The following is a 72,089-nucleotide window of genomic DNA, read 5'->3' on the forward strand; positions in this document are numbered from 1 at the left end:
ATTGTCTGAGGCTGCACTAAAACTATATGCACATTTCTTGGTCAAACAATTGCTGTATTGACAGAACATATAAATTATGTTTTTAGACAAATGTGTAATTTACACATATGTCAAACTTTCACAGGTTCTAGTGTCTCTACTAAATCTAATATGTGGCAATATTGTCCATGGAATTATAATTCTCTTGCCCAATTTGCTGGATTCAGTTGACCCAATTTGTGGACAATCAACTGTTCTTCCACTTCTTCAAACTTTGATGAAAATATTTCAGTCTCTCAGCTTTAACCCCTATTGATCTGTGGTCAAAATGAATCCCTTTAGCCCCATAAAGATTTAGCCTTACGCAATATGAAGATCTGTGAACCATAGAGAGGATGCTTCAAACACTTTCCTACAATATGTTACCTGAAAACACATATGATAATGTACTCTTGAGTCCCAAATGGCTCCTTATTGTCTATACTGTATAGTGTAGGGAAATAGTGACTCTGATGTAGTGCACTAAATAGGGAATAGGGTAGCATTTGGAACTTCCCTACCCCTCTTATACAGTAAATCCCCACCACAGGGAAATTATTTATAGGATGAAATGCAGTTTCTTTCTTTCTCTTGGTTTAATGACTGAGAACAGGGTTTATCTTTAGTTGAATTGCTCAGGAAATTACTGGGTACAGACCATTCAGTTCAGGCAGCTTAAGTATTGTTACTCTGAGCCAAGATATAGACTTTACCTGACAGTGAACAGAAACATATAAATGCAATTATACTATTTTATTCATAATACCTGATACAATATTTTACTTTTGACCGAACATCAGTTAATTGTGGTAAAAATCTTATTTTTGTGGGTATTTTCTATGCAAAAAACACAAGATGGGTGTCTGCCGTTTGCCTTGACACCGATAAAATACCAAGGAAGGGAAAGTCGAACCTGGCTGCCCGTCTGTAAATATCAAATAGCTTGATAACATTACCAGTGCACGCTCATAGGTGGGTGTCGGGCAAGATTTCATTTTTAAAAGTTCTGTGCTGTATTGCCAACTCCATCCATTGTCTGGCATTCGCATTACCTCACTGCTGTAAGTATTCTTTCAGACAAGAACGAGCGCTCGAGTTTGAAGTACGTCACTTCTTGCAGTGCAGGCGTATCCCACACTGCTGCTGCTGCGCTCGAGCCGCTCATTCAGAGTGAGGAGCCAACAATTGGACTGTAATCTCTGACTCATTAACGACTTCGAAATACACTTTTCCTTTAGATATTAAAGAATAAAACATGTCTTCAGATAAATTCAGTTTGCAGTATTCCTGTTCAAATTCGTGTTGTTTTTGGCAACAAGGAATGTTGGCAACTACTTGAGTAGCAGAAAGTTGTGAGAAGGTGAGTTTCCATGTAGGGCTTTCTGTAGGCTAATTACCCAGCAATCGTTTTCAGAGTATTGATGTTAATTTGCACATTCTGTTATAAATTATGCATTTGCTTAAAAATCTTACTTGAGAAGTGGATTAATTGAAAAAGCCTATTGACAATAATTTACAGTAGGCTATTTATAGTCTTCCTCTCAAATGATCTCAAGTGTAGCTTGCAACAGAACAATTCTAGTTGACTTGTGTTATGCCTGTTAGAGAGAGTGCCTGCGTGTGAGTGCTCTATTATCCTACATTTAGACATTTTTGTCATTTAGCAGACGGATCTTACCCAGAGCGATTTACTGTCGGCCGTGGGATTTAAGATACTCTTGAAATGTTTAATTGGATTTGGGGATTTGGTTTAAGTTGGCAGCATACCTAAGCATAGTAGTTCTCAAAACATACATCCAACTGCAATTTATTCACACTTGAGTCATTATTTTTATTTTATTTTTAGGAACTATGTTGATATACGATGCCAACATGGGAAAGCTCTTCACAGCAATTGTTATGCAGATCTTATGGAGTTGCTCAGGAATACCTGGACAGCAGACATCACCATTTCAATTTACACAAACAGTATACAATACCACTATATATGAAAACTCAGCTGCTAAAAGCTATGTAGAATGCCCAATTAAAATGGGAACATACATCACACACCCATCCTGGGACATTCAATACAAAATAGAATCTGGAGATGGAGAGCTTTTATTCAAGGCTGAAGAATATGTACTGGGAGACTTCAGTTTCCTGCGAATTAGGACCAAAGGAGGCAGCTCTGCTATACTCAACAGGGAAGTGAAGGAGCACTACTCACTGAGAGTCAAAGCACTAAAATGGAGCACCAACGCTATCGCTCAAACAAGAGTTCAAGTGCGAGTTCTGGACACCAATGATCTCCGGCCTCTTTTCTCACCAACCTCCTACACTGTTTCCGTGCCTGAACACGCTGACATCAGAACTAGCATTGTGAGAGTCACCGCCACCGATGCCGACGTCGGCTCAAATGCAGAGTACTATTTCAGCTTGGGAGGAGAACACACCCACATGTTTGCCATTCATCCTACCAGTGGGGTGATTACTCTCATGGCCAGGCTGGATTACGCTGAGCGGAGGCTGTTTGAGATGGATGTCTTGGCTGTAGATCGAGGCATGAAACTCTATGGGAGCAGTGGCTTCAGCAGCACAGCCAAGCTGACGGTCAGGGTACTGCAGGCCAATGACCACGCTCCCGTCCTCACAGCTGTTCCCTTAGCTCCATCAGCCACAGACACTGACCCTACATATGCTCTAGTAACCGTGGAAGACAATGATCAAGGGCCTAATGGTGAGATAGCATCACTGAGTATAGTAGCTGGGGACCCACTCCAGCAGTTTAGGGCAGTGAAAACCAGCCCTGGTGGAAAAGAATACAGGGTCAAAGCCATTAAGGATGTGGACTGGGATAGTTGTCAGTTTGGATGCAATCTTACACTACAGGCCGAGGATAAAGGTAGCCCACCACAGTTCTCCTCCGCTGAAGTCATTAGAGTGAGATCCCCACATGTTGATGTAAGGGCTCCTACATTTGAAAAAAACATTTACAGAGTCAACCTGACAGAATTTTCCCCGCCCAACACTTCTGTTGTAATGGTGAGAGCTATGCCAAATCACCCCATGTTGAAATACTCCATCAAATACCCCAAGATCCAACAGATCACTCATCCTTTCACTATTAATTCAAACACAGGCTTGATAACAACAACTGCAGCTATCCAAGCTGACTGTGCCAGCAAGTATGACTTTGAGGTGATTATTAATAACCAAGAACAAGCATCAACCAGGGTGGTCATCAACGTGATTGATGTAAATAATAATGCACCGGTTTTTCAGCAACCGTCCTACAGAGGCAATGTCAATGAAAATGTACCAGTGGGGACCAGCATCCTCACGGTCAGTGCCAGCGACATGGATGAAGGAGAGAATGGTTACGTTACTTACACCATCGCCAATGTAAACCCACCACAACCTTTTACCATAGATTACTTCACAGGTGTCATCAGCACTGCCAGGGAATTGGACTATGAAAAGATGCCAAGGGTTTACAACCTCCGAGTCAGAGCTTCAGATTGGGGCTCTCCTTTCCGCCGTGAAGTGGAGACTCCAGTTTCTATTACACTCAACAACCTTAATGACAATGAGCCCTTGTTTGAGAAGGTTGACTGTGAAGTGAGCTTACCAAGATACTACAGGGTGGGTGAGCAGATAGTCGCGGTGTCTGCTATCGATGCAGACGACATGGAAGGGGTTCAGCATGTAGTCATAGATGGTAACAGCCTTGGTCTTTTTGACTTGACACCAGACACCGGGCTGTTATCACTCAAGTTGCCCTTACATGACGGCGAGGCTGCAAGGTTGTCCTTCCACTCCTTACAAATTAGTGCCAACGATGGGGAGACATCAAGTAAGCCAATGTTTGTGAACATCACAGTCCTGTCTGGTTCAGGAGCCGTCTTTGAAAAGTGTGTGGATACAGGAGTGGTTGGGCGTATGGCTGAGATGCTGCTTCTTGGCACCATGCCACACTCTCAAAGGGAAGATCATTTTGAGGACATTCATTCAATCAATAATTATTTTCCTCGCTTTGTGGACTCTACTCCTAAGGTCATTGAGGTTAAAGAGGACCTACAAGTTGGGACGAGGATAGCTCATCTAAGTGCCATAGACGCAGACCATGGCTTCAGTGGAACATTGATGTTTGTGATATCTGGAGGAGATGTTGAGAGTCGTTTCATGATTGAAATGGACACGGGTTGGCTAAAGATAATGGAGCCATTAGACAGAGAAATAATGGATCAATATACTCTCAACATCACTGTGTATGATCTGGGAACACCACAGCGGTCAGCGTCACATGTCTTACAGATCAATGTCCTGGATTCAAATGACAACAGCCCAAACTTCCTCCAGAGTAGCTACTCTGTATCGATAAGGGAGGATACAGACGTAGGAACAGCTGTCATTCAGGTTGATGCCACAGATAAAGATTTAGGGGCCAACAGAATCATCAGGTATTCATTGATGGCTGAGTCCGATCACTTTGTCATAGATGACCAGACGGGAGTGGTGAAGGTTAAAAGTCCATTGGACCGGGAGCTACACCCAACTATTATCCTAAAAGTTGTGGCCTGTGATCAGGCAGTTGATGAACCTCAGATGGTTTCTACAGTATCTCTGAAGATAGTGTTAGAGGATGTCAATGACAACCCTCCTAGGTTTTTCCCCCTCCACCAGCGCGTGAAGGTGCAGGAGGACCTCCCGTTAGGGGCGGTGGTGGTCTGGCTACAGGCCCATGACCCTGACCAAGGTCAGTCTGGGCAGGTCCGTTTCAGCCTGCTGGACAATGGAGATGGAGACTTTGATGTTGATAAAACAAACGGTGCTGTTCGTATATTAAGGACCCTGGACTTTGAGAGGAGACAGGTGTATAACCTGACAGCCAGAGCCAAGGATAAAGGGAAACCTGAGTCGTTGTCCTGCACATGTTTTATTGAAGTCTACGTAGTAGATGTGGATGAGAATCTGCACCAGCCTCGGTTTGCCTCCTTTGTGGATAAGGGAAGTGTGAGAGAAGATGCTCCTATTGGCACAACTATAATGACAGTTACAGCACAAGACAATGACCAAGGTAGAGCTGGAGAAATACGCTATTCTATAAGGGACGGATCAGGCCTCGGAGTATTCACCATAGATGAAGAGAGTGGTAAGAGATTTCTTCTTTTTAAAATGATAACCTTTAAACCTAACCCTGCTACAGCATTGAAATGTACTATATATTGCATGTTGTAACCAGGTGAATGCAAAAATGGTCTTCATATATTTTCTTGTTTGGATAAAACATTTGTCCCTTTAGGCCAACACAACCCTTTATCACTGAGGTATTTAAAACCGGGTTATTCTTGAACTTACTTTGCATTTTCAATGATGTTTTTGACTTATATCTGGACTTTCATCCTGTAATGTTTGCTATGTAAAGTAGAGAGCACAGAGCTGGGATCTCGAGCCATGTGTGAGACCAGAGTTCCCAGTGATGCCTTGCTCAGTGGAAGCTCATCCCAAACTGTGACTGACATGAAACATGCTTCTTCTCTTTCTCCTCACAGGTGTCATACAGACACAGGAGCTTTTAGACCATGAGACCACCAATCATTACTGGCTGACTATCTATGGCACCGACCTAGCTGTGGTGCCTCAGTCGTCCTTTATGGAGGTCTACATTGAGGTTAGTTTATTGTTGGATTGTGTTCTTTTTTTGTCCATGTCTCTCTTTTTTATTTATCTTAATACACATGTAGCACTTTGCGATTGTTTTTCAATGACATTTGTGTTCCAAATCAAATGTATGATTATTTATTATTCAGGTTGAAGATGTCAACGACAACGCACCACAGACCTCCGAGCCAGTCTATTATCCTGAGGTCATGGAGAATTCCCCCAAGGATGTATCTGTTATCCAGGTCCATACTTCTAGACGTACTTTTAAAGAAGCACTTTTATAAACTTCCACTGTCCTCCGAGAGTTGCTGAATGTTCTCTCCCCTTCTGTTATCCAGGTGGAGGCGGTGGACCCTGACTCTGGGAACAGTGACCAGTTCGACTATAAGATAACCAGCGGGAACCCACAGGGATTCTTCAGCATCGACCACCAGACGGGTGCAATCCTAAACACTATTCATGCATTTTTACAGTGGTTCTTCCTTTAAAAGTTGCGGTCTACTGCAGCACAGATAGCGGGGTACCGCAGAATTCTATGGCACGTTATTTAAGTGTCAGCCATTGTTGCCAGAATGACACAATTTACCACATTCTGCCACGGTCCACCACAAACGGTCGCGGCATAAGCTCAAAACTTTTGAAAGAAGAACCTCACTATGCTTTGTATTGTTACACACTGATCTTTGTGTGAGACTGTCCTATTGCGTCATCATGTTTAACTGATTTTAGCCAAAGTGTTGTACTTTTCGTTATACTGTAAACCATTTGATGTCATAACAAGCGCCACAACCCTGAAAAGTTTTGCACAGTAGGCTAATTTAAACATGAACATTTTCAGTTTGCATAGACATCTCACTCAGTACGAACTCTTCTCATGGAAGCGCTCCTGTTATGCAAAGTTTTATGGCAGCACTCCCTGTAAAGTAAATCTAACATTGCTAGTCCAGTGTAGAGATAGTGTTGCTGTCTGTCCAGCATATATCTCTGTGTTTCATGTCATCTGGGTGAGCCTGGTCCCATATCTGTGCTTGTTTAGCCAACTCCTTGTAATGTCATGAAACAGTCAGAGGACTTGGCTAATGCAAATACAGATCTGGGACCAGGCTAGAGCTTGATGGCTCACCATGTCATTTAGTTTATTTCTAACACTAGACTATTTTCTGTTGTGTCCATGAGAAAGCCCTTGTGCACCCAGCCAACAGGGTTTACTGACCATGATAAAGCCCTTGTGCACTCAGCCAATAGGGTTTACTGACCATGAAAAAGCCCTTGTGCACCCAGCCAACAGGGTTTACTGACCATGAAAAAGCCCTTGTGCACCCAGCCAACAGGGTTTACTGACCATGAAAAAGCCCTTTCACTGTAAATCAACCAGCTTCATACCGCTCCCCAATGGCACCCTATTCCCTATATCGTGCACTTACTTTTGGCAAGAGCTCTGATCAAAAGGAGTGCACTATGTAGGTAATAGGGTGCCATTTGGGACAGGGACTATATCAGGTTGAGAACAATGTCGGCGTTTTTACCAAAAAAGACCCTGTGGAGAACAGATCCAACCAAGTAGGAAATGGATTCCTTCTCTAACAACTTCCAGACATTGCTACTGTAGTCTGTAGACCTATAATAGGCTACCTATCCTTAGCTACAGTATTATAATATATTTTCCCTCTGATACAGTAAATCTTGGCTTGTTTCTTTATACTATAACTGTTGAGAAGAACAAGTTACTTCCATTATGTCATTATTTAGTTACTTCATTGTTAATTCAAGTAGCAATCAAGAACCTTCCCAGCCCTATGTTGTGGTGGACTTTCCCCCTACATAACTAACATAATGCTATGCTATCAACAGGCTTGGCTTACAAAACATATTTTTTCCCACTGCTAATCATACATAGCACACAAAACAGCCATCGTTTATGTGGTTTCAATGGGCAAGTGGACTCCACATTTAACCTAACAAGCATCCCGTTAAGTCTTGGGAAAAAACAGTTTTCCTTTCCTCAGAATATGGCACAAACTTGTTGTATTGGAAGTGGTTAATTTCTTTGGGCTTATGTGCATGAATTTGTGTATAAAACCTGTGTTTATGGCCCAGTTTTTAAGGACCATATATAAAGTAGAACATGTCTGAAGGTCTATTCCAGCTCCTCAGAGCTGGGTGGAGCTACATGTACTGGGTACAAGACACAAACATTCTATGCCTCTGAAACATACCCATGTTCATTTGCCTTTGAACAACATTAACCCACATTATCAGTGATGCAAATGGGAGTTTTGCAAGAACACAGGAGTATCTTACATGTAGATCATGACTGTATTAATACAGTCTGTGTTTGATATCTGACCTGACAGGTTTGGTGACAACCACTTCAAGAAAACTGGACAGAGAGCAGCAAGAGGAACATGCACTGGAGGTGAACCATATTTCCTATTGGACGTTCTGGAAATCAATATCCAATTAATCAAAATAAGTGACACCTAATGCTTGCTTGACCCTTCCCCTCCTTCCTCACTCCCAGATCACAGTAACAGACAAGGGCGTGCCAGCCAGGTCCACAGCTGTCCGGGTGGTGGTGAGGGTACAGGATGAGAACGACAACTCCCCACAGTTCCTGGAGAAGATCTATAAGGTCCAGCTCCCAGAGAGGGACAGGTCAGACAGGGACAGGTCAAATGGAGACAGGGAGAGACCAACAGAGAGGAGGGGGGTTGCTAAGAGCGAGCCAATCTACAGAGTGATCGCCTCTGACAGAGACACGGGCCCCAACGCTGAGGTGTCCTACAGCATCGAGGAGGGAGACGAGCAGGGGAGGTTCTTCATCGAACCCCAAACTGGCCATGTGTTCTCCAGAGAGGTTGTCTCGGCAGGACAGCATGCCATCCTTACAGTAAGTCTGTGCAGCTTGTTACAGTAGCTACTGTGGTATTACATCTGTTTAGCAATGAAATGTATTCAATTATCTATCGTATTTATATAGCCATTCAGCACCAGCCTGCAGCTTCAAACTTTGCATTTAAATATGAACTAGGTAAAGACATGCAATATGTATGCTCAACATGTGTATTAAGTCTGCTCAGCATGCTACTGATGTATAACATGTGTATTAAGTCTGCTCAGCATGCTACTGATGTATAACATGTGTATTAATTCTGCCAACATGCTACTGATGTATAACATGTGTATTAAGTCTGCTCAGCATGCTACTGATGTATAACATCTGTATTAAGTCTGCTCAGCATGCTACTGATGTATAACGTGTATTAATTCTGCTCAGCATGCTACTGATGTATAACGTGTATTAATTCTGCTCAGCATGCTACTGATGTATAACATCTGTATTAAGTCTGCTCAACATGCTACTGATGTATAACATGTGTATTAAGTCTGCTCAACATGCTACTGATGTATAACATGTGTATTAAGTCTTCTCAGCATGCTACTGATGTATAACATCTGTATTAAGTCTGCTCAACATGCTACTGATGTATAACATGTGTATTAAGTCTGCTCAGCATGCTACTGATGTATAACATCTGTATTAAGTCTGCTCAACATGCTACTGATGTATAACATCTGTATTAAGTCTGCTCAACATGCTACTGATGTATAACATGTGTATTAAGTCTGCTCAGCATGCTACTGATGTATAACATCTGTATTAAGTCTGCTCAACAGGCTACTGATGTATAACATGTGTATTACGTCTGCTCAGCATGCTACTGATGTATAACATCTGTATTAAGTCTGCTCAACATGCTACTGATGTATAACATGTGTATTAAGTCTGCTCAGCATGCTACTGATGTATAACATCTGTATTAAGTCTGCTCAACATGCTACTGATGTATAACATGTGTATTAAGTCTGCTCAGCATGCTACTGATGTATAACATCTGTATTAAGTCTGCTCAACATGCTACTGATGTATAATGTGTATTAATTCTGCTCAACGTGCTACTGATGTATAACATGTATGTATAATATGTCCATTTAGGACAAGGCAGCACCTTAAGTATTTCTGTTAATAACCCAGTTATTATCCCTTGCTCTCCCATGTTGTGCCGTTGCCCAGATTAAAGTGGTGGACAACGGGAGACCCCAAAGGTCCTCAACCTGTCGGCTGCACATTGAGTGGATCGTGAGGCCTGAGCCCTCCTCTGAGCCCTTGGTGTTTGAAGAGACCTCCCTCGTCTTCTCTGTCATGGAGACTGACCCAGTGGCTCACATGGTGGGGGTCATCTCCACGCAACCCATAGACGCACCTGTCTGGTTCCAAATCATAGGTAACCAGTAACACACATTAGTGTTTCCAGACTCACCTGTCTGGTTCCAAATCACCGGTAACCAGTAACACACATTAGTGTTTCCAGACTCACCTGTCTGGTTCCAAATTGCCGGTAACCAGTAACACACATTAGTGTTTCCAGACTCACCTGTCTGGTTCCAAATCGCCGGTAACCAGTAACACACATTAGTGTTTCCAGACTCACCTGTCTGGTTCCAAATCACCGGTAACCAGTAACACACATTAGTGTTTCCAGACTCACCTGTCTGGTTCCAAATCACAGGTAACCAGTAACACACATTAGTGTTTCCAGACTCACCTGTCTGGTTCCAAATCACCGCTAACCAGTAACACACATTAGTGTTTCCAGACTCACCTGTCTGGTTCCAAATCACAGGTAACCAGTAACACACATTAGTGTTTCCAGACTCACCTGTCTGGTTCCAAATCACCGGTAACCAGTAACACACATTAGTGTTTCCAGACTCACCTGTCTGGTTCCAAATCGCCGGTAACCAGTAACACACATTAGTGTTTCCAGACTCACCTGTCTGGTTCCAAATCACCGGTAACCAGTAACACACATTAGTGTTTCCAGACTCACCTGTCTGGTTCCAAATCACCGGTAACCAGTAACACACATTAGTGTTTCCAGACCCACCTGTCTGGTTCCAAATCACCGGTAACCACATTAATCATTTCCCATGCAGAAAATGTGTGAATGTGGGTTACTATTGTTGATGTCAGCATTATTCTGTAAAAACTTGAGCTGCTATGTTGAAGTCTTTAGGCTTATAACAACCCCTGTTGGAAGTAAGGCTTGCTTGGTAACAACCCCTGTTAGAAGTAAGGCTTGCTAGATAACAATCCCTGTTAGAAGTAAGGCTTGCTAGGTAACAACCCCTGTTAGAAGTAAGGCTTGCTAGATAACAACCCCTGTTAGAAGTAAGGCTTGCTAGGTAACAACCCCTGTTAGAAGTAAGGCTTGCTAGATAACAACCGCTGTTAGAAGTAAGGCTTGCTAGGTAACAACCCCTGTTAGAAGTAAGGCTTGCTAGATAACAACCCCTGTTAGAAGTAAGGCTTGCTAGATAACAACCCCTGTTAGAAGTAAGGCTTGCTAGGTAACAACCACTGTTAGAAGTAAGGCTTGCTAGATAACAACCCCTGTTAGAAGTAAGGCTTGCTAGGTAACAACCCCTGTTAGAAGTAAGGCTTGCTAGGTAACAACCCCTGTTAGAAGTAAGGCTTGCTAGGTAACAACCCCTGTTAGAAGTAAGGCTTGCTAGGTAACAACCCCTGTTAGAAGTAAGGCTTGCTAGATAACAACCCCTGTTAGAAGTAAGGCTTGCGAGATAACAACCCCTGTTAGAAGTAAGGCTTGCTAGGTAACAACCCCTGTTAGAAGTAAGGCTTGCTAGATAACAACCCCTGTTAGAAGTAAGGCTTGCTAGGTAACAACCCCTGTTAGAAGTAAGGCTTGCTAGGTAACAACCCCTGTTAGAAGTAAGGCTTGCTAGGTAACAACCCCTGTTAGAAGTAAGGCTTGCTAGGTAACAACCCCTGTTAGAAGTAAGGCTTGCTAGGTAACAACCCCTGTTAGAAGTAAGGCTTGCTAGATAACAACCCCTGTTAGAAGTAAGGCTTGCTAGGTAACAACCCCTGTTAGAAGTAAGGCTTGCTAGATAACAACCCCTGTTAGAAGTAAGGCTTGCTAGGTAACAACCCCTGTTAGAAGTAAGGCTTGCTAGGTAACAACCCCTGTTAGAAGTAAGGCTTGCTAGATAACAACCCCTGTTAGAAGTAAGGCTTGCTAGGTAACAACCCCTGTTAGAAGTAAGGTTTGCTAGATAACAACCCGTTAGACATCGTTCACTTCTCTTCCTCTTTACCTCTTTTACTGCACTAATTAACTGTCCTACAACTGACAACTTGATCTCTCTTCTGTTCTGCTCCTCCGTTCAAACTCTTCTCTTACTCTCACCCTCTGCGGATTTCTCTTTAATTGGCAAGGAGACATGCACGCTAAAGAAGTGTTTCACATCGCTCAAATGGCTTGCGACTTGACATGTACTACAGAAGGTATCTGCTGCAGAGATTACCCAGATCTTATTATCTACCTCCTGTTCTTTGTTAGGCTTTGTGATGCTTTCTCAGAATGCCCAACTTGTACAGATTTCATAGAAAAATGTAACATGGTTGATTAAATAAAATTGTGTATGTCTATTCTTGACATTTGTCCACTCTCTTGTGGTGTTGTTATCAAATAGAATAAGATTAAATAGGATTATATGGGTTTACGCTTAAGCATAGAAGACAATGCATCCAAAAAAAGCTCTATATGTCTCCTGTTGAGAGAAAGGGAAACGTTAATTTAATCCACTGTCACTTCTCATTACGCTGATAACAGGTGGCAACGCTGACAGCCGCTTCGATGTAGGCAAGGGCAGTGGAACCGTCATTTTAGCCAAACCCCTCCATGCAGAACCAAAATCAAATTACAGCCTGACAGTGGAGGCAACAGATGGAAACAGATACATCAGCACCCAGGTAATTCACGACACTGAAAAACACAGGACTGAATATTTTTTCCCAGATAACTCCTGCCATATGGGTACCATGCTAGCATCCAGGGAATGCAGTTGTCTTGTCACACTGCCGAATGACAAATGAGTTGGCTGTTGGATTTTTATGTACATCTTCCAACGTATTTTAAATGATTCAGAGATATTGTAAAGCAGGGGTTGGCAACAGGCCCGTAAAGGGATTATTTAGGGGCAATGTTTTTAGTAAAAAAAACTTTATTTAGAATGAAAGTATTCCAATGAATAAAAAAGAGACGTGATGGTGTTCAATGTAATTGTCACGTTCGCTGGAATAATTATCGGACCAAGCTGCAGCGCGATATGGTTTCCACATATTATTTATTAGAAACGCACCAAAAGAACATAGAAAGAACGAAACAAACAACGAACCGTAACAAAGACGTGTAACATACACTAACTCAAAACAATATCTCATAAAACACAGGTGGAAAAAATGCTACTTAAATATGATCCCCAATTAGAGACAACGATAGCCAGCTGCCTCTAATTGGGAATCATACCCAACACCAACCTAGAAAAATGAAACTAGAACCCCACATAGAAAAGAATAACTAGAAAACCCCACAGTCACGCCCTGACCTACTTTACCATAGAAAAACAAAGGCTCTCTATGGCCAGGGCGTGACAGTAATTAAGGTATGAAATTATTATTTTCAAATAAAAACAATTTTTGGGCTTAGTTGTGGTCAATTTGCAGTGTACAAATTATTATAATTATGTTGCGTCCCTCCGACCATCTGCCCACGGCTGAGTCTATACTTAACAAAAATGTAAACGCAGCATGCAACATTTTCAAATATTTTACTGAGTTATCAGTCAATTAAAATAAATTCAAATAAAAACAATTTTTGGGCTTAGTTGTGGTCAATTTGCAGTGTACAAATTATTATAATTATGTTGCGTCCCTCCGACCATCTGCCCACGGCTGAGTCTATACTTAACAAAAATGTAAACGCAGCATGCAACATTTTCAAATATTTTACTGAGTTATCAGTCAATTAAAATAAATTCATTGCCTAGTCATATGAATTTCACATGACTAGGCAGGGGTGCAGCCATCGGTATGCCTGGGAAGGCATATGCCCACCTACTTGTGAGCCAGGTCCACCCACTGGGAAGCCAGGCCCAGCCAATCAGAATTATCTTTCCCCTACAAAAGGGCGTTATTACAGACAAAAATACTCCTCAGCTTCATCGGCTGTCCGGGTGGCTGGCCTCAGATCCTGCAGGTGAAGCCGGATGTGGAGGTCCTGGGCTGGTTCCATGTGGTTGTGAGGCCAGTTGTACATACTGCCAAATTCTCTAAAATTACATTGGGAGGCGGCTTATGGTAGAGAAATTAACATTAAATTCTCTGGCAACAGCTCTAGTGGACATTCCTGCAGTCAGCATGCCAATTGCATGCTCCTTCAAACCTTGAGTCATTGATGGCATTGTGTTGTGTGACAAAACTGCACATTTTAACATTTTAGAGTGGCCTTTTATTGTCCCCAGTGTAAGGTGCACCCAGTGTAAGGTGCACCTGTATAATGATCATGCTGTTTAATCAGCTTCTTGATATGCCACACCTGTCAGGTGGATGGATTATCTTGGCAAAGGAGAAATTCTCACTAACAGGGATGTAAACAAATGTTAGAGAAATAAGCTTTTTGTGCATAGGAACATTTCTGGGATCTTTTATTTCAGCTCATGAAACATGGGACCAACACTACATGTTGCATTTAGATTTTTGTTCAGAATAGTTGTAAAATGTTAAATGCAATACATCGGTGATGACTGACATTTAGGGAATCAAAAAGAAGCAGCACTAGGTATAATGTTGTAGGCCTTAGGCTGCGACCTTGTAAGACATTTCATATACTGCACACATTACCTTGAGACTAAGGCAATTTTATCTAGGTATAGTTTGTGTTGAGTGATCTGCACCAAATACATATACCTCCTTGTTCCTATAGCCACAACATCCTCAAGCCGTCCATGTGTGCTTGTTGTTGGTGGAGGATTTGTAGGTGTTTGTGCACAGAAATGGCAGGCATCACCATGACCTGGTCTGGGGTGAAGCGATTGGTTAGACAGGGAATGACATTCACTGTTTTGGTATGGTTCAGTCTCAGTTTCAGTGTCTCTGGTTCCAGAGAAATTCCACCATGAAATGATAATCATGAGCTGCATACTAAATCGAACCCTATTCCTTATTATAGTAGTGCACTACATTAGGGATAGGCTGTCATCTGGGATGCACACATGGCCTTCATATGGTTTTAAAGGTCCAGGTTTAGAGAATTGTTTACCCAAGCGGTTTTATTGCAATCTAGGCATCTGCCAAACACTATCATTTCTTCATTTGTTTGTTTGTAGAGACTTTTTCTCTAAAAAGCACATTTATTTATGGCAATTTCTACCTCAGTTTAATTTCTACCATATGTTCCTGCACATAATGCCGTTGAGTCACTTCTCTTTCCCCTCTTATGTGGGTTCATGGAGTATGGAACTAATGTTGAAAATAGCTACAGTACCAAAATATTGGACATTCAAACAGGATCTTAGAAGTGAACACTTTTAGTGCTGACTCCACTCAGGAAACAAGGGAAGACTATTTTAAATATAAAAGTGTAATGCATGACAGCAATGAAGATGTCCACACTTAAAGCTGACTGTTAAGTTCATTTGCAAGATGTTGGAAATCGGTGCAACAAATACTTACACAGCAATGCATGACAGCAATTAATATGTAATGCATACTGTTATTTTCATTTGCATACTGTTGTAACTAAATGCATTTTGAAACAAACAGCCTCTTTTCAATTTGCAGTATGTTGGAAATTGGTGCAACACATACACAGTCTTCATTTACCTAGGTGTTCATCAAAGTGATTGACACCAACAACCACCAGCCCCAGTTCTCTCAGCCCCAGTATGAGGTCAGCATCCCAGAGGACACAGCACCAGAAACAGGCATTCTGCAGCTCAGTGCCACAGACAGAGACCAGAGGAACAAGCTAACCTTCACTCTGCTGAGCAGCACTGATCTCTTCAGCCAGAGGAAGTTCAGGCTGGACCCTGGGACGGGACAGCTCTACACCACAGAACCACTGGACCACGAGGTCATGAACAAACACACCCTCACTGTCATGGTAAGACAACATGAGGGATCTACCGCCACACCCTTACTGTCATGTTAAGACGACATGAGGGATCTACCGTCACACACTCACTGTTATGGTAAGACAACATGAGGGATCTACCGCCACACCCTTACTGTCATGGTAAGACGACATGAGGGATCTACCGTCACACACTCACTGTCATGGTAAGACGACATGATGGATCTACCGCCACACACTCACTGTCATGGTAAGACGACATGAGGGATCTACCGCCACACACTCACTGTCATGGTAAGACGACATGATGGATCTACTGCCACACACTCACTGTCATGGTAAGACGACATGAGGGATCTATCGCCACGCCCTCACTTTCATGGTAAGACGACATGAGGGCTCTACCACCACGCCCTCACTGTCATGGTAAGACGACATGAGGGCTCTACCGCCACACCCTCACTGTCATAGTAAGACAAACCTAGGTATTTAATTTGACTGTGTCCCAGATGGCACCCTATTCCCTTTATAGTGCACTACTTTTGACCATGGCCCACAAAAGTAGTGCACTATATAGGGAGGAGGGTGCTATTATTTGGAACGCACTATGAGTCATGTATCACTCATAACACGCAAATCCAGCTGATAAACAAGCCTTTCAAATCATATCCAATCAAGATGACAAACAACCCTTTCAGATCAAATCAAGCGGACAAACAAAACTTTCAAATCAAGCGGATAAACAGGCCTTTCTGTGTTACTGTGTGGAGGTCTTGGTTGATGTTTTGTTTGAGAAACAGGCCTGTAGGAATAACTGGTACAGTGTAGCACCTACCCATGTGTGATATAATGTCTTATATGAGTACTGTGATCCATGTGTTTTCCAGGTGTGTGATGATTGTGTGCCTGTAAAGCGTAACCTGGTCAGAGTGATAGTTAACGTGGAGGACACCAATGATAACACCCCCTGGTTCACCAGCCCCCGGTACTCAGGCCAGGTGTTTGAGTCAGCTGCTGTGGGATCGGCTGTACTTCAAGTTACTGCTCAGGACCGAGACAGAGGAAGCAATGCAGAGATCAGCTACATCATAGAGTCAGGTACAGTACTGTTCCTACCACACTGTTGAAACCATGACTCTGTGTACCATGACCATTTTTAGTCTTTGACTATTAATTAATAACTACAGTACACCAGACTGTAGAATAACAATCCATGCTGTTACTAATATCTTTGCTTTTTACTCTCTTTTGGTGTTTTCCCTTCACAGGGAACGAGGACAACTCGTTTGCTATCGACCTAGTCCTGGGGACCATTACAGTGGCTAAGGAGCTAGATCGTGATGACAAGAGTCAGTTTGAGCTGGCTGTAAAGGCGTCAGACAGAGGAGCGCCTCCACTGAGTGCGGTGACAACAGTACGTATAGCTGTCACTGTGCCAGATAACGCCAGGCCCAGGTTCCCTGAGGAGGAGATCTCAGCTGTTATCAGTGAGACAGCCCCTGTAGGGAGCTTAGTTACTCTGGTCTCTGCCTCCAGTCACTCTTCTGTCCTCTACCAGATCAGAGAGGGAAATGTCAATAACGCCTTCGATATCAATCCAACCTCTGGGGTTGTTGTCACTCAGAGGCTGTTGGACTATGAGAGTGTGTCTTCATATAGACTGACAGTGCAGGCCACCAACATGGCAGAGATGGTGAACTATGTTACAGTCCTTATTCACCTCAGAGATGAGAATGACAACAGTCCAGTGTTCACACAGACAGAGTTCAGAGGAGTTGTCAGTGAGTCCGCCCCTGTTAACAGTGTGGTGCTAACCAATGGAAGGTCTCCTCTGGTTATCCAAGCCACTGATGCTGACAGTGATCTGAATGGCAGGCTGGTCTACCAGATTGTAGAGCCCTATGCCCTTGAATACTTCGCCATTGACTCCAGCACCGGAGTCATTCGCACTGTCACTGGCCTGGATTATGAGCAGAGGTCAGAGTTCAACTTCACTGTGCAGGTCCATGACAGTGGAAAGCCAAAACTTTTCTCTGAGATCATAGCCTATGTCACCATCCACATCACTGATGTCAATGATTGCCCCCCAACATTCAGCCAAGACGTGTTTGAGACGTCTGTCATAGTGCCAACCTACAGTGGAGTGAAGGTGATTTCTATAAACGCCACTGATCTGGATTCAGGAGCTGGTTCCAAACTACTGTTCTCTATCTCAGATGGAAACATAGGAGGTCAATTCATGATTGATCCCAAGTCAGGCGTTATTTCTGTTTTGAATCCAGCCCGGTTGCGAAATGGGTACGAGTTGACAGTCGGAGTGTCTGATGGGAAGTTCACCAAGACTGCCATGGTCAAAATTAACATAAGAGAGAATCAGAACAAAGATCTGGCGTTTGCCAAGGACCTGTATACTGTCTCTCTACCAGAGAACTCATCTGAGAGGAAAACTCTGGCTGTGGTGACTGCTGCGAGAAAAAGGTTAAACGAACCTCTGTTTTACACCATCCTGAACCCACAGGGGAGGTTTGAAATTGGACACACCTCTGGTGTGCTGTTTACGACTGGAGTACCTTTCAATCGAGAGGAACAGGATACATTTGAGATCGTTGTGGAGGTGACGAAGGAACACAGATCCTCAGGGGTGGCTCATGCTCTTGTGGTGGTGACCATTGAAGATGTAAATGACAATGAGCCTGTGTTCGTGGGACTCCCCTACTCAGCCCTGGTGCAGTTAGATTCAGCAGTGGGTCAGGTTGTCAGGCAGATAACCACTGTGGATAAAGACATTGGTAGGAATGCTGAGATCAAATACCAGCTGAAAGAAGACTGGGGATATTTTCAGATCAGCCCCTCAGGGGAAATCTCACTCAAAGGGACCGTTCACCCAAAAGACGTTGACACTAAGTTTGCAATCAGCGTCATCGCTAAAGACAGAGGGGACCCATCTCTCTCGGCAACAGTGGAGGTGGCTGTGACAGTGGTGAGCAAAGCCGTACCTGTGTTTGAAAAATCATCCTATGACATAGTTATACCAGAGGATGTTCCATTAGACACCTCCATTGTGAAGATCCAGGCCAATGCTTCAGAGGGACCAAGGACTGTCTATAGCATATCAAAGGGAGACCCTTTAGGTCAGTTCTCCATTAGTTTCATCACTGGTGTCTTCCATGTTGTACAGCCGTTGGACTACGAGACCCACCCAGCATACAGACTTAGTATCCGAGCCTCAGACTCACTTACAGGGGCTCACTCTGAAGTGTTCCTTGACATTATCTTGGAGGACGTCAATGATAATGCACCGACTTTCAAAGAGAGGTTATATGAGGCTAGTGTGTCTGAGTTGGCTGACATTGACTCGTCAGTGTTACAGGTGTCTGCTACAGACTCAGACTCGGGCAACAACAAAGTGCTGTTTTACCAGTTAGTGGAGGAGGGGGGTGGCTCAGAATACTTCACCATTGACCAAGAGAGTGGGGTGATCATGACCTCTGGCCTGTTAGACTTTGAGGTGGGACCACAACATAGGTTGGTGGTCAGAGCTGTGGATGGGGGTGTCCCTGCCCAATCCAGTGAGGTCCAGGTCATCATCTCAGTGACAGACATCAATGACAACCCACCAGTCTTCACACATCATCTGTATAAGGCTATTGTCAGCCAGCTGGCCCAAAGGGGTCATTTTGTAGCCTGTGTGAGGACCTCTGATGCTGACCTGTCAGACACTGACCGCCTGGAGTACTCCCTACTCTCTGGCAATGAGGACTCCAGCTTCACCATAGACGGAAGGAGTGGAGAGATTGTCATATCGAAATACCGCAAGCTGAACAGGGAGACACTCTACAACCTCAGTGTGTCTGTGTCTGATGGGCTTTATAGTAGTGTATGTAATGTACAGGTCACAGTGGTCACTTCTAACCTCCACAGCCCCTCTTTCTCCCACACTGACTCTGTTGTAGAGCTGTTGGAGAACTCACCTGTTGGCACTTTGGTCACTCAAGTCACAGCTACCGATAAAGATCTTGGAGTGTATGGCAAGGTGACATATTACATAGTGAATGATGTCGCAAAGGACAAATTCACTATCAATGAAAATGGGGAGATTTTTACTGTGGAAAGCTTAGACAGAGAAAATGTCATCACTAACCTAATCTCTATTAGTCTGATGGCTAAAGATGGAGGGGGAAAGCTAGGCTTCACCTCTGTCAACGTGATCCTGACTGATGTTAACGATAACGCTCCTCAGTTCAGGGCAGCAGAATACAAAGCCAATATTCCCAGGGATGTCTCTGAAGGAACTGTCATAGTCAGAGTTACTGCTGTGGACGCAGATGAAGGCAGCAATGCTGACATCACTTACACTGTACAATCTGAGGTGGGAGGTTTTGACATACATCCTCTCAATGGTGATATAATTGCCAAAAATAATTTTACAGACTATAAAAATGACCTCTTTTCCTTTTATGTGAGTGCTAAAGACGGTGGAGATCCACCGAAAAAAACTTTGGTGCCAGTATATATCAGACTACTGCCCAAGGAGGTGACCGTGCCAAAACTAGTTGAGTTACAGAAGAGATGGTCAGTCAGTGAGGGTCTTCCTATAGGTTCTGAGATTGATGTCATCCAAGAGAGTGAGCAGCTTTTGATATACAACCTTGTTAAAGGCAGCACCCCTGAGAGCAACCAAGACCAAGTCTTCGTTGTCAACACAGACACAGGGAAGCTCAAACTAGCCAAACGTCTTGACTTTGAAACCACTAAATGGTACCTGCTGACTCTGCAGGCACAGGGCGACCTAGAGGACATTGATGTGATTACTACTGCCCAACTCCATATTCAGGTACAGGACGTCAACGATAACAGTCCACAGTTTGAATCGGACTCTTACAGATCATTTGTTGTTGAGAACCTACCTAAAGGGACCTCAGTGATTCAGGTGAAAGCTACTGATCTAGACTCAGGATTGAATGGCCAGGTTACCTACAGTCTGGACCAGTATCAAAACTCTGTAGATGTCCTGGGGATGTTTGCTGTGGATGAAGAGTCAGGGTGGGTCACAACCCTGAAGGAGCTGGACCGGGAGCAGCAGGACCGGTACTCAGTAGCAGTACTGGCTACAGACAGAGGGCATGACGGGAGGCTGAATACCGCTGCCACAGTGGAGGTGACGGTGGTAGACGTCAATGACAATCCTATGCACTTCACGGCAGAGGTGTTCAGGGCCAGCGTCAGTGAGGACATCCCCGTTCCTAGCAGGGCCATAACAGTCCTGAGGACCATCGACAGAGACTCTGAAGACCTCAACAAGCCAATCTGCTGTTTCATCACAGGTACTCTAGCTGGCTTGAGTAAACAGATTGTCTTAGAATTACAGAATGTTACAGGGATGTTTCAGTTGCTTTGGATAATTTTGCAAAATTGTTTGTTACCCTGAATGTTAAATGTATTTTGCCTCTCCCAGGAGGTGATCCACGTGCTCAGTTTGACCTGGAGCACTCTCAGGGGGAGTGGAGGGTGGTGGTGAGGAGAGCTCTGGACAGGGAGGAGAGGGACAGTTACCTCCTGAACGTCACTGCTTCCGATGGAACGTCTGTGACCACAGCCACTGTGGAGATCAGTGTCCTCGATGCAAATGACAACAGTCCTGTCTGTGAGAGGGTAAGGGTTGGGCAGTACAACACGACAACAGTCCTGTCTGTGAGAGGGTAAGGGTTGGGCAGTACAACACGACAACAGTCCTGTCTGTGAGAGGGTAAGGGTTGGGCAGTACAACACGACAACAGTCCTGTCTGTGAGAGGGTAAGGGTTGGGCAGTACAAAACGACAACAGTCCTGTCTGTGAGAGGGTAAGGGTTGGGCAGTACAAAGGCACTTAGAGAACATACTGTAACAGAGTGAAAGTACTTTTAAACAAAATGACCCTACGAAGTTTCTATGTAATATGAAGTCCAAAATGTTCTATGTATTTTGTTGAGTTTCTTACAGAGTTGTTTACCTCATGTAACGCCCATGACTCCTCTACAGGCTCTCTATGCCCAGACAGTCCCTGAGAACTCTCCTGAAGGGAGGCTGGTCCTGCAAGTCTCTGCCATTGATGCAGACATCCAATCCAACGCTCAGATCTCATACACTCTCTCTGGAGATGGGGCTGATTACTTTAGCATTGAATCAGACACAGGTACTCTATATCAATCAAACATATAATCATCATGTTTGGTGAAAATTGTTCACCAAATGTTACTATAAATGTTCTAGGAGTGGAGCCTGTAGAACCTAAGACGTAGTTGTCTGTGCTGTGTGTTTTCTGAAGGCCGGCTGAGAACCCTGTTGCCGTTGGACCGTGAGGAGAGGGATGTGTACAGTCTATTGGTACAAGCGAATGACGGAGGACAGCGTTACTGCCAGGCTAATGTGATGATAACAGTGGGAGATGTCAACGATAACGCTCCTGAGTTCACAGCTGACCCCTACCCTGTCACAGTCTTTGAGAACACTGAGATAAACACGTATGTGGCACGGCTACAGGCCACTGATCTGGATGCAGGTAAGAGGCATTAACTTACCAAAAAGTATATCCTGTTATTAGACAGAGCTAATTTCATAAATGCGTGGCTATATCACGATTTACGGATCAAATAGAATAGATATGCTGATGTAATGAATAAAGAGCCTTGAGAAAAGTCCTAATTCACATTCAAAATAAATGGTTGGTGTGGTATACCTTTTGAAGTAAGTCTTGCAGAAGTTTCCAAAGTCATAAGCAAGCGCTGGTTGCTCTTTGTTGCAAGTAATCAATTATGTAGTAAGACAGAATGAGGTCTGTGCTTTATCCTGGTATTAACGGAAGACACACACACATAGAAACACAAATTAACACGGCCCAGGCTGATGGAATTATTCAACTGGAAAAAGATTGCTTTGATGATAAGCTGACAATGTTATTTAGTCTGTTATTGACAGTAGTCCTTTCCTCTTAACAGTTAACAGTCAAGCCCAAATATTCCTCGAAATCATATTAAACACCGGCAAGCTGTGTAAATAATATTTCCTCTCCATCCAAGGAAAACAACAACAAAAGAATGAAAGACTTCCTCTATATGGACCTAATGCAGTGAGTGATTGATACGGACAGTGCTTTTGTCCATTGGTCCTCAGCAATATGAGTATAAAGTGATGGTATCCACTATACATTAGGTAGTTTGCTTCAGTCAACAGCCCTAACCAAGGTGAAAACACACCCACACATGGTCATATATATATATACAGTATACAGTATATATTTTTAAACACTTGCTAGTATGAAATTACAAGTGCATCTACTTTGCTGATTACTACTTTGAGGGAAAATGTACTTACTATGACTGTGAAATGTGGTTCTCTCACCTAGCTATCTTAAGGGCCCATAAGAGTCTGGTCAAAAGTAGTGTATTATGTTGTAGGGAATAGGGAGTATTCTATTTGGGACACAACCTTTGGTTCTGTTCCCAGCAGAAAGAGTTTACTGTATGATGATATTGTGTTGTTGTGTGGATTTTACAACAAATTGTAGCTGTTTGTTCCAATATACCTCTAATTGACCTGTTCCTGGTGCTTTTCAGCACTTCATATTGAGAAAGTATTGCTTTCCTTGGAGCCATTTGTATTTCGCCGGGATATTTCTCCAAGGACTCCTACCTTGGACTTTCTGTATCTCCACTGGTGCCTGCTGTGATGGAGAGCCAGACAGACTTTAATCTGTGATAAGAGTTGAGTTATGCAGCATATACTCCTCTCTTTCTTTGGTTGCATCATAAATGGCGGGAGTTGGGTTTAATTTGTGATGCCTGCCTGGCTGTATTCATCAGGGCCTGTTGTTGTGAGGCAGTCATGTCGTGCCGTGCCCCAGCTGGGCCTCTATCATAAACAACCCTATTGTCTACACTAATCACAGACCTAAACACAGACCTGTCCAGAGGATGTCCATGTCATCACAGACAGACTCACTCTCCCTGGCCTCAATAACGCGCATCGTTCAGGATCAGTTAATGAAATGCCTTGTCATCTGATGACTGGAGGTCGTTGAGATCATGGAGAGATTTGGCCCCAATTCACTCTGCTGCCGTGCAGTTATCTTAACAAATGACTGTGGTCAAATATAGTATAATGGATATGCTTGGGCTGGGCAAGCTCGGGTCAAAATGCCATTGACCTCCCATTTCATCTGGATTGTTCATGTAGGATAGAGTGGAGATGGCTGTGCGTTTATTAACTCTCTGTCCCTCTCCCTCTCTCTAGGAAACAACAGCAGGATCCTGTATTCATTTGAGGACTCAGCCGATGGCCGGTTCTCCATCCAGCAGCATTCAGGGCTGGTCCGTGTGGAGCGACCCCTGGTGAGGACCCAGGCTGGGTACACGCTGCGTGTCCGGGCCACAGACCAGGGCTCACCAAGAAGACTGTCCTCTGTCTGCTCCGTGCTGGTCTCTGTGCTCAGCGTCAACGACAGACCCCCGGCCTTCCAAAACAGGGACTATGGCGTCACGGTGTCAGAGGACGTCACCTTGGGGACCCAGGTGGTCAGGGTGTTTGCGGCTAGCGGAGACCCCAAGGCCACCGCTGACATCACCTACTCCATCGTCAACGGCAACGAGCATGGGATGTTCAGCATGGACTCACACACCGGTAGCTATACTATAAATGTCAACTTTATTGTTTATGACATGAAATGAGGATTGCCATTGAAAAGGCTGTCCTAGTCATGTGAGTTTAGTGTCCCTTTACTGAGCGTATGTATGTGTGTCTACAGGTGACATATTTGTGACCAAGGCTCTGGATTATGAAGCGTCCCATGAGCTCTATTTGACAGTACAGGCCTCGGACAAAGGCAGGACGAGCCAAGGTGACATTGCCACGGTAACCATCTACTTGACAGATGTCAATGACAACTCTCCTGTCTTCAGCCAAGAGGTGTACTCTGCTGTGATCAGTGAAGATACCGACATGGGCCTGACCATGTTGACGGTGAGTGTCCAGTGGCATTAAAACCCCAATCACTATAAATGAAACATTTTCAAGCTTTGATTTGTACTCATATTCTCTGTAGAAAGAAAGGGAAATCCTGCAGTGTAATTTTACTAGAAAACGTCTGATGCACTATTGTTACTAGTGTTAACATGTCCATTCATGCACTCTGTTCTTTGGTGTTAAGGTGATGGCTGATGACATTGATGGTCCCTCCAACAATCACATCCACTTTTCTATCATCAAGGGCAACCAAGCCGGGCCCTTCACCATAGATACGGTCAGCGGTGAGGTGAAGGTTGTTTGCCCGTTAGACCGAGAAAAGGTAGCTAACTAACTTTCCACGTTCTTCCCATGTTCCTCTCATTCAACAGAGCACAATTAACACTCCAATTATCACAGTTTGAAGCAGACAAGTATTGGCAATTTTACAAGCCTCAATTGTTTTTCATTGCTCACAAAGTCTAGAGTAGATTTTTCCCCCACCCCTTTACTCTGTGTTAAACTAGGTGCCTGCGTACACTCTGACGGTACTGGCATCAGACAGTGGTAGTCCATCCAGATCCAGCAGTGCCCTGGTCAACATTGACGTGTCGGATGTGAATGATAATGCGCCCGTGTTCTCTGAGGCTGACTACAGCCTTGTCATCCAGGTAAGACAGACAGGTCAGAGGTAGACATGCCACGGAGAGATGAGAGAGAGATTTAAATCTGACAACACTGACTACACTTCTTAAATGAAGTGAGGTTTAGCTGGAGGGTGCAAGTTAACTGAAGTTAAGACGCCTCGGAAACGTTATTGGGTGCCATAGAGTTGCACTTGAAGCAGATGAGTGTAAGGAATAGTGTGAGGTACAGATACAGGATGTATAGCTGAGAAGAGAAAGGATAAATGAGGGAGCTTCATTAAGCCTCTGAACAGTAGCTCCTGAATCAACATCGAAAGGCATGGATATGGAATCTCTCTCCCTCTCTCTCTCTCTCTCCCCCTCTCTCTGTCTCTCTCCCTCCCTCTGTCCCCCTCTTTCTTTCCTTCCCCACTCTCTACCCCAGGAGAGTGTCCCAGTAGGGAGCAGTGTTCTCAAGCTGACTGTAACAGATAGGGATGCCTCCCACAACGGCCCCCCATTCTCCTTCACCATCCTTGGGGGAGATGAGGGAGGCTCCTTCATAATAGACCCCCAGGGAACCCTCAGGACCACCACACTGCTGGACCGCACAGTAAAGGACCACTACATACTACATGCTCAGGTTGGACTACATTCACAAAATGCTAATTAGGCTAACAGTAGTATTACATTTTTCTGATATGTGTTTTGTTCTTGATACAGTAAATTATTAGTAATAGATCAACCATTGATGTATATCTGCTGTCTGTATCAGGGAGCACCAATAGGTTCACTGGACACGGCCATAAGCAAATAGGGAAACGCTCATCCAGAGGAGGTGCTCCTAGTGGCCGGGGACTTTAATGCAGGGAAACATAAATCAGTTTTACCTCATTTACCTCGGCCAGGTCGCAGTTGCAAATGAGAACTTGTTCTCAACTAGCCTACCTGGTTAAATAAAGGTGAAATAAAATACCATTTCTACCAGCATGTTAAACGTGCAACCAGAGGGAAAAAAACTTGAGACCACCTTTACTCCACACACAGAGATGCGTACAAAGCTCTCCCTCGCCCTCCATTTGGCAAATCTTACCGTAATTCTATCCTCCTGCCCAGTGAGACGAGCCTACCAGACGAGCTAAATTACTTTTATGCTCGTTTCGAAGCAAGTAACACTGAAACATGCATGAGAGCATCAGCTGTTCCGGATGACTGTGTGATCACGCTCTCCAAAGCCTACGTGAGTAAGACCTTTAAACAGGTCAACATTCACAAGGCCGCAGGGCCAGATGGATTTCCAGGACGTGTACTCCAAGCATGCGCTGACCAACTGGCAAGTGTCTTCACTGACATTTTCAACATGTCCCTGACTGAGTCTGTAATACCTACATGTTTGAAGTAGACCATCATAGTCCCTGTGCCCAAGAACACAAAGGTAACCTGACTAAATGACTACCGACCCGTAGCACACACGTCTGTAGCCATGAAGTGCTTTGAAAGGCTGGTCATGGCTCACATCAACATCATTATCCCAGAAACCCTAGACCCACTCCAATTTGCATACTGCTTCAACAGATCCACAGATGATGCCATCTCTATTGCACTCCACACGTCCCTTTCCCACCTGGACAAAAGGAACACCTATGTGAGAATGCTATTCATCGACTACAACTCAGCGTTCAACACCATAGTACCCTCAAAGCTCATCACTAAGCTAAGGAACCTGGGACTAAACACCTCCCTCTGCAACTGGATCCTGGACTTCCTGACGGGCCGACCCCAGGGTGGAAAGGGTAGGTAACATCTGCCACGCTGATCCTCAACACGGGGGCCCCTCAGGGGCTGCGTGCTTAGTCCCCTCCTGTACTTCCTGTTCACTCATGACGGCATGGCCAGGCATGACTCCAACACCATCATTAAGTTTGCCGATGACACAACGGTGGTAGGCCTGATCACCGACAACGATGAGACAGCCTATAGGGAGGAGGTCAGCTACAGGACAACAACCTCTCCCTCAATGTGATCAAGACAAAGGAGATGATTGTGGACTACAGCTAAAGGAGGACCGAGCACATGCCCCCATTCTCATCGACAGGGCTGTAATGGAACAGGTTGAGAGCTGCAAGTTCCTTGGTGTCCACATCACCAACAAACTATCATGGTCAAAACACACCAAGACAGTGGTGAAGAGGGCACGACAAAGCCTCTTCCCCCCTCAGGAGACTGAAAAGATTTGGTATGGGTCCTCAGATCCTCAAAGTTATACAGCTGCACCATTGATAGCATCCTGACTGCATCCCTGCCTGGTATGGCAATTGCTCGGCCTCCAACCGCAATGCACTACAGAGGGTAGTGCGTACGGCCCAGTACATCACTGGGGCCAAGCTTCCTGCCATTCAGGACCTCTATACCATGTGGTGTCTGAGGAAGGCCCTAAAAATGGTCAAATACACCCTAGTAATAGACTGTTCTCTCTGCTACCGCACGGCAAGTGGTACCGGAGCACCGAATCTAGGTCCAAAAGGCTTCTTAACAGCTTCTCCCCCAAGCCATAAGACTCCTGAACAGCTAATCAAATGGCTATCCATGTTCACTGAAAACACAGGAATGGTTGAAGGGTTGTATACCTGCTGTCTGTATCAGGGAGCACCAGTAGGTTCACCAGAAACACAGGAATGGTTGAAGGGTTGTATACCTGCTGTCTGTATCAGGGAGCACCAGTAGGTTCACCAGAAACACAGGAATGGTTGAAGGGTCGTATACCTGCTGTCTGTATCAGGAAGCACCAGTAGGTTCACTGGAAACACAGGAATGGTTGAAGGGTCGTATACCTGCTGTCTGTACCAGGGAGCACCAGTAGGTTCACTAGAAACACAGGAATGGTTGAAGAGTTGTATACCTGCTGTCTGTACCAGGGAGCACCAGTAGGTTCACTGGAAACACAGGAATGGTTGAAAGGGAAAGGGGGATACCTAGTCAGCTGTACAACTGAATGCGTTCAACTGAAATGTGTCTTCCGCATTTAACCCAACCCCTCTGAATCAGAGAGTTGCAGGAGGCTGCCTTAATCGACATACGCTTAATCAGCACCCAGGGAATAGTGGAAGGGTAGTATACCTGCTGTCTGTATCAGGGAGCACCAGTAGGTTCACTGCAAACACAGGAATGGTTGTAAACTTCTGTGATCATAACAGAGTTTGTACAGATTGCCCAAATTTCAGTATTGATTCTCTCCTTTAATCCCAGAGTTTGTACAGATTGCCTCTACAGTATTGATTCTGTCATTTGATCCCAGAAGCAGCAGTCACTGAAAGTCCACCAACTCCCCCCTCTGGTCATCAATGGCACTTGCAAGCCTGTTATTTTATCCTCTTAACCTGAAGTGAGGAATTCAAGCACTGGGTAGTGATTATAGTGATAGGTTGTAATAATGATGTAATGGCTGTGGTTCTGTTGTGTTTCCTCAGGTGCTAGACAGTGGCAGACCACCAATCCTGGCCTCCACAGTGATCAATATCAGGGTGATCCAAGAGAGCCTCCACCCCCCTGCTATCCTCCCCCTGGAGGTACTCATCTCCACCCCAGGAGAGGCCTATCCGGGCGGGGTGCTGGGTCAGATCCGAGCCACTGACCAGGACCTCTATGACTCCCTGACCTACAACCTCCAGCCCAATTTAGCCAATACACCACTGTTCTCCCTGTCCCCCTCAGATGGCCGTCTGGTGACCCGGCCGGGTCACGTCCTCAAGCTGGGCCATTACCTGCTCAACGTCACTGTTACTGACGGACACTTCACCACGGCAACCGGTGTCAGTGTGCACGTCCACCAGGTGACCAAGCGCATGCTGGAGAGCTCCGTGGCCGTCCGTCTGGCTGGGGTGGGCCCCGAGGAGTTCGTAGGGGAGCACTGGAGGGGCTTCCTGAGGGCACTGCGCCTGGTGGCAGGGATCAAGAGGAGTGATGTCCAGCTGGTCAGTCTGCAGCCCTGTGAGCCCCCTGGTAGCCTGGATGTCCTGCTGGCTCTGGAGCGGGCACCTCCCGGTAGCCCCCTGACCACTACCAAGGACGAGATCCTCCTTCGTAAGCTCAATGCCTCTGTGGGTGCAATCCAGGAGCTTACAGGCCTCCGCGTGGTCAGGGTGTTCAGGAAGCTATGTGCAGGCTTGGATTGTCCTGCCATGCTCTGTAGTGAGGTGGTCACACTGGACCAGAACTTCCTGACCACCTACAGCACGGCTAGACTCAGCCTCATCACCCCGCCACATCACAGATCTGCTGTGTGCCTCTGTAAAGGTACACCACACATCACGCATCACACACATCACCACACACCTCACACACCACACAACACCACATACCACATACCACACACATCATCACACCTCGCACCTCACATCACACCTCACACACATCATCACACACCACCACATACCACACACCACCACATCACACACCACCACATCACACACCACCACACACACCACCACATCACACACCACCACACACACCACTACATCACACGCCACCACACATCACACACCACAACACATCACACACCACCACACATCACACACCACCACACATCACACACCACCACACATCACACACCACCACATCACACACCACCACATCACACACCACCACATCACACACCACCACATCAAACACCACACACCGTGCACAACACTACACAACACACCAACACACATCACTCATCACATATCGTCAAGTTATCGATAAAACAATAGAAGTCGTCCAATACACTACATTCCGGCTGCATCCCAAATGGCACTTTTTTCCCTACAAAAAGTAGTGCATTGTGGGTGTGTCCTCTCCCTTATTGTAATGATTTGATATGTTCCGTAATAGGTGGTGAGTGTCCTGTGTTGAAGCTCTGTGAGGGGAAGCCCTGTCCTGAGGGATGTGTGTCCAACCAAAGAGAGGGACCATACAGCTGTATCTGTCCACCTGACCAACAGGGAGACTGCTCAGGTACTGTCTGTCACTCAAACAACCAAACAGATCATCAACCAAGAAAGTGTTCCAATGACTGTTTCTTTAGTCTAACTTTGCTAGACATTATTCTTACATTCAAGATGAATTGAATGGCTCCTGTTTCTTCAGATCCGATATAACCATTACTTCAGTCACCAGCAAAACAGATATTAGTAACAGAGATGTAAGATGTCACATAACTGATCCATCTATATGTTATTTTTAAACCACAGGAGGTCAGTCTCTATGGTTCAGTGGGAAGGGTTACATCAGGTACCGTCTGATGGAGAACCGCTATAGAGAGGAGATGAAACTGTCTCTCAGACTGAGAACCTTGTCCCACCATGCCACTCTCCTGTTTGCCAGAGGAACAGACTACTGCATTCTAGAGGTAGGTCTATGGATAAGTCCCAGATGGCACCTATTCCCTATATAGGGCTCTGGCCAATAGTACTGCACTATAAAATAGTAGGGGATAGGGCACAAGTTGCTGTTGGTCAATAATTACATTTGTATAAAACAGGCCGTAAACTCAGGATTTAAACTTTGAGAAGAAATGACAGTGAATACAGTCACTACAACACTATACTGTACACATGTAGAGACAGTCACATGCCTCATTGGAAAATAGTATGTGTTTAGTCAGTATTCTCTAACATCACATTGTCTTGTGTTCAAAATGGCACCCTACTCCATCTACACAATTGATTAGGTACACCAATCTAGTACCGCGTCGGACCCCCTGTATTTATGAAGGGGTGCACCTGGTCAGCAATGTTCAGTTACGCTGTGTAGTTCAAATGTTGCTCAATTGGTATTAAGGGACCTAACGTTTGCCAGGAAAACATTCCCTACACCATTACACCACTGCCACCAGCCTGTACCGTTGACACCAGACAGGATGGGCCATGAAGTAATGCTGCTTACGCCAAATCCTGACTGCCGTCAGCATGATGCAACAGGAACCGGGATTCGTGAGACCAGGCACCGTTCTTCCACTCCTCAGTTGTCCAGTGTTGGTGAGGGCGTGCCCACTGGAGGGGCTTCTTCTTGTTTTTAGCTGATAGGAGTGGAACCTGCTGTGGTCGTTTGCTTCAATAGTCCATCTATGACAAAGACTGACGTGTTGCGCGTTCCGAGATGCCGTTCTGCACACCACTGTTGCAATGCGCCGTTATTTGTCCGCCTGTTAGCTTGTATAATACTTGCCATTCTCCTTCAACCTCTCATCAACAAGCTGTTTTTGCCCATCGGACTGCCGCTGAATGGATGTTTTTTGTTTGTCGGTAAACCCTAGAAACCATTTTCTTGAATGGGGTGGTGTACCTAATTAACTGGCCCCTCAGTGCACTATATAAGAATATTTTTACGTGCTATGCACTTCAGCACTCGGCGGTCCTGTTCTGTAAGCTTGTGTGGCCTACCACTTCACGGCTGAGCTGTGTTGCTCCTAGATGTTTCCACTTCTCAATTACAGCACATACAGTTGACTGGGACTGACTTATTGGAAAAGTGCCATTCTATGACGGTGCCACTTTGAAAAGTCTCTTAGCTTTTCAGTAAGGCCATTCTACTGCCAATGTTTGTATATGGAGATTGCATGGCCGTGTGCTCAATTTTATATACCTGTCAGCAATGGGTATGGCTGAAATATCCGAATCCACTCATTTGAAGGGTTGTCCACATACTTTTGTATATATAGTGTATATAGAATCGTGAGAATTGCAATACCGTGATGATATCTTATCACGAGGTCCCTGGCAATTCCCAGGCCTAACAACCATTTCCTATCTTTATGTACCCACTCCTGCCCCCAGATAGTCGACGGTAGGCTGCAGTACCAGTTTGACTGTGGCAGTGGCCCAGGCATCGTCTCTATACACAGTGCCCAGGTCAGTGATGGCCAGTGGCACACCGTATCCCTTGAGGTAAACGGCAACCACGCCATGCTGGTTCTGGATCAGCTCTACACGGCCTCGGGCACGGCACCAGGCACACTCCGCTCCCTCAACCTGGACGGAAGCCTGTTCCTGGGTGGTGTTTCTGAATCCGACCAGCAGAGGACAGCAAAGACAGCCTCACAGCGTTTGCCAGTCTCTCACAGTCATGATCTTCAGGGTTGTATTGAGGCAGTCAGGTATTTGATGTTTCCCTCCATTTTGTCAACCTTTTTGTTTATTTATTTTTATTTTTGTCATGTGATTTGTGACAAACTTGCTTGTGAAATGACTAAATAACTGTTGATTTTATTTTGTCAGGTTTAATGGCTATGATCTGAACCTGGACACCGAGGCCCAGGCCCATGTTCTAGTAGAGGAGGTGGTGGGGGTGGCACCAGGCTGTGGGTCCCTCCCTGCTCCAGACTGCTCCTCTCAGCCCTGTATGAATGGAGGAACCTGCTCCACTCTGCCTCATGGAGGTAGGAGACAGACACCATTTATTGCCATAGATAAATCCCCATACAGTCCTATTCACAGTCTATACAGAACATATTGGTCTCAAAGATCTTGTTATCCTATATATATTATTTTGTACATTATACACTTGTTTCTATTGCAGGTTACTTCTGTAAATGCAGTGACTTGTTCATGGGGTCTCACTGTGAGGTGGCAGCTAGCCCCTGTTCCTCCAACCCCTGTCTATATGGAGGAACCTGTGTGCTGGACAACCAGGACTTTTACTGCCAGTGTAGAGGACAGTACTCAGGACCACGGTACATAGAGCAGTTACCCATTATGAACTGAAATTTGGAATAATGTGTCCCAAATGGCACCTTATTCCTTTGTAGTGCACTACTTTTGACCATGACCCTTAGGGTTCTGGTTGAAAGTAGTGCACTGTATAGGAAACAGGGTGTCAGTTGGGACATTACCAATCGTGACCTTGAGATTCTATTTGACATCTTGGTAAAAAATGAGTTATTCACATAGAGTTGCTCATTAGGTGGTCCTTTACATGTGAGATCTGTCAGATATGTTCTAAAGTAAATTTACAATGAAAAATCGGAATGTTCTTTGTGCGCAAACACCTTTTAACTTAATGCTTTGAGGGTTATATCTGCAATCCAATCACACAATGCTAGGCTGCCAATCAAAATGAACTGTATGTAAGGTCATATACTTATTGAGTCATGAAAGAGGAAGACATCACAAAATAGTTCTGGGACTTGAAAAATACTCATTAACTCCAAACTATACATTTTACAGGTAGGACCTTATAGTTCCAAGTTCTTGATTATTCATATCATGGCTTCGATTATTCATATCATGGGTTCTAGTCCCAGGTCTTCGATTATTCATATCATGGGTTCTAGTCTCAGGTCTTCGATTATTCATATCATGGGTTCTAGTCCCAGGTCTTCGATTATTCATATCATGGGTTCTAGTCCCAGGTCTTCGATTATTCATATCATGGGTTCTAGTCCCAGGTCTTCGATTATTCATATCATGGGTTCTAGTCCCAAGTCCTTGATTATTCATATCATAGGTTCTGGTCCTCTTTTTCCCAGCACTTAATAAATACAGGTGCCTTAGGGCATGTTTAGGGCTGCTTTTGTCATGTTCTATATCAATACAAAAACCTCCAAGGAAGAGGTATTTCACAAAAATGTCAAACTTACCACATTTTATTTATAACTAGCAAGTAGTTTACTGACTTTGGGTGTCAGAGACCAGACACACGTATCAGTTTACTCATCCAGAGCTAAGCTTTAGCAATGCTGCTAGTTATCCATAGGATATAGTCTATTTGTCATTTTCGAGAGCTATCCCTTTAAGAAATGTGTGATGAACATGAATTAATATATTTGCTGACGTGATTAGAAAGAAGGAAGGCTATTCTCTTTATTTAATCATTAAATGTCTGTACTTTTCTATGGAAATGTGAAGGTTTTAACATTCCGTGCCAGATATAACCTTCCCTCTGGGCACAGACCTCAGTTCAACACAGAAATATCTCATTTACATAAGTATTCACACCCCTGAGTCAATACTTTGTAGAAGCCCCTTTGGCAGCGATTATAGCAGTGAGCTTTTCTAAGTAAGACTTTCCACACCAGAATTGTACAACATTTTGCCATTATTAATTTCAACATTCTTCAAGCTGTCACATTGGTTGTTGATCATTTTAATTGTTATATTTTTTTATTTCACCTTGATTTAACCAAGTAGGACAGTTGAGACCAAGTTCTCATTTACAACTGCGACCTGTTCAAGATAAAGCAAAGCAGTGCGACACAAACAACAACACAGAGTTACACATGGAATAAACAAATGTACAGTCAATAACACAATAGAAAAAATCTATATACAGTGTGTGCAAATGAGGTAAGATTAGGGAGGTAAGGCAATAAATAGGCCGTCGTGGTGAAGTAATTACAATTTATCAATTAACACTGGAGTGATAGGTGTGCAGAAGATGAATGTGCAAGTAGAGATACTGGGGTGCAAAGGAGCAGAAAAAAAATAACAATATGGGGATGAGGTAGTTGGGTGGGCTATTTACAGATGGACTATGTACAGGTGCAATGATCTGTGAGCTGCTCTGACAGTTGATGCTTTAAGTTAGAGAGGGAGATATGGGTCTCCAGCTTCAGTGATTTTTGCAATTCGTTCCAGTCATTGGCAGCAGAGAACTGAAAGGAAAGGCAGCCAAAGAGGGAATTGGCTTTGGGGGTGACCAGTGAAATATACCTGCTGGAGCGCATGCTACGGGTGGGTGCTGCTATGGTGACCAGTGAGCTGAGATAAGGCGTAGCTTTACCTAGTAAAGACTTATAGATGACCTGGAGCCAGTGGGTTTGGCTACGAATATGAAATGAGGACCAGCCAACGAGAGCATACAGGTCACAGTGGTGGATAGTATATGGGGCTTTGGTGACAAAACGGATGGCACTGTGTAGAAGCGGGCAGCGATCGGTTGAAGAGCATGCATTTAGTTTTACTTGAATTTAAGAGCAGTTGGAGGCCACGGAAGGAGAGTTCTATGGCATTGAAGCTTGTCTGGAAGTTAGTTAACACAGTGTCCAAAGAAGGGCCAGAAGTATACCGAATGGCATCGTCTGCGTAGAGGTGGATCAGAGAATCACCAGCAGCAAGAGCAACATCATTGATGTATACAGAGAAAAGAGTCAGCCCTAGAATTGAACCCTGTGGCACCTTCATACAGACTGCCAGAGGTCCGGACAACAATTGCTGAACATCCATTTTCAGTCTTGCCATACAAGTAGTCAAAACTGAAACTAGGCCACTCAGGAACATTCACTGTCTTCTTGGTAAACAACTCCAGTGTAGATTTGGCCTTGTGTTTTAGGTTATTGTCCTGCTGGAAGGTGATTGCATACAGAGTGAGCCCATGCAACTTGTTATGTGATTTGTTAAGCACATTTTTACTCCTGAACTTATTTAGGCTTGCCATAACAAAGGGGTTAAATTCTCATTGACTCAAGATATTTCAGCGTTTCATTTTTGGAAAAAAATTGTTCCACGTTATGGGGTATTGTAAGTATGCCAGTGGCTCAAATATGGCTGTAACACAACAATATGTGTAAAAAGTCAAGGGGTGTGAATACTTTCTGAAAGCACTGTACCTTTATGGTGAGGACCTTAATGGGTTATGAAAGAAGAAATCACCACAAAACTGAGACTTTAGAACTTTACAGTGTTAGTCACCTGTCTGCTATCCTGTGGGGTTGGACATTTCTCATAGCATTGTTGTTGTTGGTGAAAAACTGAAGACAATAGATGATGTATGGGAAGTTAAAAAGTGTGTCTATGTTCCAGGTGTGCGGTTGGTCCGTACTGCAAAGATAACCCCTGCAGAAACAGTGGACATTGTATCGACAGTCTGGATGGGGCTGTGTGTGAGTGTGAGCCGGGGTTTCAGGGGGAACGGTAAGCAGAAACATCCAATACTCTCACTAACCTGCATTCTTCCACTCCGGGTTTGGTATGACACATCCATGATGTCAGACTATGCCAGAGCTGCAATATATACTGTATATAGGTTCTGGATGTTTGCATCCCAAATGGCACCCTATTCCCTACATAGTGCACTACAGAGCTCTGGTCAGAAGTAGTGCACTATATTGGGACCATTTGGAACACACTCCATATAGATGCTGTATGTGAATGTGACTCTGGACGGTGTTCTTCTGTCCAGGTGCCTTGGGGATGTAGATGAGTGTATGCAGACAGAGAGCCTCTGCTCTAACGGAGGTGTGTGTGTAAACACCTACGGCTCCTTCAACTGTAGCTGCGTGGTGGGGTTCGCTGGGCGGCAGTGTGAGCTCGAGATGTTGGTCAGGAACGAGCTGCTGTTCACCAGCTGGTCCATCGGCCTGGAGGAACTCCTTGGACTGGCCCTGTTCCTGGTTACCATCTTCGGCCTGTCTCTGCTCTTTGTAGCCGTCCGGAAGAGGGCCAAACAGGACGGATCTAAGGAATATGAGGTATCATATCTGTTGTCAGTAAGTGATTGATTGTATTTTTGAATATATGACAAATAATTTTGATGTTCAAACTTTGAACCTTAAGGATGAAGATGGTAAAGAGTTCTTTGGGAGAGCTTACCTGGAGGTCAAGTCCAGCCGGGGAGTCCCAGTCTACTTGGACGTTCCACCACAGATCCCAGTTAGACCCATCTCCTATACCCCTAGTTACCCCAGCAACTCACGCCACAACCTGAACAAGGGTTCCTGCGAAGGTCTTGGGTTGGTGGAACCCACAGAGCACAGCACCCCTGACCCAGACCCCGTGCCCATGCTGAGGAGAGGGGTGGCAGTGTGCAGTGTCGCTCCCACCCTGCCACGCCGCCTGCATTCCAACACCCCTTCAGAGACGGAGTCCATCCAAAAACCCTGCTGGGACTACCACTATGATGGTGAGAGAGCAGATGACTGGAGGCTGGGAGCAGGAAATGAGAAGACACTGTTTTGTCATTCATAGTTTTCACATTTTGACCTATCAGCTTTACTTTGATAACCTGCATGTATTTTTAATGTAAACAACTAAATTAAATTGCACATTTGATGTGGCTTTACATATAGTACAGTATGATACCTTTTTGTTTATGGTGAATCAAACAATCTCGTCTTCATCAGCAAGGTCATAAGTGATTTGTATCTTTGTCTCCCCCAGAAGAGGTAGTGGAGCTGGATCCGGTCTCCACTCAGAGATCTAGGAAAGACCTGGAAAACCGTAGCAGTGCCTCAGAGTCCCTCTGTTCCTACCAGTCAGGATCAGGAGATGAGAACGGTAGGTTTCGTTACTCGTCTAAGATGACAGGGTGAGACATCACAGTGTAAGTGCTGGAATCCAGGCTAATGCATATTATTAGGCAACACCTACCTGTAATGATACCTCTGAATGAGTGTTCTCTCTTATGTCACTTGTCCTTCTTCCTCTCCTTTTTTCTAGTCTCAGCTCCAGTTTGGATTAAATCTATGCACATCCCCAGGTCAGGGTTTAACAGGGGGCACAGTGTAAGTTGTCATTTACATTGACGTTATGGGAAGTAGCCCAATAGTCTCCTGATAGTCTTACAATCTCTTGATAGTCTGCTGATAGTCTGACAATCTACATATACAGTACTGATAGTCTGGCAATCAACTGATAGTTTTACAGTCTCCTGATAGTTTGACAGTCTCCTGATAGTCTCCTGGTGTAAGATCACATCCTTGTGTTGTCCTGAACTCTTGTGTTAAGTGTAGTTTGTGGCTTCTGTGGTTCCAATCCATACCATTAGCATTTGTTTATTTTGAAACATATGGTTAAATTCCCATCTATTTATTTCCACCTCCATTACTCAATGGAGTATTCACCCTATGTAGTATTTGGTACATTTATTGTGTGCTAATGTTAGATTTCTCTCGTCACTCCCTCCTTAGCCCTCATAGGACTTCAATCACAGTATTTACTGTGGAAAATAAGGTATCCTTCCTATCTTATACTACACTAGTTGTTTCAGGAGATAGTTGTGTTCAGGGAGGCAGGAGATACAGTGCCTTGCAAAAGTATTCATCCCACGTTGCATTTTTCCTATTTTGTTGCATTACAACCTGTAATTTAAATGGATTTTTGTTTGGATTTCATGTAATTGACATACACAAAATAGGCCAAATTGGTGAAGTGAAATGAATTACTTTTTTTTTTTTATGCATATGTAATCACCCCCTTTACTGTGAAGCCCCGAAATAAGATCTGGTGCAACCAATTACCTTCAGAAGTCACATAATGAGTTAAATAAAGTCCATCTGTGTGCAATCTAAGTGTCACATGATCTCAGTATGTATACACCTGTTCCGATCGGCCCCAGAGTATGCAACGCCACCAAGCAAGCGGCACCATTAAGACCGTGGAGCTCTCCAAACAGGTCAGGGAGAAAGTTGTGGATGAGTACAGATCAGGGTTGGGTTATAAAAATATCCAAAACTTTGAGCATCCCACAGAGCACCATTAAATTCATTATTAAAAAATATAAATAATGTGGCACCACAACAAACCTGACAAGAGAGGGCTGCCCACCAAAACTCACAGACCAGGCAAGGATGGCATTAATCAGAGAGGCAACAACGTGACCAAAGATAACCTTGAAGGAGCTGCAAAGCTCCACACCGGAGATTGGAGTATCTGTCCATAGGACCACTTTAAGCCACACACTCCACAGAGCTGGGCTATATGGAAAAGTGGCCATAAAAAAGTAATCGTTGAAAGAAAAAAATAAGCAAACACTGTTGGTGTTCACCAAAAGGCATGTGGGAGACTCCCCAAACATATGGAAGAAGGTACTCTGGTCAGATGAGACTAAAATTGAGCTTTTTGGCCATCAAGGATGTCTGGCGCTATGTCTATGTCTATGTCTGGTGCAAACCCAACACCTCTCATCACCCCGAGAATTTCATCCCCATCGTGAAGCATGGTGGTGGCAGCATGTTTTTCATTGGCAGGGATTGGGAAACTGGTCAGAATTGAAGGAATGATGGATGGTGCTAAATACAGGGAAATTCTTGAGGGAAACCTGTTTCAGTCTTCCAGAGATTTGGTACTGGGACAGAGGTTCACCTTCCAGCAGGACAATGACCCACTGAGACATCAGTGTAAGTGCTGGAATCCAGGCATGTTATTAGGCAACACCTTCTACCTGTCTTCCAGAGATTTGAGATTGGGACGGAGGTTCACCTTCCAGTAGGACAATGAGCCAAAGCATTCTGCTAAAGCAACACTCCAGTGGTTTAAGGGGAAACATTCAAATGTCTTGGAATGGCCTAGTCAAAGCCCAGACCTCAATCCAATTGAGAATCTGTGGTATGACTTAAAGATTGCTGTACACCAGTGGAACCCATCCAACTTGAAGGAGCTGGAGCAGTTTTGCCTTGAAGAATGGGCAAAAATCCCAGTGGCTAGATGTGCCAAGCTTATAGAGACATACCCCAAGAGACTACCAGCTGTAATTGCTGCAAAACGTGGGTATTCAAAGTATTGACTTTGGGGGGGGTGAATAGTTATGCACGCTCAAGTTATGTTATTTTTTTGTTATTTCTTGTTTGTTTCACAATAAAACATATTTTGCATCTTCAAAGTGGTAGGCATGTTGTGTAAATCAAATGATACAAGCCCCCAAAAAATCTATTTTAATTCCAGATTAGGAAAAGGAAAAGTAGGAAAAGTGCCAAGGGCGTGAATACTTTTGCAAGCCACTGTAGTTGTGTTCAGGGAGTCAGTAGATAATTGTGTTTAGGGAGTCAGTAGATGAGGTAATGTTGGCTGTAAGTGATTCTGGCTAGAGGTCCCAGTGGTTCTGGCTACATCTTTACATGCAGTATATGCTCTTCAGTAGGCATCAGTCCAATACACTGACTCCCATGGGTGTTAATTTTTCTCTTTGTAGTGTAAACTCTTGAAATATTGTATTTCTCTCTTAGCTGTCATTACTGGGCTTGTGTTCTTCAAAACACCAGAGGTGATGTGCTTGTCTTCCCTCCTCTCATGCTCTGTTAGCTTACCGTAGCGAATGCAGAATTGTACTCCGAAAGGACCATTTAACAATGTGCTGGCTTGTAAATAAACCATCTATAACATCTTACCCTTGAATGTGCTGCTGAAGGCCTGCTGGTGTCTAATCTGATTTAATACAGAGGAGATTTCACAATGATGTTGTGAGATCACTAATTATTAGGTGCCGAAAACGTGTTTGGTGATGGAATATCACTTCCTTATGTTATAAAATACATTTTACCAAGGCAAATATGATTGTTCATGTTCTGAATCACTCCGTGAGGTCTTTCTCTAACATATCATTAACATTGCATCCTAAAAGTTGTATTTTGTAACCTAATACATCCAATAATACGTACCAAGATCTTCTCACCGTGACTTTTGAGGATTTTATATGCTGTGGTTGTCTGCAAAGTTCTTCCCGGGGGTCGCAAAAAGCTTAATTATACAACGAGTGGGTCTAATACTGGATGCTGATTGGTTAAAATGCATTCCAGCCCATGTCTATTCCACAAGTTACCACCGGCTAAATCTATGACGTTAAAATGCCTATTTAATCTGTTCCGTCTGACTGCGCAATCCACAGTCGCATCAGCTCAGACAGGCATTTTATATACTAGATCTACATTGTAAAAATCATCTAGACATTATCTCCCGTTTCTTTTAGACTAGCATTTGGTTTTCAACAGCGGAGATGTTTCATAACCTTGCTGTCTGTTTCAATATTGAAATTCAGTCTCCAGCTGTTCTATGGTAATGAATGTGGTGCCGGGACGAAACAGACAGCTTTTCTCAGCCAGTCCAAATCATGAATCAGCATTTTATGGATATATACAAAGAAATGTCAATAGAAAAACACAAAATGCAGCTAGTTTGTTGTCATTCCAGCTTCAGTTTGAAATCATTGTTTTAGCTGTGTAGTTGGCTATCTCCTCTGAACAGTGGCCTTGCAAGAGAGCACATTTTCTAGGCCAGGCGAAATCACACATCATTAGCTTATTGTTATGGATGTATCCCCCAAAAAGTCACTAGAAAACAGCTTAAACAAACGCAAATGCAGCTACTTTGCTGTTATTCTGGCTACACTGTTTGACTTGACTGTGTCAGTCAAAGTTGATTAGCTAGCAGGCAAGGGATAAGAACGTTGCCAGCCATCATGGCAACGGAACATTGTGTCTATAGATTTAGAACAAAAAGACTTAACTACTGGATTGCGTCTCTGGCAACCGAACCGACCAGCCAGCTTGTGTTGCAACCCCAGATTTGGGTCAGGACTATATCTTGTGGAAGAAATAGTATGAATAAATTCATCAAAATAATGTTTTTAATGAAATTGTCTTTCAATCATTATTTGAATATGTTGAAAATGAAATGTAAAAGACTGAAATAAAAAGCTTGCGGTACGCTCAGTGCTCCGTTGACATTTCATAGAGATACACTTGTTTTTCTGAGTAATGTCTCATTAATATGAAAAGCGTATACTAAAATATTAAAATGTCATGTCTCAAAATTGATATCTACAGTTGAAGTTGGAAGTTTACATACACTTATGTTGGTGTCATTAAAACCACTCCAGAAATGTCTTGTTAACAAGCTATAGTTTTGGCAAGTCGGTTAGGACATCTACTTTGTGCATGACACAAGTAATTTTTCCAACAATTGTTTACAGACAGATTATTTCACTTATAATTCACTGTATCACAAATCCAGTGGGTCAGAAGTTTACATACACTAAGTTGACTGTGCCTTTAAACAGCTTGGAAAACTCTGGAAAATGATGTCATGGCTTTAGATGCTTCTTATAGGCTAATTGACATAATTTGAGTCAATTGGAGGCGTACCTGTGGATGTATTTCATGGCCTACCTTCAGACTCAGTGCCTCTTTGCTTGGGGAAATCAAAAGAAATCAGCCAAGACCTCAGAAAACAATTGTAGACCTCCACAAGTCTGGTTCATCCTTGGGAGCAATTTCCAAACACCTGAAAGTACCACGTTCATCTGTACAAACAATAGTACGCAAGTATAAACACCATGGTACCACGCAGATGTCATACCGCTCAGGAAGGAGACGTGTTCTGTCTCCTAGAGATGAGCATACTTTGGTGTGAAAAGTGCAAATCAATCCCAGAACAACAGCAAAGGACCTTGTGAAGATGCTGGAGGAAACAGGTACAAAGGTATCTATATCCACTAGTAAAACAAGCCCTATATCGACATAACCTGAAAGCCCGCTCAGCAAGGAAGAAGCCACTGCTCTAAAACCGCCATAAAAAAAGGCAGACTATGGCTTGCAACTGCACATGGGGACAGAGATCATACTTTTTGGAAAAATGTCCTCTGGTCTGATGAAACAAAAATAGAACTGTTTGACCATAATGACCATCGTTATGTTTGGAGGAAAAAAGGGGGAGGTTTGCAAGCCGAAGAACACCATCCCAACCGTGAAGCACAGGGGTGGCAGCATCATGTTGTGGGGGTGCTTTGCTGCAGGAGGGACTGGTGCACTTCATAAAATAGATGGCATTATGAGGTAGGAAAAGTATGTGGATATATTGAAGCAACATCTCAAGACATCAGCCAGGAAGTTAAAGCTTGGTTGCAAATGGGTCTTCCAATTGGACAATGACCCCAAGCATACTTCCAAAGTTGTGGCAAAATGGCTTAAGGACAACAAAGTCAAGGTATTGGAGTGGCCATCACAAAGCCCTGACCTCAATCCTATAGACATTTTGTGGGCAGAACGGAAAAGGTGTGTGCGAGCAAGGAGGCCTACAAATCTGACTCAGTTACACCAGCTCTGTCAGGAGGAATGGGCCAAAATTCACCCAACTTATTGTGGGAAGCTTGTGAAAGGCAACACAAAATGTTTGACACAAGGCAATGCTACCAAATACCAATTGAGTGTATGTAATCGTCTGACCCACTGGGAAAGTGATGAAAGAAATAAAAGCTGAAATAAGTCATTCTATCTACTATTATTCTGACATTTCACATTCTGAAAATAAAGTGGTGATCCTAACCGACCTAAGACAGGGAATTTTTACTAGGATTCAATGTCAGGAATTGTGAAAAACTGAGTTTAAATGTATTCGGCTAAGGTGTATGTAAACGTCCGACTTCAACTGTATCTGTCTTACCTCTATGTTGTTTTATGTCCTCCTGATTGGAGAAGACAGATGATGAGTTTAGTTACTGTGACCCTAGTCTTGGCCATCCTACAAGGGTCAACTTTTTAACAGATTATGATAGAGACATAAGGTTTGGACCATTGGTTTTCTTAGTGGAGTATCTACACATTATTTTACCAATTTTTTTTAATAGATTTGACACCCTATAATTATCCACAGTTTATATTCTCCAAACCTCCTATCAGACTATTCTCCAACAATGGTCACAGTAACAGACTACGGAGATGATCTATGCATGTCTGTATTTGTGTCTAAGGGGAGACAGACACTTTGATGCTTGTTTTTCACTGATAACATTTTTGCCCCGAATAGGCTATCACTGGGACACATCTGATTGGATGCCGAGTGCTCAGCGTCCCATAGACCAGGAACTATTGCAGTGTATATGTATAGAAAAGCCTGCCCCCACCTGCACTGACTCTGACCCTGAGCTCCTCAACCTTGACTGCTATGTAGGAGGTATAGACATTGAGAGTGACTCTACCAACTGATTTCCTTTCTCTGGATGATGTCCACCTACCTGTTAGGCATCAGGGCCAGTTATGATGACTCCATCCAGACACATACTTCACCTGTAGCCAGCAGGGGGAAAACATTTACCAGCACCAGCAGCACCACCTCTACCCTACAGACCCCACTAAGCTCCCAGGCAGTAACACAGGTATCAGCAGGGTGCATATAGGGACACAAAGTGACCCCTTTGACATGAGCTGTGGATAGGAGCTCAGCAGCAGTGTGCCCGTCTCCCATGCCTCCAGCTCTGACCTGTCAGGCTTGGGTGAGGGGTCAGAGTGACCAGCAGGCTTGTTTGGTTATCTCACACCCTAACCTCTGGACACAACGCCTCTGACAGGCGACTGAAACTATAAACTTCACTTAGAGAATTCAGAGATAGACCCTGATGATCAGAGCGTTGGCTCTCTATTGGAAATATGTATTGGTAGTCTTAATCAAATCTACTTTGAAACAAAAGTATACACCTCATACACATGGTTATGGGCTTTAGAAAAAGAAGACACCTTTACCATGTCAGATATAGAGTTAAAATGTATTACACTTTGAGTTTGCATCCCAATATTACACTTTATATACTTCACAGAAGACTGAAATATAACATAACCGTGAGATTTTTGGCGTGTTGTTAAATAATGTTTATTAATTATGAAATTATAAAAAATATTAATAACATTCCACCCATGAGGAATGAACCCAATTTGGTCATTTGACTGCAGGAAAGGTGTAGTGAATGTTATGTACTTTCAGAAGAAAAAGCTCACCCCTTATGTCCATCTGTAATGGCTAATACTGTAAATAACATACATGTCTGCATATTCTTATCAGTGATATTGCATTGCATGAAGCTTATGTTAGGTTTATACTGATTATATATTAATTAGCTATTTGATTGTACTGTACAATAAACATTTATATAAATGATTCTGCCATTGAATCATTGCTGTTTCTGTTTGTTTTAATAAATGAATACAGATCAGTCAGCAGAAGGGACAGCAATACTGTTTTAGCATTAGCTATCCTGTTGTCCTGCCATACCCTGCTATCATCAGTAAGGAAAGGGGAAGAGGATGAGAGGAAAGTCCTCTTTTTGACCTCAAGCTCATTCTTTTAAAAAGGGGGTAACAGTTTCTAACTTCTACTTCGGACTGAAATGTTTAAAGTTGGACTGAATAGGACTTTCACCAGAGAATGAAGCATTTTACTTTGGAACACTTTCAATTATTATTTTTTTTACTCCAGTTTAACTTGTGAGATGTAAAAGAGCTGGGTTTCTTCCCAAATGGCACCCTATATTCCCTATGTAGTGCACTACTTTTGGCCAAATCCCATAAGGGTGTAATGCACTATGTAGGGAATAGGGTGCCATTTGGGACGTATACATGGGCATCAAAGGACGACTGCTGCTCATCCCCTCACCAGATGCACTTGACTTTATGGTGGTCATCCAGCCTGTCGATAGTACGGTCACCTCTACTTCTTATGCGGTTTCCATTGGAGGAAAATCATTTTAGAAGCTGTTGTTTATGTTTACATGTTTCTCAAGGAAAATATAGCTCTTTTCACAAGGTTAACCCTCTGTGAGAAATAGAATGACAGATACTTCTGTTTCCATAGGATCTTATCACACTACAGCAAGCCAGAGATGCACAACAAATATATTGTATCCATTCTGTTCAGTCCTGTATAAATGAGCTCAATAGGATGTAAAACAAAATATATAGAGAACCAGTCAAAAGTTTGGACACACCTACTCATTCCTAGGTTTTTCTTTATTTTTACTATTTTGACAGCTAGGATTAATAATCTATTTTAAGTGCGTCCCTCCAGACCTCGGTGAAGATGGAATGCGGCCCACAGGGAAAATGAGTTTGACGCCCCTGTTTTAGAGTAGGTTCTTGATAGTGAGAGCTAAAGATGCTCATTGCATAGCACAAGATGGCAGTATAACCCCAGAAAGCTTTTCTTGGGAATGGTGTGGATTAGACACCATAAGTAACCTGGATTCATGTGGTCTAGCTCAGATGTCAATGTTCCTCTGAATGGATGTGTCAGACTTCATCACATTATCAAACCAGAAAGGAGGGAGGGCATTACCAACTACAGGATGGTATTATTAAGCAATAAGGCACGAGGGGTGTGGTATTTGGCCAATATACCACAGCTAAGGGCATTTCTTAGGCACAGCCCTTAGCCAGGTATATTGGCCATATACCTCAAACCCCGAGGTGCCTTATTTTTATTATAAACTGGTTTCCAACGTAATTAGAGCAGTAAAAATAAATGTCATACCTGTGGTATACGGTCTGATATACCACGGCTGTCAGCCAATCAGCACTCAGGGCTGGAACCACCCAGTTTATAATTTGGATTAAACAGGTCTACTTCTGTCCTACATGTAGCACAAATCCTTGTCAGACAGTGACATAATTTAAATTCTGTGACATGTAGTGGGTGGGCCTTAGGGGAGAGGAGCAGAGCCTTGTGTGTAACGTGATGTGTCAGCCTGACTGACTGACTGACAAACAGGAACATGTGACACAGGCGCAATGGAGATGTATGACAAACACACACACACATGTAAATCCCTGGTCAGAACACATGCACGCACACACACACAAACACACAGTTATTCTCACACACAATGACCCAAACACTCCCCACCACACACACACACACACACTCTCTCACATGCACACAGACTCAGAAACACTCTTCTCCCCCCACACACACACACTTTCTCTCACACACAAATAAATAATCCAAATGTATTCATGTTAATGAGGAGCCCAGGTGGTAATAACCATATTTAACGTATTAATTGTCCCTTGCAGTCTCCTCATACCTGGCCTCATAGAGCAGAAAACCAACGCTGTGTCCCCAGGTCAACCCTGGTCCAGTCATAGAGAGGTAAACCAACGCTGTGTCCCCAGGTCAACCCTGGCCCAGTCATAGACAGGTAAACCAATGCTGTGTCCCCAGGTCAACCCTGACCCAGTCATAGAGAGGTAAACCAACGCTGTGTCCCCAGGTCAACCCTGACCCAGTCATAGAGAGGTAAACCAACGCTGTGTCCCCAGGTCAACCCTGGCCCAGTCATAGAGAGGTAAACCAACGCTGTGTCCCCAGGTCAACTCTGACCCAGTCAAAAAGAGGTAAACCAACACTGACCCAGTCATAGTGAGGTAAACCAACACTGTGTCCCCAGGTCAACCCTGGCCCAGTCATAGAGAGGTAAACCAACGCTGTCTCCCCAGGTCAACCCTGACCCAGTCATAGAGAGGTAAACCAACGCTGTGTCCCCAGGTCAACCCTGGCCCAGTCATAGAGAGGTAAACCAACGCTGTCTCCCCAGGTCAACCCTGACCCAGTCATGGAGAGGTAAACCAAAGCTGTCTCCCCAGGTCAACCCTGACCCAGTCATAGAGAGGTAAACCAACGCTGTCTCCCCAGGTCAACCCTGGCCCAGTCATAGAGAGGTAAACCAACGCTGTCTCCCCAGGTCAACCCTGACCCAGTCATAGAGAGGTAAACCAACGCTGTCTCCCCAGGTCAACCCTGGCCCAGTCATAGAGAGGTAAACCAACGCTGTGTCCCCAGGTCAACCCTGACCCAGTCCACCTGTCTCAGCCTCCAGTATTTATGCTGCAGTAGTTTATGTGTCGGGGGGCTAGGGTCAGTTTGTTATATCTGGAGTACTTCTCCTGTCCTATTCGGTGTCCTGTGTGAATCTAAGTGTGCGTTCTCTAATTCTCTACTTCTCTCTTTCTTTCTCTCTCGGAGGACCTGAGCCCTAGGACCATGCCCCAGGACTACCTGACATGATGACTCCTTGCTGTCCCCAGTCCACCTGGCCGTGCTGCTGCTCCAGTTTCAACTGTTCTGCCTTATTATTATTCGACCATACTGGTCATTTATGAACATTTGAACATCTTGGCCATGTTCTGTTATAATCTCCACCCGGCACAGCCAGAAGAGGACTGGCCACCCCACATAGCCTGGTTCCTCTCTAGGTTTCTTCCTAGGTTTTGGCCTTTCTAGGGAGTTTTTCCTAGCCACCGTGCTTCTACACCTGCATTGCTTGCTGTTTGGGGTTTTAGGCTGGGTTTCTGTACAGCACTTTGAGATATCAGCTGATGTACGAAGGGCTATATAAATAAATTTGATTTGATTTGATAGACAGGTAACCCAACGCTGTGTCCCCAGGTCAACCCTGGCCCAGTCATAGAGAGGTAAACCAACGCTGTGTCCCCAGGTCAACCATGACCCAGTCATAGAGAGGTAAACCAACGCTGTGTCCCCAGGTCAACCCTGGCCCAGTCATAGAGAGGTAAACCAACGCTGTGAAACTGAACACATCAATATGCTATGCTTTGTGTTAATCACTGGAAATCATGTGTATTACAGAAACTGAAAACATCAATATGCTATGCATTGTGTTAATCACTGGAAATCATGTGTATTACAGAAACTGAACACATCAATATGCTATGCAGTGTGTTAATCACTGGAAACCTTTACTCGTCTTAGATTTCCCCATTACACACATGCATTTGTGTCACAAAATAATATCGATATTTTACTCACGGCATAATCTGGCAATGAACAGAGATATTGTAGGTGCAACAGCACCTCTTCTCCCTCAAGAGGTTGAAGAGATTTGGCATGGCCTCTCAGATCCTCAAGAACTTCTACAGATGCATTATTGAGAGCACTGCCCTCGGCCCCAAGGCTCTACATCACAGGGGGCGAGCTCCGAGCCACCCAGGATATTTATACCAGGCTGGGTCTGAGGAAAACTGCCAAAGACTTATGCCACCCCAGCCATGGACTGTTATCTCACACACCGTCTGGCAAGCGCTACCGGAGCATCAGGTCTCAGACTAACAGGCTCCGAGGCAGCTTCTAAAGTCAGCAACAACAAAAAAACGTCCTCTCACTGTCAACTGCGTTTATTTTCAGCAACTTAACATGTGTAAATATTTGTATGAACATAAGATTCAACAACTGAGACATAAACTGAACAAGTTCCAAAGACATGTGACTAACAGAAATGTGTCCCTGAACAAAGGGGGGTTCAAAATCAAAAGTAACAGTCGGTATCTGGTATGGCCACCAGCTGCATTAAGTACTGCAGTGCATCTCCTCATGGACTGCACCTTATTTGACAGTTCTTGCTGTGAGATGTCACCCCACTCTTCCACCAAGGCACTTGCAAGTTCCCGGACATTTCTAGGGGGAATGGCCCTAGCCCTCACCCTCCGATCCAACAGGTCTCAGACGTGCTCAATGGGATTGAGATCCGGGCTCTTCGCTGACCATGGCAGAACACTGACATTCCTGTCTTGCAGGAAATCACGCACAGAACGAGAAGTATAGCTGGTGGCATTGTCATGCTGGAGAGTCATGTCAGGATGAGCCTGCAGGAAGTGCACCACATGAGGGAGGAGGATATCTTCCCTGTAATGCACAGCGTTGAGATTGCCTGCAATGACAACAAGCTCAGTCCGATGATGCTGTGACACACCGCCCCAGATCATGACGCACCCTCCACCTCCAAATTGATACCGCTCCAGAGTACAGGCCTCGGTGTAACGCTCATTCCTTCGACGATAAACGCGAATCCGACCATCACCCCTGGTGAGACAAAACCGCGACTTGTCAGTGAAGAGCACTTTTTGCCAGTCTTGTTTGGTCCAGCGACTGTGGGTTTGTGCCCATAGGCGACGTTGTTGCCGGTGATGTCTGTTGAGGACCTGCCTTACAACAGGCCTACAAGCCCCCAGTCCAGCCTCTCTTAGCCTATTGCGGACAGTCTGAGCACTGATGGAGTGATTGTGCGTTCCTGGTGTAACTCGGGCAGTTGTTGTTGCCATCCTGTACCTGTCCCGCAGGTGTGATGTTCAGATGTACCGATCCTGTGCAGATGTTGTTACACGTGGTCTGCCACTGCGAGGACGATCAGCTGTCCGTGCTGTCTCCCTGTAGCGCTGTCTTAGGCGTCTCACAGTACGGACCTTGCAATTTATTTCCCTGGCCACATCTGCAGTCCTCATGCCTCCTTGCAGCATGCCTAAGGCACGTTCACAGATGAGCAGGGACCCTGGGCATCTTTCTTTTGGTGTTTTCCAGAGTCAGTAGAAAGGCCCCTTTAGTGTCCTAAGTTTTCATAACTGTGACCTTAATTGCCTACCGTCTGTAAGCTGTTAGTGTCTTAACGACCGTTCCACAGGTGCATGTTCATTAATTGTTTATGGTTCATAAACCCTTTACAATGCAGATCTGTGACGTTAATTGGATTTTTAAGAATTATTTTTGAAAGACAGGGTCCTGAAAAAGGGACGTTTCTTTTTTTGCTGAGTTTCTCCAAGCAATAAGACTGAACAGCTAATCAATGGCTGCCCACCCTCACCCTATCTGCACTGACTCTATGCACACTCACAGGTCTCTTTCCACACACAAATTTGGAGGCAAAAGAAATGCACACCTGTTTAGGCGAGTTGCTGGCTAGCGGAGTACAACACTTGGAAAAAGAAAAGGAGAGCCGCACACTAGGAGCTCAATAATTGAATAACCTAATAATCAACGTTTGGACAGACAAGCTGTCCTCTTCAGGGTATAATGACAAACACTGCAGGGTGACTGTAACGGTTCTCTTGTGGTGAAGGAGAGTCGGACCAAAATGCAGCATGTAGATTTCGATCCATGTTTAATAAACAAACGTAAAACACGAATCAATTATAAACACTACAAAACAAAGAACGTAATGAACGTAACGAAAACCGAAACAGCCTATACTTGTGTAAACTAACACAGAGACAGGAACAAGAACACTAAGGACAATCACCCACCAAAACCCAACACAAAACAGGCTACCTAAATATGGTTCCCAATCAGAGACAATGACTAACACCTGCCTCTGATTGAGAACCATATCAGGCCAAACATAGAAATAGACAAACCAGACACACAACATAGAATGCCCACCCAGCTCACGTCCTGACCAACACTAAAACAAGGAAAACACATACGAATGATGGTCAGACCGTGACAGAACCCCCCCAAGGTGCGGACTCCGAATGCACAACCTAAACCTATAGGGGAGGGTCTGGGTGGGCATCTGTCCGCGGTGCCGAAACCACCAGCCAGCCAAGATCTGGTAGATCCATCAACCTGCCTGAGCTTCCCCTCAGTCCCGAGCTTCCCTGATCTACCTCTACTACCACCAGTATCCCTGATCTACCTCTACTACCACCAGTATCCCTGCACATTGATCTGGTACTGGCCCTGTATATTGCATTAATTCTTGTGTATTTTTATTTGATCTGACCGAGCCCACTGGGCACAGACATCAGTTCAACATCAAGTTTTGATTTATATTTGGTTGATTCAATGTCATCACATACATTTTTGGGGTTGATATGACATGGAAACTGTTGATTCAACCAGTTTTTGCCAGTGGGAGTATTTATTCTGTGCTCCTTTTTTAGTTTCTATTATGTATTTTCTATTCCTTTACCTTTCATACTGCTTACTGCATTAAGGAAAAACTTCCAAGTAAGCATTTCACTGTACTGTTTACACCTGTTGTATCCTGTGCATGTGACAAATAAACTTTGATTTGATTTGACACACTATCTCCAAGTAGATGTTGACACATCACAGTTGTTAAACATCTGTCTCAGTATGGAATTAGTAGAATGGGAAGAATAAAACATGGAATCAAATGTGGGAAGAAGCATAGCAGCTCAATATAAACCAAATACTGTGGTCCAGCCAAACATTGTCATATACAATACATCAGAATACATTTTCTACCCAGACTGCACTGCTTTCTCTCTATTCTCAGCTGACTCTATTCTCTCTGACTGTCTACTCACATCACGAGATCCAAGATTTCTCCTCCATCCATCCTCTCTGCTGTAGCCTGTTTCATCTGCCCCCTCCATGCCTTCCCCGCTATATGTCCCTAATCTCAGCAACCCAGAACCAAATCTCGCTGGCCTCTACAGTCTTAATGTTTTGTCTGTCCACCAGAGACGAGTCTGTTTCTGGCCTCTGTTACCACAATGTTCCCTTGGTCTTTATTGTCTCACTCCCCTGCCTTGTTCTTCTGGTCCAGGCCTTTAACTCTGAGGAGTGACTCTCTTAAATTGATGTACACTTAGAAAAAAAGGTGCTATCTAGAACCTAAAAGGGTCTTCGGAGTCAAAATGCAAGGCGAGATCTACGGCTCTACTGCACAGATTAAATATGACTTAAAAAATGTAAGCCTATGCAACATTCACATATTTAAAAAAGTTCTGTAGCAATGAGATTTCTCTTAGGCTATAGGCCCAATACATTAACACTGCACATTGGCTATGCTTGAATTTCCCTGCCAGTGTTGTACTGAGACCATTTTGAAAATATATTTCAAAATTGTAGGTAGCCTATATGATCACACTTGTAATAGATACTTTGTTGTATTACTTTTGAGGCACAACTGAGTGAGCAGAATCATTTGCTATTTTTTTATTTTACTAGACTGATGGCTTGCATCTGATGGTCAGTCAGGGGAGCGAGAGAACCGACTCACCGCTCACCCTCCCTTTGCGGAGAAAAAGGGACACTGTCTTCCAGCTGATGGCGAAATTCAAGTTGCACTGCATTATTTCTGCCTCCTGCACAAATTCATGTTGTTAATCCGATGTCCAGTGAAATATTACTCGATATAAAAAAAAAGACGAGCTGCTAATAATAACTAATTCATTGCAGCTGCAGAGCTGGTTGTATCGCATTTTATGGCTTATAAAAATGTTGAACAACGTGTTGACAGTGATGAATAACAACTTAAGTATGAACTCACTCAGAAAAACAGCAGTGTTTTGCTGTATTCGTTGAATATCTCTAGTCATGGTTTAAACGTTTTGAAATATCACAGTATCAATTTAGCTGTGCGCTCAACGCTTAATTTTACAGTCTATGGCTCAAGGAAACTGCAGACATGTTGATCTGAGCTATCTGATTGGCCAGCAGTAGGCCTATAACTGAACTTGATTTGCTCTCTGGCAGTGTTGCTATATTCTTGGGTTTTTCAGAAAAATCGGGCACTTTGAAGACGACGTCGCGGGTGAGAATGTATTGGTCGCGGGTGGCAGCTTTTTGGGCTACTTCTAAATTGCACCGCGGCCGCCATGTAATTTCTCTTAAAAAATATATATTTCACTGTGACCTGCTGCTGACTATCAGGTACTGAGCAGACTTTTACTGAGCGAATGAGTGGTGGAGAGGGAGAGGGCCGGAGGGGTGTGTGTGCTTTGACAGCACTCGTTGAGAGAGCGCAGCAGCAGAGGCATCTGAGTCACTGAGACAGAGCAACACGCACGCACGTCGTGATAACATTTGACCAGTTGTAGGTAGGCTATTTAGATTGGTCATTATGGAGACACGCTTTTCCCATTAAACATATTAACGCGCTAGAACTGATACAACGACCACAAAGCGCTGGGAAACGGTGTTAGGTGCACTGGTGAATTAGATGCATTCGCAAAGAGTAAACTGAATTCTAATGTCGACTTATCTTGTGAATAACAGTATCAAGCGAGTGGTTTTACTCGTGCTCAGTTCTAGGGTCTGGAGCGCTGCGCGATTGGACTTTTGAAATGGAAGTTATAGAACTCTCTCATGCTTGTTATGGGAAAAGGTCCACAATGAAAATTACATGAAATGTGGAGAATGATAGGCTACATTTGCATCTGTTGGCCATCAAGTAGTCTATTAATTTATTTTATTTTCAGGCTACTGAAGCCTACTATTTGATACAATAAATATATTGAAATGACGAAATCACTGGAGTCATTGCAAATCAATGTGTGCCACTTGTGTAGCCTGCCAGGGGCTGGCAAATGGATTTAATAAATCAACTATAACTCAGCGTGTTGTCGTGGCCTCGTGTTATCACGCAAATATTAATGGCCATGTTTAGTTCATTAAATTGGAAGTTATCAATTGTGATCATGGTCTCAGCTCTATCGCAAATGTATCAATCATTCTCCAAATTTGATATCAGTTTCATTGTGGATTTTTCCACGTTGACATGTTGGCCTAATATGGCCTATAGGCAACCTGCATAGTTCAGCAAACCATGGCAAAGTTGAATTGCAATTATAAACCCAGGTTTTAGTCAGTAGCCTATGCCTATTGAAATAACAAGTCAATCTCACAAATAGGGCATTTATAAAGGTTAACATCTGGCACATAATAAAGGCACAATTGCCAGAAAATCGCCTGACATTCGATTGTTGAAGTTCGTCCAAGTGTTTCTTGCACAGAGATTGAGATCCTCTATCCAACTTTCATCACTCAAACTATCCTGTTGAATGTATCTATAGTTATGCACATTCGCAAACCGGATGTATGTACAATTATAAACTGTGTGGTTTGAGCCCTGAAGGCTGAATGGTTGAAACCCATGGTATATCAGACGAGGGGTTGACGCGGGAATGACAAAAAATATATATTTTTCTGTTCTAATTACTTTGGTAACCAGTTTATAATAGCAATAAGGCACCTTAGGGGTTTGTGGTATATGACCATATACCACACCTGGCCTTATTGCTTAATCATAGCAGTAAAAACAAGTTAAATCGACATCCATTGATGGGAAACGATCTGGAGAGTTTAAGGGCGATCTTTTCTTTTGCGACATATTCTTAAACTCTCAATAATTATTATTTTGTTTTTTTCGTTTAACTTCGTTAAAAATGCTGTTGATATTCCTTCTTAATTTGCTCGATAACGTTATGGAAAAAGGGTCAAATAAATGTGTTAACTCCTCTCTTGATGCAACATTTACATTTTTGGGGGGGCTAGTTTTCAGGCCTTGTGGGTGTGTTTTCAGGGGTCATTGGCCTAGAAATTTTAGCTAGACCTGGTAACCCTGTTCCCAGGGCCTGCCGGTTAGCCGGAGTTTTACCTTCAGACACATGAAGGGTTCAAAATGCAAACACTTTGCCTTCCCAGCACTGAATCAAGTGCACCGACCGACAACAGCATGAAACAATTAAAGATAATAGGATCGCAAGGCTTAACTTCTATTGTTTTTTTTTTACAGAAATGTTTGGTGATCAACTAGGAATGCATTGGAGATCGACCAGTCGACGGTTGGTGACCACTGCCATAGGATAACCCTTTGATGTTCCAGTTAGTACCTGTTTGGTAGAACCCACTAGGCACAGATGTCAGTTCAATGTCTAGTTTTGATTTACATTTGATTTTTCAACTAACGTGAATTCAACGTGAATTTCAATGATTCAACATCATCACATTGTTTCACTGATATATTAAACAAAATAATCAATGTTGATTCAACCAGTGTTTGCCCAGTGGTAACCCTGGGTTTGACCTGGAACCAAAAAGGCTTCTACTATAGGGACACCCGTAGAACCCCTATGGAACGGTTTTTTTCTAAGAGTGTAGATCTGTGGGGATAGAGGCACCGCAATGACCTCTAGTAAAGTTATTGCTTCCTAGAGCGCTGCACTGCTGTTTGTTGTCCTGTGGGGAACATGTTATTCCTATTTTGTAATGATAAAACCTATCACTTGAGTTGCCACTTCCAGGAGAACAACCATGCCTGGTGGGGCACTATGGTCATCGTCAAAGTCTATATTGGAATTAATTGATGCTACCTCCTCTTGCATTTGAAAATAACGTGCCTGCTGAGTGACACATGGAGGCCCTTTGGATGCCAGTGTGATAAAGAGGGCTCCATATTCAACTCCTTCCAAACACCCTAACCTTGCTACTAAGTGCTTGGCACAATGGACGGTGTCCTGCAAGGTCCAATATAGGCTGGATAAATGTAATTTGTGAATCCACTGGCCAGGACATACACCAGCCGTATAATTTGAGAGGCCAGGCCATAGTTTATTATGCAAGCATTTTGTTGCACATTTCTGTTCAACCTGAAGTCAAACTGGACTGTGTCTTTGTGGTGTGTTTCCTCAACAATCCAGTCTGTAACTGAATGAGAGGAACTCCCACTCAGACTGAACTGGCTGTAGCCAAGGAGCTTCAATGTTTTATTAAAGCCTGTGGTCTTTTATCTGCTTTCTCACAGTCTCTTTTGTAGAGAACATGGTTCACACTCTGCTGACAGCCAACTCCCACTCCTTACAGCGCATGTCAACCAACCCCCACTCCTTACAGCGCATGTCAACCAACCCCCACTCCTTACAGCGCATGTCAACCAACCCACACTCCTTACAGCGCATGTCAACCAACCCCCACTCCTTACAGCGCATGTCAACCAACCCCCACTCCTTACAGCGCATGTCAACCAACCCACACGCCTTACAGCGCCGTCAAACAACCCACACGCTTCACAGTGCTCGTCAACCAACCCACACGCCTCACAGCACCCGTCAACCAACCCACACTCCTCACAGCACCCGTCAACCAACCCACACTCCTTACAGCGCATGTCAACCAACCCCCACTCCTTACAGCGCCCGTCAACCAACCCACACGCCTTACAGCGCTGTCAAACAACCCACACGCTTCACAGCACCCGTCAACCAACCCACACTCCTCACAGCGCCCGTCAACCAACCCACACGCCTCACAGCGCCCGTCAACCAACCCACACGCTTCACAGTGCTCGTCAACCAACCCACACGTCTCACAGCGCCTGTCAACCAACCCACACTCCTCACAGCGCTGTCAACCAACCCACACTCCTCACAGCGCTGTCAACCAACCCACACGCCTCACAGCGCCCGTCAACCAACCCACACGCTTCACAGTGCTCGTCAACCAACCCACACGTCTCACAGCGCCTGTCAACCAACCCACACTCCTCACAGCGCCGTCAACCAACCCACACGCTTCACAGTGCTCGTCAACCAACCCACACGCCTCACAGCGCCCGTCAACCAACCCACACGCCTTACAGCACCGTCAACCAACCCACACGCTTCACAGTGCTCGTCAACCAACCCACACGCCTCACAGCGCCCGTCAACCAACCCACACGCCTCACAGCGCCCGTCAACCAACCCACACGCCTCACAGTGCCCGTCAACCAACCCACACGCCTCACAGCGCCCGTCAACCAACCCACACGCTTCACAGTGCTCGTCAACCAACCCACATGTCTCACAGCGCCTGTCAACCAACCCAGACTCCTGAGCAGTGAGCAACGGGGGGAATGGAGAAGCACAACCCCATATCAATACTCTTGTCAAAAAAACATATCTCTTGATTTTTTTCAGTCGTTTGTGTTTCCCGTAAAACACAGTTGCTACGCTCTAAGAGAGTTAGTATCAACTTGTCATCTATTAACACAGAACAGATCATTTATAGCCTACACATGAACTCATCAGCCAGCAGCGTTGTCACTTTGAAAACAATCTGAATTGCACGCTCTACATCAGGGATCATCAACTAGATTCAGCTGCGGGATGTTTTTTTCTTGAGCAAGAAGCCCAAACAGATATAATATTTGACTAAAACAATCATTTCAAATCTTGCTTGCATTTGTATATGATCACGTGTCTCTCTATTATGCATGGCAATACTTGGGAACAGAGTTCCAACATGAAAATCATTTGGAGCTGATTTACTGGTGTTTTTACAGTCTTTTATGTCCAACAATGAACGTTTTTTTTTGCTCAGAAAACTTGGGGCCAAGTTGTTCCACCGCAGGCTGCCGTTTGGGGAATCTTGCTCTACAGGGGAGAAGAGAAAACACCGGCAGATTAAAGGACAGGTGGTGGATAAAGAGGCATACTGTAAGTGATGAGAGAGTCTGGCGCTGAACAATGATGTAGACCTAAGGCTGGGTACATCATGCAGGCGAGGTGTGTGTGTGCAACAGTATCACTTTAGACCGTCCCCTCGCCCATGCCCGGGCGCGAACCAGGGACCCTCTGCACACATCAACAACAGTCACCCACGAAGCATCGTTACCCGTCGCTCCCGTTACTACTTCAAGGTCTCAGAGCAAGTGACGTCACCGATTGAACCGCTATTTAGCGCGCACCACCGCTAACTAAGCTAGCCGTTTCACATCCGTTACATGTGTGTGTGTGTGTGAGTGAGTGAGTGAGTGAGTGAGTGGTGCAATTCTCTTCCTAATCATGCTCCATCACATTAAGCTCTTGTCTGCTTACTCACATTACAAGAATAACAATCAGAGATACCCCTTCTGTACATTATACTGATGGCATCAGATCTTTATGGGGATGAAGGGAGAATTAGGAGAAGGGAGAAGGTTAAAGAAGGATTTTTAAGCCTTGAGACAATCGAGACATGGATTTTTTTGCCATTCAGAGAGTGAATGGGCAAGACAAAATATTCAAGTGCCTTTGAACGGGGTATGGTAGTAGGTGCCAGGTGCACTGGTTTGAAGGAAGGTGTTCCTAGTGTTTAGTATACTCAGTGTATATACAGTGGGGCAAAAAATATTTAGTCAGCCACCAATTGTGCAAGTTCTCCCACTTAAAAAGATGAGAGAGGCCTGTACATTTTCATCATAGGTACACTTCAACTATGACAGACAAAATGAGGGAAAAAAATCCAGAAAAACACACTGGGGCTCCACGCAAGATCTCACCCCGTGGGGTCAAAATGATCACAAGAACGGTGAGCAAAGATTCCAGAACCACACGTGGGGGCCTAGTGAATGACCTGCAGAGAGCTGGGATCAAAGTAACAAAGCCTACCATCAGTAACACACTACGCCGCCAGGGACTCAAATCCTGCAGTGCCAGACGTGTCCCCCTGCTTAAGCCAGTACATGTCCAGGCCCGCCTGAGAGCATTTGGATGATCCAGAAGAAGATTAGGAGAATGTCATATGGTCAGATGAAACCAAAATATAACTTTTTGGTAAAAACTCAACTCGTCGTGTTTGGAGGACAAAGAATGCTGAGTTGCATCCAAAGAACATCATACCTACTGTGAAGCATGGGGGTGGAAACATCATGCTTTGGGGCTGTTTTTCTGCAAAGGGACCAGGACGACTGATCCGTGTAAAGGAAAGAATGAATGGGGCCATGTATCGTGAGATTTTGAGTGAAAACCTCCTTCCATCAGCAAGGGCATTGAAGATGAAATGTGGCTGTGTCTTTCAGCATGAAAATGATCCCAAACACACCGCCTGGGCAACGAAGGAGTGGCTTCGTAAGAAGCATTTCAAGGTCCTGGAGTGGCCTAGCCAGTCTCCAGATCTCAACCCCATAGAAAATCTTTGGAGGGAGTTGAAAGTCCGTGTTGCCCAGCAACAGCCCCAAAACATCACTGCTCTAGAGGAGATCTGCATGGAGGAATGGGCCAAAATACCAGCAACAGTGTGTGAAAACCTTGTGAAGACTTACAGAAACCGTTTGACCTCTGTCATTGCCAACAAAGGGTATATAACAAAGTATTGAGATAAACTTTTGTTATTGACCAAATACTTACTTTCCACCATAATTTGCAAATAAATTCATTAAAAATCCTACAATGTGATTTTCTGGATTTGTTTTTCTCATTTTGTCTGTCATAGTTGAAGTGTACCTATGATGAACATTACAGGCCTCTCTCATCTTTTTAAATGGGAGAACTTGCACAATTGGTGGCTGACTAAATACTTTTTTGCCCCACTGTAGATACAGATATACAGACTCGTAGATACACACAGTGATGAAAACCATTACTAAGGCTTGCTGAGGTCAAGTAGGAGGGGCAATCAATATGTGGGGTGGGACATTATCTTGATAAATTACCAAATGCAAAGTAGCATTGAATTGTTCTTCATTAGATTGTTGGCTCATTTATCTGCAGGTAAGAACACTGGTAACAAAAAACACTTTTCTGTTCCTTTTTCCCAAGAATCTCACTGTTCAACCTTTAAACAGAGTTGCAACAATAAGAAACGGACTGTAAGATATTCATATAGCTGCAATATTGAGAACCTTGGTTTTAAAGATATGGTCATGAAACCTACTTTAGATTACTTTGTATTGACAACTTTGACATATTTGAAAAGAGGAAATATCTATTTTTCTACTCTGCCTTTAAAGGGGCAATCTGTGATTACATTTCTTTACTTTTAAATGAACACTGAGTGTCTGAAACATTAGGCACACCTTCCTAACATTGAGTTGCACCCCCTTTCGCCCTCCAAACAGCCTCAATTCGTCAGGGCCTGGACTCTACAAGGTGTCAAGCGTTACATAGGGATGCTGCCCCATGTTGACTCCAATGCTTCCCACAGTTGTGTTAAGTTTGCTGGATGTCCTTTGGGTGGTGGACCATTCTTGAAACTGTTGAGTGTTAAAAAAAACAGCAGTGTTGCAGTTCTTGACACACTCAAACTGGTGAGCCTGGCACATACTGGTGAGCCTGGCACATACTGGTGAGCCTGGAACATACTGGTGAGCCTGGCACATACTGGTGAGCCTGGAACATACTGGTGAGCCTGGCACATACTGGTGAGCCTGGCACATACTGGTGAGCCTGGAACATACTGGTGAGCCTGGCACATACTGGTGAGCCTGGCACATACTGGTGAGCCTGGCACATACTGGTGCGCCTGGCACCTACTACCATACCCCATTCAAAGGCACTTACATCTTTTGTCTTGCCCATTCACCCTCTGAATGGCACACATACACAATCCATGTCTCAATTGTCACAAAGCACAAAATCCTTCTTTAACCTGTCTCCTATCCTTCAACTACACTGGTTGAAGTGGATTTAACAAGTTACATCAATAAGGGATCATAGCTTTCACCTGGATTCACCTGGTCAGTCCATGTCATGGAAAGAGAAGGTGTTCATAATGTTTTGTACGCTGTGTTCTGTATAGCCATTGATTCTTCAAGAATATAACTTAACCTCATGAGATCAGTTCAACTGTCTTACAACATCAGAACCCAACATATAAGCTTGTTTTATTATTTTGTTTGTAAGCAATGTTATTGTAATGTAAACCATCACTGTATACCCACAAAACACGGTTAAAACTATAATTGTGGTGTAATGGACGGTCAGTCCTTGCATCCATAGCGCTGTCTATGAATTGGATAAGGGTTTACATTTCTCCAGCCCTATTCCTCAGCTGTTTACCGAAACAGTGGCGGGGTGGTATAAAATATAGGGTCTCTACAGATTACAGAAGGAAACAATAGTATAAATACAGTGTAATACACTCTTCTAATAAAATCTATGGTTTGGTATAAATAAAGCATGAATGACTGACAGTAATGAATGAACACATTATTAAATTATAGACTCGTGCGAGTGAAAAGCGTCGTGAAGACTTGATATGAATTGAGCACCAGCAGTCAAACATGGAGTGGAGAAGTGCTTACCACGTTCGGCCACTAGGTGTCAGTATTTTCACCACTTAGGCTACAGTTTAGTCTTGGAATCCGGCACTGAAGTTGCCGCGGAATGTGACAGACGCGCAAAGTGATGGAAGACGATGCAGGGCTATAAAAGTGTAGCTGCGTGTCGTGGCAGAATAATTGAACTTGGGCACTCAGAAGAGGACCAAGCTACAGCAGGTGAAATAGAAGTTTCAGCTGCGCAAAGACGGCTACTATGGAGCGCAAACCTGTGATGTATTACGAGACTGAGAGAAGGTGAAGAGATACGATAAAATGATAAGAAATGAAAGCGGTCTGACGAACGGTTCTTCAGTGGCCCCCCACGACACTAACCTGAATCGCCCTCCATGGGTTGCGACAACTTTGGGATGCTTTCTGATTTTCACCATTGTCGTTGATATTTTGGGCAACCTCTTGGTCATTATCTCCGTGTACAGAAACAAGAAACTCAGAAACGCAGGTAAGTCAAAGTAGCCTAACCCAATAAAACGTATGTATTTTGAAAAGTATACTGCCATTTGCTGTAGTCTTTTACAACAAAATGAAACTTATTTGTCTATCTTCATTTCTTAGTTGTATCACCCTGTTGCAGGAGAACTTTCCTGTAATGCAGGAAATTAAAAACTTGTAGTGTATTTAAGGTTTAAAAAGGCTTCTGAAGTTTGTAATTTCCCCTTTGATATTTCAGACATGATTTTCTCTTACTTTTTTGTTGGGTTTGCTACATTCTTCGTAAATTCATTATAATTCACATAACCCACACTTCCTGTTGCTGCAGGATTCAGTCGGGGTCTGTTGAGCGTTAGAATAGTAGAATACACAAGGTGCAATTTCATCAGCAGTGTTCCTCGTGTTATGTCAGTCACTGACAGTCACTCAATTAGCCCATGTCAGCCAAAAAAAAAAAGATTAGTAAATTAGTCTACCCAGCTATCTAAACTTGTAGTAATCATGGACGATTTTCTGACCGGGCGCGTTTCAAGGGCCCGGTCCTCTACGTTCTAAAATTAATTTCCTGCAATGCTACACATTGGGGTGTAGAGAAAATGTTGCAGTTTTAAAGCAACTTTTCTCAAATTCTACACATTTTGCCATGGCTTATACCATGTTAATATGATATCTGATTCAGAGTGACCTTTCATTCTCTTCTCATTATTGTAATCTCATTCTGTTCAGCATCACAGAGCAGATGTTTTAAATATGTTTATTTATTGAACTAGGCAAGTCAGTTAAGAACAAATTCTTATTTATAATGACTGCCTACCCTGGCGACACCAGGCCAATTGTGCACCGCCCTATGGGACTCTCAATCACAGCCAGATGTGATGCAGCCAAGATTCAAACCAGGTACTGCAGTGATGCCTCTTGCACTGAGATGCAGTGTCTTAGACCACTGTGCCACTCGGGAGCACAATGTCCTGTGTGTTCAACATCACAGAGAAAATCTATCATCATTACTGTAACCTCAATCTGTTCACCTTCACAGAGAAAATCTATCCTCATTACTGTAACCTCATTCTGTTCAGCATCACAGAGTAGATCTATCCTCATTACTGTCACTTTATTCTGTTCAGCATCACAGAGTAGATCTATCCTCATTACTGTCACTTTATTCTGTTCAGCATCACAGAGTAGATCTATCCTCATTACTGTCACTTTATTCTGTTCAGCATCACAGAGTAGATCTATCCTCATTACTGTAACCTCATTCTGTTCAGCATCACAGAGAAAATCTATCCTCATTATTGTCAATTTATTCTGTTCAGCTTCACAGAGAAAATCTATCCTCATTACTGTCACCTTATTCTGTTCAGCATCACAGACAATGTTCCCTCAAAAAAATGTTGGTACTGAGAAAATGTTAGGTCTGCTGAGCGCAAACTCGAACAGTGTGAAAATTCTGTGCAACTTCCAGCATGCGTTTACTTTGAAGACTGAAGCTGTATCCGCTTTAAGTTACAGTTTGAACAGTAGTCAAGTAGGCTACTGTAGCTATTTTATCATAATGTAGTGGCTGGTAGGCCGGAGTGGCTGGTAGGCCGGAGTGGCTGGTAGGCCTACAATGGAGAAAATGCATCCCATAGCATTTTAACATGTACATAGCTGTTATATCATTCAGGTAACATTCCATAAGACTTTGGAAGAAAAAAACATACAGGGCTTGAGATGAACCTGTTCATCCACTTGTTCTTCATATAAGGAGGTGACTGAAAATGTTGTTCTGTTGTTTGATGCAAGAAACACTTTACAAAATAAAATGCATTATTATTCCCATACCATTGTTACAGAAAATCAGAGAAATTATGCTACCCTCTGCCTATTGGCTACTTAGCTTATTCAAGCCTCTCTCAAAATACAACACTGCCCCTTTAAGACAAAAAAAAAACTCTGTACCTGACTGGCATTTCAAAGATGTCTAGAAGTGTACATGTTTTGTGCTCTTGAAGGAGCAATCACTCCCCTATTGCTGATTACAAATGATCTATAACTGGGCTAATAACTCGCTATCTAGCAAAGGATATGAAGAAATGTGCACACGTGACCACATGCAGCCCTAATGCTTATGCTGTAAACACAGTCCAGTTCAAAGTGAATGGCCACAGATCCATATATGGCAATGGTCTATTTGCATATATGCCCCCTGCAGCTTTGATTGGTTATGGCATTTTGTTTTGGTATGTTGCATTGAAAGTGGCTAATATTGCGTTGAATCGATCACAATTCCCACAGTAAAAGGAAACATTGATAGTGCTAACTAATGGGGAAAACTCTAGAAAGTTAAGTGAAGTTCAACCTCATAATTCTCTGTGCAGGCTGATATTTCTTCTGCGAGGCAGTCCCGGGGGAGCTGTGCGCCCGTGTGGACAGCTTAGAGGGAACATTGATCACAGAGTAGATTTATCCTCATTACTGTAACCTTATTCTGTTCTAAATCACAGAGAAGATATGAATGATGTGTGAAACAGGCTAGCTGCTGTGTATGGTCACACTGCATTATACAGACAGGTGTGTGTTGTTGTGGAGGCTCAAGTGGCAATTTATTGATCCTCTAGATTAAAAATCTCTTTGCAAAAGGGCAACATTGACTGGTATTGGTGCAGGTACTGTAGTGCTGTAAGTGTCATGAGTAGGGTTGCAAAATTCCAAGAACTTTCAATAAATTCACTGGTTTTCCAGAAATCTTGTTGGGGGGATTTCTGGTAAATCAGGTAATTTATTGAAAGTTCCTGACAGATTGTAACCCTAGTTGTAAAGCCAACATTTATTCTGTAGAGCTGCTGTTATTTTATTCCATGAAGTCCTTTTCATTTGAGTTACCCTTCATTGTTGGAACCTTGAGTTACCACATGAGCGGAACACAATCGTATTGCTGCTTAGGCCACTATTTTTAGCAGCAGCAGGTAATTGGCTCCTTATCAAACAGATCAATAAAATCTAAATGTATTGGTCGCGTACACATGTTATTGCAGGTGCAGCAAAATGTTTATGTTTGTAGCTCCAACAGTCAGCAAAATCTAGCAATACAATAACAATACAATAACAACACAATAACACTACAATAACAATACAATACAATAACAATACAATAACAATACAATAACAATACAATACAATAACAATACACTACAATAACACTAAAATAACAATACAATAACAATACAATACAATAACAATACAATACAATAACACTACAATAACAATAACAATACAATAACAATACAATAACAATACAATACAATACAATAACACTACAATAACAATAACAATACAATAACAATACAATACAATACAATACAATACAATAACAATACAATACAATAACACTACAATAACAATAACAATACAATAACAATACAATACAATAACACTACAATACAATAACAATACAATACAATAACACTACAATAACAATAACAATACAATAACAATACAATAACAATACAATACAATAGAATAACACTACAATAACAATAACAATACAATAACAATACAATACAATACAATACAATACAATACAATAACAATACAATACAATAACAATACAATAACAATACAATAACAATACAATAACACTACAATAACAATACAATAACAATACAATACAATAACAATACAAATCAAATCAAATCAAATTTATTTATATAGCCCTTCGTACATCAGCTGATATATCAAAGTGCTGTACAGAAACCCAGCCTAAAACCCCAAACAGCAAGCAATGCAGGTGTAGAAGCACGGTGGCTAGGAAAAACTCCCTAGAAAGGCCAATACCTAGGAAGAAACCTAGAGAGGAACCAGGCTATGTGGGGTGGCCAGTCCTCTTCTGGCAGCAGCAGGTAAATACAATACAATACAATAATACAATACAATACAATAATACAACACAATACAATAACAATAACAATACAATAACAATACAATACAATAACAATACACTACAATAACAATACAATAACACTACAATAACAATAACAATACAATAACAATAACAATACAATAACAATACAATAACAATACAATACAATAACAATACAATAACAATACAATAACAATACAATAACAATACAATACAATACAATACAATAACACTACAATAACAATAACAATACAATAACAATACAATAACAATACAATAACAATACAATACAATACAATAGCAATACAATACAATAATACAATACAATACAATAATACAATACAATACAATACACTACAATAACAATAACAATACAATAACAATACAATACAATACAATACAATACAATACATACAATAACAATACAATAACAATACAATAACAATACAATACAATACAATAACACTACAATAACAATAACAATACAATACAATACAATAACAATACAATAACAATAACAATACAATAACAATACAATAACAATACAATAACAATACAATACATACAATAACAATACAATACAATAACAATACAATACAATAACAATACAATACAATACAATACAATACAATACAATAACAATACAATACAATAACAATACAATAACAATACAATAACAATACAATAACAATACAATACAATACAATAACACTACAATAACAATAACAATACAATACAATACAATAACAATACAATAACAATAACAATACAATACAATACAATAACACTACAATAACAATAACAATACAATAACAATACAATAACACTACAATAACAATAACAATACAATAACAATACAATACAATAAAAATACACTACAATAACAATAACAATACAATAACAATACAATAACAATACAATACAATACAATAACACTACAATAACAATAACAATACAATAACAATACAATAACAATACAATAACAATACAATACAATACAATAACAATACAATAACAATACAATAACAATACAATACAATACAATAACAATACAATAACAATACAATACAATAACAATACAATAACAATGCAATAACAATACAATAACAATACAATAACACTACAAAAACAATACAATAACACTAAAATAACAATACAATACAATAACAATAACAATACAATACAATACAATACAATAACAATAACAATACAATAACAATACAATAACACTACAATAACACTACAATAACAATACAATACAATAACAATAACAATACAATAACAATAACACTACAATAACAATACAATAACATACATACAATACAATAACAATACAATAACAATACAATAACACTACAATAACAATACAATAACACTACAATAACAATACAATAACACTACAATAACAATACAATAACACTACAATAACAATACAATAACACTACAATAACAATACAATAACACTACAATAACAATAACAATAACACTACAATAACAATACAATAACACTACAATACAATACAATAACACTACAATAACAATACAATAACACTACAATAACACTACAATAACAATACACACATAATACATAAAAATAAAAGGGATAAAGACCTCCGAACGAGCAACATCATAACAAGCAACATTGGACCCAGCCGATAGTTTCTCTTGTGTCGTGTTCGTGGAGGGGTTATCGCTGGTGCTACCACCAAACCTTCTGGTACCCTCCTCCTCTGCCAGTTAGACAGGATGGCTTCGTGTTGATCATTTTCTGGCCTGGGGAATCACCTTTGCTACAAAGTACAGTCACAGTTTAATCTATAAATGTATTCATATTGCATTCTTTAATCTGCACCAAAGGGGGAATGGCAGCCTCCAGATTATTCATGAGTGCTTTATAACATAACGTTTAGATATAAATACAGTCACTTTATGGTTTATTTATTTAGGAGAATATACAGTATATGTGCATAATGCATTGTAGAGCCTACATGCTGTTAACTCTGACTGTGACTACTGGACACTGAAACACCAGCTCTCTCCATGACATAGACTGACCAGGTGAGTCCAGTTCAATGCTATGATCCCTAATATATATGCAACCAATGCTTATACAGTACTTACCTGGACTGAATATAAATAGTTGCCAATTACCATCAAGTTAAGTGCTTAAATATAACGTACTGATAAGCACGGAGAAAATTGAATTGCCTGTTTAAAGTCAGCTAAATATTTTCTGATATTGTAAAAATTATTGTCAGCAATTTTAGAAGTGTTTGTAAATTTAGTGCAGGAGGGAGTATAGTAGTAGCCTCATGTTTAAAAATAACTTTGCTTTGGGAATTACATTTTTGCAAATGTCTCTTTCCCCTCCACGTCTCTCCCTCTCCCCCCACGCCTCTCTCTCTCCCCCAACGTCTCTCTCTCTCCCTCCCCCACGCCTCGCTCTCTCTCCCAATGCCCCCCTCTCTCTCTCCCTCCCACGCCTCTCTCTCTCCCCACTCCCCCTGTCTCTCTCCCCACGCCTCTCTCTCCCCACTCCCCTGTCTCTCTCCCCACGCCTCTCTCTCCCCCACACATCGCTCTCCTCTCCCCACACATCGCTCTCTCTCCCCACACCTCGCTCTCTCTCCCCACACCTCGATCTCTCTCTCTCCCCACGCCTCTCTCTCTCAGCCCCCACGCCTCTCTCTCTTTCCCCCCACGCCTCACTCTCTCTCTGCCTGCCACGCCTCTCTCTCTCCCCTATGCCTTCGCTCTCTCTCTCTGCCTCCCACGCCTCTCTCTCTCTCTCCCCCACGCCTCTCCTCTCTCCCCCATGCCTCGCTCTCTCTCTCCCCCATGCCTCTCTCTCTCTCCCCCACGCCTCTCTCTCTCTCCCCCACCGCCTCTCCTCTCCCCACGCCTCTCTCTCTCCCCCACGCCTCTCTCCTCTGCCTCCCCTGCCGCTCTCTCTCTCTCCCACGCCTCTCTCTCTCACCCACGCCAGTCAGCTCTCTCCCCCACCTCGCTCTCTCCCCCACGCCTCGCGCTATCGCCTCTCTCTCCTCCCCTTTCTTCCCCACCTCGTCTCTCCCCACGGCCTCTCTCCTCCCACGCCTCTCTCTCTCCCCACAGACCTTTCTCTCCTCTCCCCCACACCTCTCTCTCTCCCACACGCCTCGCTCTATCTCCCAAATGCCTCCCTCTCTCTCCCGCTCTCTCTCCCTCTTTCTCCCCCAGCCTCAGTCCCCTCTCTCCCCACGCCTTCTCTCTCCCTCCCCCCACCTCTGCTCTCTCTCCCCACACCCCTCCCAGCTTTACCTTCCCCTCCCTCCCCAATGCCGTCCATCTCTCTTCCCTCTCTCTGCCTCCACGCCTCGCTCTCTCTCCCAATGCCTCCCTCTCTTTCGCTCTCTGCCTCCACGCCTCTCTTTCTCTCTTCCCACGACTCTCTCTCTCCCCACTCCTCTCTCTCTCTCCCTCTCTCTCTCTATGCCTCCCACTCCTCTCTCACTCTCCCCCACGCCTCGCTCTCTCTCTGCCTCCCACACCTCTCTCTCTCTCCCTCTCTCTCCCCACGCCTCGCTCTCTCTCTGCCTCCCACGCCTCTCTCTCTCTCCCTCTCTCTCCCCCCATGGCCTCGCTCTCTCTTTGCCTCCCACGCCTCTCTCTCCCCACTCCTCCCTCTCTCCCCCATGCATCTCTCTCTCCCCCACGCCTCGGTCTCTCTCCCCACGCCTCGGTCTCTCTCCCCACGCCTCTCTCTCTCCCCCAACGCCTCTCTCTCTCCCATGCCTCTCTCCCCCACACCTCTCTCTCCCCACACCTCGCGCTCTCCTCCCCACGCCTCTCTCTCCCCACACCTAGCTCTTTCTCCCCACGCCTCTCTCTCCCCAGACCTCGCTCTCTCTCCCCACGCCTCTTTCTCTCCCCCACGCCTCTCTCTCACCCACGCCTCACTCTCTCTCCCAATGCCTCCCTCTCTCTCTCTCTCTCTGCCTCCCACGACTCTTTCTCTCTCTTTCCACGCCTCGCTCTCTCTCTCCACGCCTCGGCCTCTCTCCCATGCCTCAGTCTCTCTCCCCACGCCTCTCTCTCTCCCCCACACCTCGCTCTCTCTCCCCCACACCTCGCTCTCTCTCCCAATGCCTCCCTCTCTCTCCCTCTCTCTGCCTCCCACGCCTCGCTCTCTCTCCCAATGCCTCCCTCTCTTTCGCTCTCTGCCTCCCACGCCTCTCTTTCACTCTTCCCACGACTCTCTCTCTCCCCACTCCTCTCTCTCTCTCCCTCTCTCTCTCTCTGCCTCCCACTCCTCTCTCACTCTCCCCCACGCCTCGCTCTCTCTCTGCCTCCCACACCTCTCTCTCTCCCTCTCTCTCCCCACGCCTCGCTCTCTCTCTGCCTCCCACGCCTTGCTCTCTCTCCCCACGCCTCTCTCTCTCTCCCTCTCTCTCCCCCATGCCTCGCTCTCTCTTTGCCTCCCACGCCTCTCTCTCCCCACGCCTCCCTCTCTCCCCCACGCCTCTCTCTCTCCCCCACGCCTCTCTCTCTCCCCCACGCCTCGGTCTCTCTCCCCACGCCTCGGTCTCTCTCCCCACGCCTCTCTCTCTCCCCCACGCCTCTCTCTCTCCCCACGCCTCTCTCTCTCCCCCACACCTCTCTCTCCCCACACCTCGCTCTCTCTCCCCACGCCTCTCTCTCCCCACGCCTCTCTCTCTCCCCCACACCTTTCTCTCTCCCTCACGCCTCTCTCTCTCCCCCACGCCTCGCCTCTATCTCCCAATGCCTCCCTCTCTCTCCCTCTCTCTCTCCCTCTTTCTCCCCACGCCTCAGTCTCTCTCCCCACGCCTCTCTCTCTCCCCCACACCTCGCTCTCTCTCCCCACACCTCGCTCTCTCTCCCAATGCCTCCCTCTCTCTCCCTCTCTCTGCCTCCCACGCCTCGCTCTCTCTCCCAATGCCTCCCTCCCTTTCGCTCTCTGCCTCCCACGCCTCTCTTTCTCTCTTCCCACGACTCTCTCTCTCCCCACCCCCTCTCTCTCTCTCCCTCTCTCTCTCTCTGCCTCCCACTCCTCTCTCACTCTCCCCCACATCTCGCTCTCTCTCTGCTTCCCACACCTCTCTCTCTCCCTCTCTCTCCCCACGCCTCGTTCTCTCTCTGCCTCCCACGCCTCTCTCTCTCTCCCTCTCTTTCCCCCATGCCTCGCTCTCTCTTTGCCTCCCACGCCTCTCTCTCCCCACGCCTCCCTCTCTCCCCCATGCCTCTCTCTCTCCCCCACGCCTCGGTCTCTCTCCCCCACGCCCCGGTCTCTCTCCCCACGCCTCTCTCTCTCCCCCACGCCTCTCTCTCTCCCCACACCTAGCTCTTTCTCCCCACGCCTCTCTCTCCCCAGACCTCGCTCTCTCTCCCCACGCCTCTTTCTCTCCCCCACGCCTCTCTCTCACCCACGCCTCACTCTCTCTCCCAATGCCTCCCTCTCTCTCTCTCTCTCTCTGCCTCCCACGACTCTTTCTCTCTCTTTCCACGCCTCGCTCTCTCTCTCCACGCCTCGGCCTCTCTCCCATGCCTCAGTCTCTCTCCCCACGCCTCTCTCTCTCCCCCACACCTCGCTCTCTCTCCCCACACCTCGCTCTCTCTCCCAATGCCTCCCTCTCTCTCCCTCTCTCTGCCTCCCATGCCTCGCTCTCTCTCCCAATGCCTCCCTCTCTTTCGCTCTCTGCCTCCCACGCCTCTCTTTCTCTCTTCCCACGACTCTCTCTCTCCCCACTCCTCTCTCTCTCTCCCTCTCTCTCTCTCTGCCTCCCACTCCTCTCTCACTCTCCCCCACGCCTCGCTCTCTCTTTGCCTCCCACACCTCTCTCTCTCCCTCTCTCTCCCCACGCCTCGCTCTCTCTCTGCCTCCCACGCCTTGCTCTCTCTCCCCACGCCTCTCTCTCTCTCCCTCTCTCTCCCCCATGCCTCGCTCTCTCTTTGCCTCCCACGCCTCTCTCTCCCCACGCCTCCCTCTCTCCCCCACGCCTCTCTCTCTCCCCCACGCCTCTCTCTCCCCCCACGCCTCGGTCTCTCTCCCCACGCCTCGGTCTCTCTCCCCACGCCTCTCTCTCCCCACACCTCGCTCTCTCTCCCCACGCCTCTCTCTCCCCACGCCTCTCTCTCTCCCCCACACCTTTCTCTCTCCCCCACGCCTCTCTCTCTCCCCCCACACCTCGCTCTATCTCCCAATGCCTCCCTCTCTCTCTCCCTCTTTCTCCCCACGCCTCAGTCTCTCTCCCCACGCCTCTCTCTCTCCCCCACACCTCGCTCTCTCTCCCCACACCTCGCTCTCTCTCCCAATGCCTCCCTCTCTCTCCCTCTCTCTGCCTCCCACGCCTCGCTCTCTCTCCCAATGCCTCCCTCTCTTTCGCTCTCTGCCTCCCACGCCTCTCTTTCTCTCTTCCCACGACT

The 72,089-nt window shown here is 44.3% G+C and overlaps 1 protein-coding gene across 1 annotated transcript; it reads left to right on the forward strand.

Annotated features, from left to right (window-relative positions):
• Window positions 1-1,870: 1,870 nt before the first annotated feature.
• On the forward strand, window positions 1,871-44,878 carry fat1b (FAT atypical cadherin 1b). The gene is made up of 30 exons (XM_020502086.2): window positions 1,871-5,152; window positions 5,553-5,671; window positions 5,811-5,906; window positions 6,003-6,102; window positions 8,019-8,080; window positions 8,186-8,554; window positions 9,740-9,950; window positions 12,363-12,502; window positions 15,417-15,692; window positions 16,550-16,760; window positions 16,931-20,986; window positions 21,118-21,314; window positions 21,681-21,834; window positions 21,967-22,200; window positions 23,931-24,317; window positions 24,442-24,656; window positions 24,844-24,981; window positions 25,166-25,309; window positions 25,710-25,907; window positions 28,732-29,557; window positions 30,134-30,256; window positions 30,493-30,650; window positions 32,077-32,396; window positions 32,518-32,678; window positions 32,819-32,972; window positions 36,040-36,150; window positions 36,419-36,707; window positions 36,793-37,138; window positions 37,396-37,512; window positions 43,753-44,878. Exons 1-30 carry the CDS (start codon window positions 1,891-1,893, stop codon window positions 43,929-43,931), a joined length of 13,353 nt encoding a protein of 4,450 aa, XP_020357675.2. The 5' UTR covers window positions 1,871-1,890; the 3' UTR covers window positions 43,932-44,878.
• The last annotated feature ends 27,211 nt before the right edge of the window (window positions 44,879-72,089 follow it).

Source organism: Oncorhynchus kisutch, linkage group LG15 (assembly GCF_002021735.2).
Source record: "Oncorhynchus kisutch isolate 150728-3 linkage group LG15, Okis_V2, whole genome shotgun sequence".
Taxonomy (NCBI): domain Eukaryota; kingdom Metazoa; phylum Chordata; class Actinopteri; order Salmoniformes; family Salmonidae; genus Oncorhynchus; species Oncorhynchus kisutch.

Coding starts and splice junctions, on each gene's coding strand:
- fat1b (XM_020502086.2), top strand. CDS start 1,891: ATGGGAAAGCTCTTCACAGCAATTGTTATGCAGATCTTATGGAGTTGC. Junction 21,315..21,680: donor ACAGTCCTGTCTGTGAGAGG/GTAAGGGTTGGG, acceptor ACTCCTCTACAG/GCTCTCTATGCCCAGACAGT. Junction 36,151..36,418: donor CCGGGGTTTCAGGGGGAACG/GTAAGCAGAAAC, acceptor TCTTCTGTCCAG/GTGCCTTGGGGATGTAGATG.